General features: G+C 43.8%; 1 protein-coding gene across 1 annotated transcript; it reads right to left on the bottom strand.

Moving 5' to 3' along the window:
* Positions 1–12,077: 12,077 nt before the first annotated feature.
* On the bottom strand, positions 12,078–36,342 carry dusp3a (dual specificity phosphatase 3a). Its single transcript, XM_056296560.1, has 3 exons — positions 35,865–36,342; positions 25,960–26,192; positions 12,078–16,681 (listed from the first exon to the last, which is right to left on the bottom strand). Exons 1-3 carry the CDS (start codon positions 36,041–36,043, stop codon positions 16,452–16,454), a joined length of 642 nt encoding a protein of 213 aa, XP_056152535.1. The 5' UTR covers positions 36,044–36,342; the 3' UTR covers positions 12,078–16,451.
* Between the last annotated feature and the right edge of the window lie 19,447 nt (positions 36,343–55,789).

The following is a 55,789-nucleotide window of genomic DNA, read 5'->3' as shown; positions in this document are numbered from 1 at the left end:
CATGTCACTGCCTAAGCCTTAGGCAGTGACATTTCGCTTAGGCCCTAAGGGAAAACCAGCAAAGCAACACATGAAAGTTGTACAGTACTTATTTATACTCTCTGTCTGCCTTTTTCCCCATCTCATATCTTTAATTAATTTTTTATTGTTGATTTATTGTTTTATTGTTGTATCATTGCCATATAACATAATGCAGTTGATCTTCCTGCAATTTAAAGATGACTGCATTGACAATTTTACCTGATGAAATGTGCTTTAGCAATACTGTGCATATACAGCCATGTTAATAATAGCTTCTTTGAATTGCATTTTGAAAGGGGGGGGGGGTGACATGCAACAAAGGTTGGAAGAGAGATTCAGACTCATGACATTGCAATTATTTGGCATTTGCTTTAGCTTGCTGAACCCCGAGGGTGTCCCCTGAGTTGTGTGTTGGCAGTCAACAAGCAAAAGGTCATTGGCAGGCGAAGAGATGCTGCAGAGTAGCTCTGGCTCAGCCGTGATAAGCCTGGGAGTCCAATGTGGGAATACTCCTCAGTATTGCTGTTTCATGTGGTTTCCACACAGGAGTCCTGGCTGTTGTAAATCAGAGCTTAACCATTAGCATTGGCAGTCCTGGAGCTTTTTCAGACAGCAGTCTTCAGGGTAGAAACTGTGTCCATCAGTAGTGCCTAGCTTGCAGCTAACTAACAGTGGGAACTGGAGTTGTGGTCGGTTTGGAGAGCACAGCTGGACCTCACAGACCACACTGGGCTGTGTGCTGACCATCCCGGACCTCTGGTTTCACCGCTCACCACCGCCAGCCAGTCGCAGGTGCTATTCTTAGCTGTGAGAGCAATTACCCAGCAAATTATTCACTTAGAAAATGGACCACTCTCAACTCAAGTCAATCTCGCTCTATCTCTCACTATCTTGCCCCACTCCAGTATATTGCTATATAACCTCTTTACGATCTTATTTCCTCGGCTCTGTTTTTTGTTGGGGTTTTTTCAAATAATCGTTTTTGTGTCGAATTTCTGAGCCTCGAGTCAAACTGATTCGACCAAGTTAAAAGTGAATTGGCTGAACAAACTCTCTCCTTCAGTCTCTCGCTTACTCTGACACAAACACAAGCACGATGCCATGCTCTCTCCTTACATAACTCATGACTCCAAAATGACCTTTCACCAACTACAATCATGGCCCCTGGAGATATGTGGGTGAAAACTGTGCATGGAGAAGTTTAGAGGCAGCCTGCTGAAGATTTATTCACATACATCAACAGGATCATGGAAACCCAACTTGACTCTATTGTGCTTTAACAATGAAATCAATGCCCACTGGTCCTCCCTTTCACATTCTCACAATATGTCTTAGTTGCAGCTTGGCTTTTGTTAAAGTATAGACTTCAACATGGTTAAATATTTTTATCAAATTGTGTACAGAATTGGCAAATGAGATTCAACAGTTTCAACAGGTTTAGCAACATGCTGACTTTCCCACACCTTGAAATTTCCTGGTTTAATTGGTTTGGCATTTTCCATCCTTGTGACCTTTGTTGCCATTTGATGTTCCCTTTTTGACGTATTTCATTAGATGGAAAACATTAGTTGTAAGTTTACAAGAGGGGCTTTACATTAGCCATAAATAATGTGTGCACAGCGAATTTATCCCCGCAGAGAGGGAAGCTCTGGCTCTTGCATGTGCAGCCCGGCTGGGAGTCTATGAAGTCAGATGAGGGTCTGCTAGTGTGGTTGTAGCCATATTGCTTCATTAATGGATTAGCTGTTTATCTTGACACAGCTGCTCACTGGGTCAGTTTTGGAGGTGAAAAGAAAATAGCTGCATTAAGGCAGCTGTGATTTTAATGAAAGCTAAGGCACCCTGGTGGCTCACATGGTTAGCTAGTGCATGACACGCTCTTGTGACATTGCAGATTTGAATAGATCTTTACCGCCACTCTGCAAGGTAAACTATTAAAAACCAAAAAGCATAAAAATATGTGTCATGTTATATGTCTGTTGTGTGGCAGACGCTAAGGCAGCTTGGAGGGAACATAATTAAGATTGTAGCTGAGATCAGGCCGGGGGAGGAGGCTTTGGCTGTCTGGTCCTATTTTACAAGGACTTTAAAGGCTTTCTTATAATGAAGGCTTCAGAAACTCAATATATGGTATACATGTAGGCCACACCTGTCTAGCCTACAGTGCACATTATGCGCATACTATATAATTACTATGCCATATGGATATTGAGAGTCACTTGCAAGGTGTTTATACCGTATGCTTTGTATTTTATTCATACTTGGATATTCAACACATTAAAGAGAGTTCACTCCCAATTCAAAAATACATGTGTTTCCTCTTACCTGTAGTGCTATTTATCTATCTAAATCATTTTGGTGTGAGTTGCCAAGTTTTGGAGGTATCAGCATGGAGAGATGTCTGCCTTCTCTTGAATACAATGGAACTGGATGGCACTCAACTTGTATTGCTCAAAGTGCCAAAAAAAAACAAAAAAAAAAACCAAATGCTGTAGCGAATTCAGGGAGCAGCCGGGAATCCGCCGCAGCCGGGTCGCGTGCACCACGGGCAACTGCGTTAACCAGTCAACTAAAGGGTCTGACCATTTAGCCAGCATGCTTGCGAGTCTAGTCATTCGTGATCGTTACACCACCACCCTCCTTAAGGAAGCGTGTCCCTGAACTTCAGCATACCAGCTTCCTCAAGCCTCTGGGTGCACGTGCTTCCGATGGCCTCACGGTCTCACCATCCCACCTCTGACACCAATGTAGCGAATTCGGGGGGCAGCCAGGAATCCGCCGCAGCCGCGACGCCTGCACCGCGGGCGACTGCTCTAACTATTTGAATAAAGGGTCTGACCCGTTAGCCAACCCGCGGGCAATCTTATCCAGAAAGGGCCAGTGTCCAACCAAGCAATTACAAACCTGTGTCTCCTAATCGAGTTCCTCAGCCAAGACTCTACTGGTTGATTAGTGGGATCAGGTGTGTAACTGCTTGGTTGTAACAAAAACCTTCACCACACTGGCCCTTTCTGGACAAGATTGCCCACCCCTGCTAGTGAGTCTAGTCATTTGTGGTTGTTATACTACATTTGAAAAACTCAACAGCAATATGTCTTTCCAGAATTCATGACCTGGTTACTCAAAATAATTCACAGACCTTGTTGTAACTACGCCTACATGAAGCTGCTCTCAAAAAGGTCCGTGGATTATCTTGAGTAAAGCCGGGCTCAGACTACACGATATGACTTGGGGTCTTTCACGATAGTCACCATGTCAGATTAGGCAATCATAGTGCCATAAATTCTTGCCATGTCTTGGCCAGGAGACTGGCAACACTACAAGTATGACCCCGACCAATCATCGTATACTGCCTTTCACGATCTTGCGTGAGTTCATAGGTTGGAGGGTCAAGAAAATGGCAACCATGGCTACAGAAGCGCTATGTGTGATTCTGGCGGTCTTGTGTTCTGAAACGATAAAGGGAAAGAAAGAAAAAAGGATTGTGGATGCTGTTGCAGCTAGTGCTACTGGGGAGTGATAACTTAGCATAGCTTAACCAGCCACTCACCAGGTTGCTGAAGTGCCTCTGCTATTCCTCGCCAACATTTATCTTTTCTGACCCTGTCATGGTACTCCCTCGAGTATGTTGTATGGTTTGGAAATGGTGGCACTGACGAAAAGACAGGAGGCGGTGCTGGAGGTGGCAGAGTTGAAGATGTTAAGATTTTTGTTGGGAGTGATGAAGAAGGACAGGATTAGGACTGAGTGTATTAGAGAGACAGCTCAGGTTGGACGGTTTGGAGACAAAGCACGAGAGGCAAGATTGAGATGGTTTGGACGTGTGGAGGAGAGATGCAGGGTATATTGGGAGAAGGATGCTGAATATGGAGCTGCCAGGCAAGAGGAAAAGAGGAAGGCCAAAGAGGAGGTTTATGGGTGTGATGAGAGAGGACATGCAGGTGGCTGGCATGACAGAGGAAGATGCAGAGGACAGGAAGAGATGGAAACGGATGATCCGCTGTGGTGACCCCTAATAGGAGCAGCCAAAAGTAGTAGTGGTAGTAGATGAAGAATCAAAAAGGTCTGCAGGGGTATTGTTGCCACTGCTCAACGAACCTTTCCTCGGTCTTGTCGTTCGAGTGTCGTTGGGCGTCCCAGACGCCACATCGCTTTTCTTCGATTATGTCACACTAAATGGGGTAAAGATGCCCATTCGTTGTTCCCGATGTTCATAATCGGGCCCCAACACTGGAAATGTGTTGGCGACGACAAAATCGTGTCAAAATCAGGCTGAATTTGTGTAGTTTGATGCCGGCATAACCGGGTCATGATTTCTGGAAAGAGACTGCCGTTTAGTTTTTCAAAAAAAATTTTTTTTTTTTTTTGGCTTGTGGCGCTTTGAGCACCACAAGCCAAGTGCCATCCAGCTCCATTGTATTTGAGAGAAGGCAGACATTTGTACGGCCAACATCTCCAGAACACAGCAACTCACACCAAAACAATCTAGATGGATAAATAGCCCTACAGGTAAGAGGAAAAACATGTATTTTTGATTTTGGGGTGAACTGTCCCTTTAAGGTATAAGGACGAATGTTAGTTTCTCAGGCTTGTGTCAGCTGGTGTTTCAAAAGGTCAGCTTTAATAAGGTTTAAGGTCAGTCGTTCGTCGATAGTCTTTGGGTTGTATGTGACTCCGTAAGGTTTTTCCTCCAGTCTAACACATCACCAGGAGCCCTGACGCGAGCAGAGTAGGACATTTGAACAGGACTTCTGTTGAAAACTAGTTCATATACATACATTTGGACGGTTTCCTCTCACTCTCACTTGTCTGTATTGCTACACTCCTCATAGAGTACATGTGCAGTGCTTAAGGTTGGGGCCTATTCAGTGAAGTGCGTAAGATGCCAAATACTGGTGGACAGCTATTTTTACAAGCTATAAAAAATCGTGACCAAAGTCCAACCTTGTGAAATATAGAAATGAGGGTGCCGTGTTTATTTTTTTTACAGCTAATGAAAGAGAAACCTGGTTTAGTCCCGAAATAAGTGCTGCACATTTCGCCTGCATGTCACAGTCGCTACGCATACTTTGCAGAGGCTTGCTAATTAAGCATAAAAGTACAAAAAGGGTCAGCTGCTGTGCCGGCAGAAACGCACACCGCCTGCCCGAGTGCGGAGATGGAGACGGTTATTCTCAGGGCCCAAAGGAACTTTCACAACTTTTCTTTTTACAAGATTAATAAAACAAGATAACAAGCATGTGAAAATAATCTCCAGCTCTGGTATTTAATCCAATAAAGGTTCATTATAAGAGAGGTTATTAGAAGGGGTCATGCCTCAGCTTGTCACGTAAAGGTGCTGTAGCTTGCTGTTGATTTAAAGCCCACCCAACGCGCGCCTCCTGAAAAGAGCTGCGCCACTCTTAACCAATAAAGACAGTAGTTTGAAAGCAAATCTTTAGTGGTAAGAAAAAGAAAGAAGAAGGAAAAAAAAACAGAAAATATGTGTGGTATGTCTTCTTTGTGTTTCCCCTCCACATTTTTTTTTCTACATTTGCATCGTATAATGTGTCTCTGGAAATGTGGCCTCCTTGGGTTAGTTGTGAAAGAAGAGGTTGATGATGCGTGGTAGATATGGTCACGGCCATGGTACAGTGGAAAGCGTATTATAACAAACCTTTCATTTGTCATGCTTTTAAGTCATCGATGTGCTGTTAGGACTGATTCCTACCAAAACAGGGTGGGCCCTTGTACTCGCATGCGAGCCCCGTGTGTCACGATGTCTCAGTATGCCACGTCATAACACATGCTCCGTGTTTTGCCGTTGAACACACCTCTGTGATTTACCATGGTACGGCAGCAAATTTGCATTCTTTATGGGTGTGTGAAAACTTACTCCAGCTTTTTCACACGTTTTGGGTGGATTTGCGAAGTTCATAAATCGGATAAATCTTTATGCATGCTCAGTAATCCAGGTAAACTGGGTAAAACTGGGTAGCGTGGCAGTCTATTCCGTTGTCTACCAACATGGGGATCGTCGCTTCGAATCCACGTGTTACCTCCGGCTTGGTCGGGCGTCCCTGCAGACACAATTTGCCGTGTCTGCGGGTGGGAAGCCGGATGTGGGTATGTGTCCTGGTCGATGCACTAGCACCTCCTCTGGTCGGTCGGGGCGCCTGTTCAGGGGGGAGGGGGAACAGGGGAATAGCGTGGTCCTTCCACGTGCTACGTCCCGCTGGTGAAACTCCTCACTGTCAGGTGAAAAGAAGCGGCTGGGGACTCCACATGTATCAGAGTGGGGTGTTTGGCCGGGTACAATTGGGGAGAAAAATGGGGGGAAAGCAAAAAATAGATAAATAATCCAGGTAAACTAGATGAAATTAAATAATACTTGCAAATTGAACATCACAATGTTAACTCTGAGACAAGCTAGTATTAATTCAGCAGCACCACACCACACCTGCTCGCAAAATAAGCATCATATACCATTACACATCTTCCATAGAATAGCCACACAAAACAACGAGGGTCATTCAATCTGCAGTCCAGAACCTGGTTTTTATGAGATCGTTTTACGGTTACAGTTACGTAACAACTCAAACAGTCGAGTTGTGTCCCGTTCTTTCGGAACGTTGTTGTTTTCGTTTTGGCCACTTTGTATCAAGGTTTATGATACAAAGTGTCGTCCGGCGTCGCAGCTGAGAGGTCTGCTTTGAAGTTGCAAAACATCGCCTGCGCGTCAACAGCGCCACTCCTCTGCTTGCCGCAGCTTATTAAGCGCTGCTCTGCGACCGCAGAGCCGCCAGATCTCAGATAGGATGTTTTCACTTTGTGGCTGTGTTTCGTATACTTGTTATTCCGTCACGATGGTCGCAAGTGGTCCCTGTGACGTGATGGCCATCATTACTAACTGACTGTAATGTCTATGCTTGACAGTCCCCCCCAGCCACCCCCCCCCCACACACACACACATACACACAATCCAGCAAAACCACCAAATGTATTTATGAGGAGATATAAATCTGATAGAGAGACTAACATAGTACTCACCCTGTTCCCAAACAGCCATGGAGATTTCAGTTATCTTTTTCAGGCTGTACATACATGGCACATGGCAGCTTTGTGTGTGTGTGTGTGTGTGGGGGGGGGGTATGCATCTGTGTGCATGTATGCACACATAGACACTCGGCGAGGGCCCACAGGATCCACATACACAGCAAAGCAAAGCGCCGTAAAACAACAGAGCAGAAGGAGATGAAACGAGCAACACCACCACGGGCACAGGCACTTGGAAGAGGATCTGAGAACCATCCCATTCCAAAGCCTATTCTCTCTCTCTCTCTCTCTCTCTCTCTCTCTCTCTCTCTCTCTCTCTCTCTCTCGCTTCCTCTCTCCCTTGCGCTCAATATTTCCTAATAATTAGTGCTGCGCCACAGATGTGCATTTTCACCCTTTCTCAATTTTGCGATGTGAATGTGGGATATTAGGATTAGGATTTAAGGACAGCATCATGTGCTTTCTATTTGATAAAGCCATTAAAAAGCGGACAGAGATGAAAGCCGAAAGGCCCCCGTACGCAAAATGTGTAAAGAATTACATGGAAACAAACTCGGAGGACGGCCGTTGTATTTTTTAGGCTGTTTGATGAACCCAAATGTGGGTGAAATGAAAAATGTAAGGGAGTTTCGAGCGTTGGAAAATCAGCTCTTTGGTATTTTGACTTATTAAACGACAGGACAAAGGGTATGAATGAGTCAGCCAGCAATAAAACTTTCAAAGGCGAGCTGATAACTTTATTTGTTTAAATTACAAGGGGAACAAAATCTGGTCCTGGACTCATTAATCAAGACCCAAAATATTTTCACCCCGTGCAAATGAATGGATATCCTGTTTCTCACCGTTGAATCACTTCCCTTTTTAACAAGTATTAAACATAACAAGCTCCCACCCATACATTTAAAGTTACAAGTGACTTCGAGGTGATATTAGACCTGATATGAACAAGACAATGATTCACTTGAGACTCATTTCACTTTGAGCAGGCCTTTTCTCAGCAGTCCAATTAAAAAAAACAAACACCACACTTCTGTCGGTCAATACAATCATTACACGGAACATTATTTCAACAAAAACTTAAGATGTTGCGTGTCATATGTTTCTGATGTGGCAGCCTCTTAAAGACACACATGAACCATTATTTCGGGTTTACAAGTACGACTTGAATTCTAAGTACCTTTTTTTATGTATCGCCAATGAAAGTGTCACTTTACTAAAACAGCGGAGCAAAGAATGTAACCACATCATCAAAATACCACACACACACACACACACACACACACACACACACACACACACACACACACACACACACACTGGAACATGTCTGCTTTGGTTCCTGTCTTTGCTGTAAACACATTGCCATGCAGAAACAAAGTGAAAAGAAAACCATGGTGCATAGCTGAAATAAATGACACTTCGTCACACTAAGCCTGGCTCTGTTGTTGATGAGCTCCTGGAAACATGCATGCTGTGGACTTCTTCAAATAAGCTGCAAAGAGGGACGCATAACAAACATCTAACATGCAAACTCCCCATGCTATGAGAGGATGGCGTGTGTAAGGGCAAGTATGATTTATGGCCTAAACAGCCTCTCGTACAAGTCCACTGGCCCTCCTACACACACACACACACACACACATATACACACACACACATATACACACACACACCTACCTCCTGACCAAGGCTTATCCCTCCTGGATGTTGTCCCTGGGCTATTTCCTATTTCTCCATCATCCATCCATCATAGAATAGGAGGTGATATCCATTAACAGAGCGAGCAAAAACTTTTTTTTCCTTTTTTTTTTTTGATGTGGCGAGAGATCTCACCTCTTCATTTTTGTGGAACATTAAAATAACTCTCTATCCATATTATTTCTGTTCTTTGAACTGATCAAATCTGTGCCACATAGGTGGTGGATAAACTCAGTGGAGACTAACGTGATTGCAGCCAGAGAAGGAAGGAGGTCCCTGGTTTACTGTGGCCCCAAAGGGACCACACAGCTGGACTGCTGTAATTGCTGTGCGAGGGGCCATGGAGAGAGAAGATTGTGTGGAAAGTAGTGAAAGTAGAATCAGGCAGAATCGGGCCAATTGACTTGAGCCTTTTTCAATAGCCCTTGTGGATGTCAGGCTGTATGAGTTGTCCATCCCCCGGCCCAGGTGTGTCTAGTCTTGTGAAACATTAAATAGCCTTTGCCTCAAACCTTTGAGGATTGAATACTTTGTGTGTGCGTGTGTGTATGTGTGACGTGATTTTCCCTGTCTGCCATCCCTTCTCAATCTTTCATTTAATCCTCGTCCTTCCAGATCTACACCCTCAGTTAAACTGCACACCATATGCAAGAGTTTGTCTCCACCCGATGGCCGCAAGGCACAGTAGGACTGTGTAGGACAGACCTTCCTCTGGTGGAGCGGTGTACTGTGTGTGACAAAATTGAAGTCTCATTTTTGGTTTTTCACGCTGTTTTACCAAACCACTCGTCCCATCCAGTGTTTTTAACTAACATTTGTGCTGTGCTGAGGCATTTAAACAGCTATTTTTTTACAATTTTAATCACAGACGATGACAAAATATTATTGCCAGTGCAATGGCTGCTGCTTCAACTGATTATTTTAGGGTTATCTTGCTGTATATAACACCTGTGAGGTTTAACCGGCTGATTCCAGCAGCCATCTTTGTTAAGTCAAGTTTTGGCTTTGCTTTTGCACGTTATAGGCAAGCAGTCAGAGTCCATGGGTACGTTCGGAGAAGGGTGAGTGTCGTTCTTCCCACCCCAAAAAATAAAAGGTCCTAAAAGTCCGACTAAAGTGTGTTCAATGAAACTAAGTAGCTGATATCTTGGCAAGGAAATAGGTTCATTAGGGGATCCTTCCACTAAATCTCAAGTAATGTATTGGTAGCCATGGTAGGGCAAAGTCCGGCCCGCATCAAGTGTCGTCTTGATGCATGCTCGATAGTCCAGATAAGGAAATCACAGAAAGTTGAATCAGTTCATCAGGACACAACGTTTATTGAGAGAAATGTCTCTAAATCACTCATCTAAGTGACCTCTTCAGTCTCAACTGACTGCAGGTATCCCCCCACCCCTGACCGAAACCAATGATCAGTTTCATATGCAAATTGCCGTGACCATTAGCTAGTTTCAGTGGCCATGTGTACTATTCACAGAGGACTGGGGAATAGTTGCAATCACAGCATTGTAAGATGGTGACAGATAATAATAATAACTTTATTTATATAGCCCTTAGTGCCCCCACCCCCATTCCCTCGGTTTAGGGATGGTCATTCCCTCTATCCTGTGTACACATTCCTCTGATTACCACCCTGGAGTCGTCCTCCATCCAAAAGTATAACAGAAAATCGTCAAATTAAGGTCTTTACTCCAGGGTAAAACTTCCCGTACGCAGAAAAAAAAAACCATCCAGCAAAAGTGACTGACGGCACTGAACGAAAGCAAAAGGTTTCATGTTGAGCAATGCAAGAACTTTTTATGTACCGAATCTCTTTTGGCGATATCAACTGATGAATTACAGACAGCGATTCATCCCCCCCCCCCCCCTCCTTAAAATGGATCTGTTACATTTTCAAGCACAACTTTCTGAATGATCATAGCAGTTCTTCCCTAAAATCTCCCCCGGTCAGTTTGCTTCGGTCATGGTACGACATTCAACCACAAAAAATGTCATTGGTCATTTTCCAATTGTGTGTTCTTTTCTTTTTGTAACCAAGTGCACTGCTTATTGTAATAATTGAGAGCCATCAAGACAGATTTGAAAGGATTTGTTGCAGCATGTCACAGAATGTCATAGAAAAGTGCTCGGATTACAGTCTCTTGTCATGCAAAGTACATCTATTCTTCTGTCCAACTGACCAAAGAAATCAAAACCACCCAGGGAAATAAGGAGTATTTTGCAAAAGATGGCTATTCTATGTTATTGTTACATATAAAAGGGTAGTAGCCTCCGGTTATCTCCTTTTTTATTTCCATACTTGTGGAGTGAGCATGCCCGGTTCCCACGCTCGTGAGTCAAAAAATAACCACACGTGGTTTATAGCCGAGCCATTTATTCTTAAACGTCAAGAAAGAAAGGACGTTGTCAAGGTAAGAAAAATAACATTGCAATTTAAAACCAATTGCACTTCAATAAACAAAGTCTCCATCTGCGAAGGCGCTTTCCCTTCTGACTTTGGATGTGAAACACACAAACTCAAAAGACAGGCCTAAGGAATCAGTCACCACTGTAAGGCTTTGGTCGGGATGCTGCGTTGTCACCCTCAGCATGTGGCTCCATGACATTGTCGCTGGCGGTGACGGATGCGTTTATACACTCGGTAAAATCAATAAACAAGCAATACACAAAACCACACGATCTCACGAAAATATCCTCAGCGACATCATTGCATGAATGTAAATGTGACTTGTGTGACAAAGTGGTCTGTAATGGTCCGGGGGGGGGGTCAACTACAGTATGTGGCCTCTTTGTCATCAACCTCCTATATAAGCCAGCTGTCTGCATGGGTGCAGGGATCAGGTGCAGGCTCCCCTGTCACAATCAGACCTGAGCCACATGGCATTTGCAGAAAAGAAAAAAATTCCACGATGTGTCATAAATCTCGTGGTGCAGACGCCCTGACAGCAAATAACACAGTGAGAATAAAAAGGTCAAATTATCAGCCACGGAAATATCTAAACGTTTGGCACCGACTGAATTGAACGATGCAATAAATAAAGCTGCACCCTTCTGGTGCCCAAGTAGGCTCCCGTTCTGGTCAATACAGTTAGATGTAGTCAATGAAGAAGATTTTACATGCTTTCAAAGGTGTGTGGATGTGGATTAAGCGTGATAGGAGATGCACTGTAGTTGCATTTGTTTTCTAAAGTGTTGCTCTATTGTTTGGGAAATGCTGCAGAGCTACAATGGAGGAGCTGCCGCGTTTCACCATCAGGTTGTGACTCAGTCGATAATGCCACAACCTCCCTATTAACCATTTGTTTTTGCCTACTGAGGTACCATGTGGTACCAGTTTGCCACATGGGGCAATACAATGAGTGCCAGAAAGTTAAGTTAATCACAGAAAGCTGTTTGCAAGCCAATTTAACAGATTTTATGCGACTAATGACTTACCTGACATTGTCTGCATTGTCATGAACACCTCCTATGGGGAAAAAAACACCTGGTTTCATTTTAACAAATACTTTGCAACACCGGTTTCAAACCAGGTTTGACGACCATTGTAGGAGAATCATCGACAAACGACATAACAAAAACATGACTGCTGGTGAAATAGTAAAATGTGGTTATAGTTACACTCCCATGGTTGACACCTGTCAGGTTTCCCCAAAAATGAGGAAAAAGATCATCCTCTATAATAAGTACAGCAACATTATCAGCCACAGCAGACATTTAAGTCCCTGGAACAGGACGAATCTGAACCAACATTAACCAAACAACATTTGGAAGAAAATAAAATTAAGAGGAATGTCTCATTTTGTCATTTTTACACGTAACTTTTGGGTCTGATATCAGACAATACTGTATTTATATAGTAGCGGGTTATGACAGTAGAAAGGCAGCAATTCACAATAGCCTTAGTGCACATTACATACTCAGAATATATATTTATAACAAAATACATTAATGGCAGATTATGTTTAACATTCTCAACAATACATCACATACTGTGCCATGAGCATGACCCACAATAGGACACTGGTACCATGTTCAACAAAGAAAACTGACAGAATTAGTACTGATATTACATATTAGTGTTTCACACATGGCGGGGGGGGGGGGGGCTTTGTGGCGCCAACCACAAAATATAAATTTCAGTATTGCTGAAGATATTTAGGATGCCGTAACTAATCAACATTATAAATATTAAAAGGCAGTTAAATAAATAAATACATATGTACATAGATAAACCGCTTGTGCAAACTATTGGAGCTATCAAACAGCAGGTGGCAGTGTTCATCTGTTACTCAATGCATAAATTGGTGTTGGATAAGACTGTCATACAGAAGCAGCCATTGTCTGGAACCTTACAACCTTATAATGCTTGATCTGCAGCACAGCATCTGCATGGTGATCGTTTTAAAACTGCGTTTCCGATTTCACAATCAGTTTCCGGTAAATGCAGATCAGATGCCTCCTCCACGGCTACGACTGTCTGAACTGGCTTCGTCTGTTTTTGTTTTTGTTTTTTTTGGAGGAGGGGGGGCATTTTTCTCCCCAATTGTATCCAGCCAATTACCCCTCTATTCGGAGCCGTCCCGGTCGCTGCTCCACCCCCTCTGCCGATCCGGGGAGGGCTGCAGACTACCACATGGCTCCTCCGATACATGTGCAGTCGCTTCGTCTGTTTTTGGCGCCAGTCGAGGGAGGAACTACTTTGAGCTTAGCACAAGCGAAAACCATCCATAATGTGTCAACAGCAACAGCAATAAGGTTGTTGTAGCCAGTAAAAATGGCTTTTCATCAAACCGAACACTGAAGTGAACTGAGCAGAGAGCGAGGTTGTTGCTCTGTGTGTATTCATGCGGAAACTGGAACGAGAAAAGTCTGTCTGTGTAACAGCAAAGCCAGTCATAAACTTTTGTAAACGGCTTTTACACAATAGGTCACTTGGCACAGACAGTCACGCTGCATTTGTATGACTGCACAGAGGTTGTTATAGCCTTCTCTCTCCCCCTCCGTACCTTAACTGTGTCCTTAGTGTTATCTATAATTCTGTTAAGCAGGAATGTATATTTGTTGCAGATACCGTGCATGGATACACCTTTTTCATTGGCTCTATAAAAGTTACGTTAGAGGAATGCTACTGTTGTGCGGCGTAGTGTGGTGTTTGGTTTGTGATGAGGTGGTGTGCACAGGTTATCATGTGATACTCTTAGGAAACCAAAAACACAGTTACAAAAAAAAGGTCTCAAATAAATCACAACTGAACCAGAAAATCAGTGCATTCCACTCCATAAGCCCAGACGCTGATGTCAGCAGTTCACGTGCAAAAACTCGAGTCCTTTATGAACACACAGTAAGCAGTAACTGAAGGGCAATATTGATGGAAGAAAGAAAGAAAAACAAGCAAACAAAAAAAAAGAGTACAAATAAATGTGAAACAAGTGTATTTAACACAAAAACAGCAGGCGATGGACTGACTTGAGAATAACCATGAGGGTGATTACAAGCACACAATGTCCCGGCTCCTAATTCATATCCCAGTTTATGAAATCAGATGTTGGCATGCCTTGGCATCCCGGCTAACACAGTCATATTCCTGCTATCGTATTGGGACTTTTCATAATTAGGATATGATCATATCCAGGCTACTGCAGATGAGAAGAAGAAGCGTTCAAATGGACCTCTTAGCATATTAATGTACATGAACACACAGCATAAGAGACAGGTGAACGTCAGTCATCCCATGAGGTCATATACAAATATAATATGGCTGATATATACGGACCAAGACGTGTACTAACGACACCTACATATTATAGACACATTGCTCATACATTCATATATGTCAACACTTAAATATGTATATATACTCGGATATATTCATATGTATATAGATATATCAAAGGAGGAATAAATAGTGTGGTTAATGAGACAGATGAGTGAGTTAAAGTGGGGTTTTTTTCTCCTTTCAGTAGAAAATGAGACTGAATATCCCTATCTAACACGCTCTTGGCTATATATTTATGAGCGCTGTGTAATTTGATATCTAGACATAATGGGTGAGCTCGTTGTTGTGTACAGTGTGCAACCTTTAAGTGATGCTGGTGGTCATCCAGCTATAATGATCTCATTTTCTCTCTCCCTCTCCTGCTTTTTCACAAGCTTTCTCTTATACTCTTTCCATCTATCCATTTTCACATGCCTTGTTACAGGGTGAATGGTTACATTAGCCAAATAATCCGGCCTACAGCTGGATACTTGGGACTTGAACCTTCAAGGGGTCTAAAGTGAACTTGTATGAGGTGTAAATACACTGTTCATGCTCTCCTTAGTATGGTCTATAGTATTATGCCCAATAACATTTATGAAGTTGCCACATAATTATTGTAAGTGAACTAATATCTGTATGTGACAACCACAGTCCTATGGTGTACTATGGGAAACACAACATTGTTATATTCAAATGTGATTACATTTTATTGGGCTGATGTGGTATTGACATATATTGCAATGCACTAGTACAGAAAAACAAAAAGGCTGTGTGATTTGATGCGGTGGTTGCATAAAGCCAAGCATTGTATACCAATCTTGTACACACACTTGGGACTGACGCAAGTGACACGTTGTGTATGGGCCTCATACAAATCGTGAGCGTTTTGTTTAAACATCGGTACTGGATACTGGCTACGTGGCTGTGTGATGGAATTGGCAGTGGACAAGTCTGATGTACGTGACAAGCGTGCCTTTCTTTGTATAGAAAATGGATGGTACCCCTCCCTAGTAATGCATTCAACTGCTAAGATTAGGTGAGGGTCACGAGTGGCAATGGCAATGCTTCATATCAACAACTTGTACTCGGCTGCAGCAGGCATGCACAAGTTGCAGCTTGTTTGTGCATACAATATCTGCCCCTGCAGCCGGAAGATATAGGATGAAGGATACTTACGATGTAAGTAGACTTTCTGTGTGATTCCATCTTTTCTGTTTTCATGGAATGTTTGTGTCCTTGCCGTATGTATAAAGTGAATCAAGGATTTCAATAAATATTACTTAAAACAGAATATCTGTGTTATTCTAATATCTGTGTTAGGGTGCAGTTCTGCTGGCGATGACAATACTGTTTCAATATAACAATCCCAGCAGTATGAAACTATGGAATGATTGTGCTATCATCTACTGTTTTGTAACACTCGTTTAGGACTCACACGCCCAAAAGTGGAGCATGGGAATTCAACTTGCCAACCTCTGGGAATTGAGGGAATGTTTTATAAGTAGTTCAAGACTCAAATGAGAAGGATGATAATTTGGACCATTTGGGTCACTAGCAGTGGGATGTCTATGTCTGTGTCGAGTGGAGTTAGAAAAGGGGGCGGGGCACAGAAATCACGCTCCCATGTACACTTTAACAGCAAAAGTGAGAGATTGGAATTAAGGGTATGTATCTATTGTACATGAGCAGAGTGTATGCATGCACGTACATGAGTTAATGTGTGCACGAGAAAGAAATTATAAATTTTTTATACAACAACTGTGTATGTGTTCCAGTACACCTCTGTTTGTACTGGCTTATCAGATGGGGGGGGGGGAACACTGTGCTGGTTTGGTGGGCATGGGGCCAGCCTCAAAGGAGCAGCTGAAACTTGTGAAAGGCATGACGGGAGGAGAAAGGGTATAGGGTCTCTTATTCTCTCTCTTTGTCTCTTCTGTATTTATTTGGTCTTTAGTTTGCCCACCTCCCCATTCAGCTTTCCTTCCTTTGCTAGCTTCTCACTGAGCTGACACAGCTGGCGGAGGAAGCCGTCATTGGGACCGATCTCCCTCTTATGCCTCACAGTGGCCACCGCAACCCGGGCGTCCATTCTGTGGCGCAGCATGAGGTAAGCAACAACCATGGTGGGCGAACGACTGTAACCTTCTCTGCAGTGTACATACACCTTCCCTGTGGGGACACAGACACAGAATGATGATGATATCAACGATATGATTGAGTACAACAATGGTTCTAAACATGTATGCACACAAGAGTACAAAACAAAACAAGGCTGACCATTTCTGGCATATGTCTAGTACAAGTCTTTTAACTCTTTCGAGAGGAATTCACATATTCCTTCTGGACGTGATGCTGTTTTGCACAATGAATTGTCAAGCATGTTATTTTTAAATTTGCTGCACTTTTTTGGCTTCATAGAATAGTTTGTGCCCCCCCCTCCCTAATTTTTCTCCCCAATTGTACTTGGCCAATTACCCCCCTCTTCCGAGCTGTCCCGGTCACTGCTGCACCCCCTCTGCCGATCCGGGGAGGGCTGCAGACTACCACATGCCTCCTCCGATACATGTGGTGTCAGTCGCCAGCCGCTTCTTTTCACCTGACAGTGAGGAGTTTCGCCAGGGGGACGTAGCACGTGGGAGGATCACGCTATTCCCCTCAGTTCCCCCTCCCCCCTGAACAGGCGCTCCAACCGACCAGAGGAGGCGCTAGTGCAGCGACCAGGACACATACCCACATCCGGCTTCCCACCCGCAGACACGGACAATTGTGTCTGTAGGGACGCCCGCCCAAGCCGAAAGTAACACGGGAATTCGAACCAGGGACCCTCGTGTTGGTAGGCAACGGAATAGACCGCTACGCTACCCGGACGCCCGGGAATAGTTACTTTGATGATTGTTTGAAACAAAAATATATCCAATGTGATATGTAAGTTTTTGTTTGTTTGTTTGTTTTAGGTGAAGCCCTGTTTCACCTGTTGTCTGAGGAAACTTCCTCCGGTCTTGACAAACAAATCTGTACCACATATAAAACAGTGCTTGGCCAGTCTCAGAAAACTTTCCGCTAATTTAAGTCTAAATGCCAAAATGCTAAAATGATCTTGAAAATAGATAGTTAGCTGTCTGCGGTAATAGGAATAACATAGCACTTCTGTACTACATCATTACTTTTTGGTCTCAGACTGCAGCTGCACAACAAAAAGGCAAGAAAAGCAAGAAAGAGAGAAGGAAAGAAAGAAGGTGGAGTTAAAGAACATCTGCTGTGACCAAACTTGCCTAGCGAAGCATCTCCTCAGCCAGGGGATGCAAACACAAGAAGTGACCTCTGCAGCAAACTAGGCAAAGTCAATTATGCACACTGCACCTTAGCCATGCCCTGCTCAAATCCCCACAACCTATGGTTTATGAGTGTATGCAAGGATATGTGTGTGTGTGTGTGTGTGTATGCATGCACGAGTGTGAAACAAGAGAAGTAAAACTGCGTGTGAGAGATGCTGTAGCAGTAAATGTGAACTATATATAAATGTAAACTATATGTTCACATGTCATCGGTATATATTATATTGCATGCATTTTTTTTTTGGCTTTTCCATATCTGGGTGTCTCTTAGTGCCTGTAAGTGTGTCTGTGTGCATCCATGGGATTGTATGTTCATGTGTGCATTCTCTCACACCCCATATAACCAATGCGGATATTCATTATCGGCTAGCCCACGCTCCTGGAGGAATTAACCTTGACAAATTTCACAGAGTACCAATGCTCGGGTCAGATTCTGCAGTGCTTGAAACCCAACACCACTCTGCCCCCCCCACAACTCCCCCCAGCTCCAACACCTCCCCTCACCTTCCCTCTCCTAGCCGCCATGATCCTCTGTTCTTTACTCTCTCTCCTCTCTTACTTTTACTGCTCTCTCTTGTCTCTGCTATCATCTGCCCTCACAATCTGTCTGTCCTGTCCCTCCATCCTCTCCTCTGTCCCTTTTCCCTGTTCCCTACTCTCCTTGTCCTTTATATTTTCCTCCTCCTTTCTAATCCACACAGAGAAGAGCTCTGCCATTGAAATGACTTCTCAGATAGATAGTCAACATGCCTGCTACTGATTAATGCAAACTCTCATCTGTCCTCTTCTTAGATATTCAGAGTCTGTATCCGATCCCTTCTGCCATTCACCCATCTAGCCTGATCGCTCTTTTACAGATTTATTTCAGGATAGGTAAATACTCTTATTCTAAGCCATACCCAGTCAGATTTATTTCAGGATAGGTAGATACTCTTATTCTTAGCCATACTCAGTCTTCCTACTGGCATAAATAATGTTGCGTTCAGTCTGTTGTATTTATTTATGCAAAAGCATCCCAAAAATAAATTCTTTGCACACAAGCCTACTTGCAAACAGAAAAACTTGATTTTCTCACTTAATCATAGACTCACATGCATTTGCTTGTTCGCTCCAGAATGGCTCATGTCTACTTTCCCTTTCTTATTCAGCGATTCTTGTGTTTACTAATACAGTCGCTACCTCACTAACTCTATCGGATCTCAGTGCTTCCTCAAATGCATCTCGGGTGCATTCAACCCTGTATTTAGTGTTCTCCATGTGTGATCGGATCATCCAGGATGTATTTTAATGACAGGGCCCGTTTCAGTTACTTGTTTACACACTCGTTCTCTCATTTGCTCTCCATTGTATTCACCCTGGCACATGAGCTGTGCACATTCTCATTTCCATTATCACTCATTCACCCCCCCCCCTTTTTTTCTCCCCAATTGTATCTGGCCAATTACTCCACTCTTCCAAGCCGTCCCAGTCACTGCTCCATCCCCTCTGCCGATCCGGGGAAGGCTGCAGACTACCGTATGCCTCCTCCTATACATGTGGAGTCACCAGCCGCTTCTTTTCACCTGACAGTGAGGAGTTTCACCAGGGAGACGTATCATGTGGGAGGATCACGCTATTCCCCCCAGTCCCCCCCCCCTCCTGACCGACGAGAGGAGGCACTAGTGCAGCGACCAGGACACATACCCACATCCGGCTGCCCACCCGCAGACACGGCAGATTGTGTCTGCAGGGACGCCCAACCGACTCATTCACTTAAACTTAGAAAACTGCTTTCTTACTTGCACTGTCTATGGAGCTGACTCTACAATATTTAGGAATATAAAATGTTAAAAGAGGTTTAGCTTGTGATTTTCTTCAGTTCTGTGAAATTTATAAAAAGTAAAAAAAAAAAAGAAGAAGAAATAAACAATACAACTGAAAAAACAGCCGGGCACAGAAGCAAGATGCTCATCATCCAGAATTCAGTGTAGGCAGTTTAGTAGTGTAGTAAAATTTTATGTAGCAGAATTCACATAATTTGGACACAGAAACTGTGTCTGATAGCTTAATTTTAATATATTTCATATGTATTTCGATTTCATATTAACTTTGAATATTTTCATGTACTCTATTTGCTTCTTAATACCAATAAAATGACAAGAAAAAACATCCCAGGTGGGCATCTGGGTGGCGTGGCGGTCTATTTCGTTTCCTACCAACACGGGGATCGGCAGCTCAAATCCCTGTGTTGCCTCCGGCTTGGTGGGGCGTCCCTACAGACGCAGTTGGCTGTGTCTGGGTGGGAAGCTGGATGTGGGCATGTGTCGTGGTCGCTGCACTAGCGCCTCTTCTGGTCGGTCGGGGCGATTGTTCAGGGGGGAGGGGGGACTGAGGGGAATAGCGTGATCCTCCCACGTGCTACATACCCCTGGTGAAACTCCTCACTGTCAGGTGAAAAGAAGCAGCTGGCGACTCCACATGTATCGGAGGAAGCATGTGGTAGTCTGCAGCCCTCCCCGGAACGGCGGGGGGGGGACAATGACTGGGATGCCTCGGAAGAGTGGGGTAATTGGCTGGATCCAATTGGGGAGAAAAGACCCCCCCCCCCCCAAAAAAAATCATCCCAGGACAAATCATGCATGGTTGGTACTTTTTAAATAAATCACCCCCTTTATCCACTAAACATTAATCAATTACATGTTTGTAAAGTTTGTATTTGGACTGCATAGCACTTAGTTGCAGTATGAGGTTGTGGGCATAACAGGTTACATAACTAGAGTCAAAGAAAAAATGCAGTGATGCAAAAATGCACCCGCTCATTAAAATCCTGACCCCTGACCTTTGTTAAATGTCATCAATTGTGTCGTAGATATAATAACGTCAGGCTACGAGAAGACAAAATACAAAAGAGAGCACTGGGGCATGAGGTGTTTTATTATAACACTCTTTCCTCTTCCTCCACTCTCTTCTCTCTTCCCTCTCCTCTTCCCACGCTCTCCTTTCAATTGTCCTCCTCTGTCTTCCTTTTATTCTGTTCTCTCAGCTCTTCTCACTCTTTGCTTCTGATCATCCCATTCATTCTCCATTCCCTCCTATCAGTTGCCTTTTCTCCTCTCTCCTCCACCTCTCCTTTCCTCCTCCCTGCTGCTTGTTATTGTGGCCCTTCTGTTCCTGATTTACGGAGGTGTTGGAGCGCCTTTGCTAAATTGCCTGGGAATTAAGATGCCTCATAATTGCTCCGCTGTGTCAAAGCTGACATTAAATCCATGCCATAAAACACAGGGTTCAGGACACCAATTAAATGCATCCCTCGAGTGCGTCAACATACGGAGTAAATTTAAAGAAGCGGCTCCGGGGCTCCGGCTTTGGAAGAGTTGGAGAAAGATTGAGCGGAGCGCGCCGGCAGATTCCTGGAATTGGTCTTTGATGTGTGTCTTTACTTTCTGTGTGAAATCTCAGCAATTACGAATCGCTGAACATTTTGGACAATGTTTGGACCGTGTCGAAACACAGAATCCATCCACTTCTTTGTTTATCTAAAAGCCAAGCTAGGACTTGACCTCCAGTTCACTCCTGCATATTGACTGTTTTTCATAACGAATATCACCATCATACTCCTGTATTATTCAAACACACGTTTTTTTCTTTAATTTTATAGTCCATAGTGGAGACTGATGGATGACATGGTGTGTGTCATCCATGCCTTCGTATCCTCCCGCCTTGATTACTGCAACTCCTTATAGTTGGTCATCACTCAGTCTGATTTATCCTCCAACTAGATCAGAATGCAGCAGCAAGAGTTTTAACAAGGTCAAGAGGGAACACATTACTCCCATTCTTGCCTCCTGTGCTGGCTGCTTGCCTGTTAGTGACAGGATTGTTTTAAAATCCTGATGTTTGTCTGCAAAGTGTTAAATGGTCTCACCCCCTCTTACATTACACATCATTACACAACTCCTGTCCCCATATCACAGTCTGTGAGAGAGCTGAGATTACCTGACCAAAGACTTCTGTCTGTCCCAAGATCCAGGACTAAGTGTTTTGGGGACAGTACCTTCACTATTTACTACTACTTTCGGCTGCTCCCGTTAGGGGTCGCCACCCCGGATCATCCGTTTCCATTTCTTCCTGTCTTCTGCATCTTCCTCTGTCACACCAGCCACCTACATGTCCTCTCTCACCACATCCATAAACCTCCTCTTTGGCCTTCCTCTTTTCCTCTTCCCTGGCAGCTCCATATTCAGCATCCTTCTCCCAATATACCCAGCATCTCTCCTCCACACATGTCCAAGCCATCTCAATCTTGCCTCTCTTGCTTTGTCTCTAACCCGTCCAACTTGAGCTGTCCCTCTAATATAATCGTTCCTAATCCTGTCCTTCTTCGTCACTCCCAATGAAAATCTTAGCATCTTCAACTCTCGCTGCCCCAAAACTATGGCGTTCTCTTCCTCCCACCATCTGGTTCTGTTGAGAGTTTCAAGAGTCATCTTAAAACACATTTTCATTCATTAGCTTTTAACTGTTTTTAACTCAGTCAGCTCAGGTATTTCTCCTGAAGTCTCTGTAGGCTGGGGGCGTCCGGGTAGGGGGGCGTCCGTGTGGCATGGTGGTCTATGCCGTTGCCTACCAACATGGGGCTCGCCGGTTCAAATCCTCATGTTACCTCCGGCTTGGTCGGGTGTCCCTACAGACACAATTGACCGTGTCTGCAGGTGGGAAGCCGGATGTAGGTATGTGTCCTGGTCTCTGCACTAGCGCCTCCTCTTGTTGGTCGGAGCGCCTATTCAGTGAGGAGGGTGAACTGGGGGAAATAGCGTGATCCTCCCACACGTTATGTCCCCCGGGCAAAACTCACTGCTAGGTGAAAAGAGGCGGCTGGCGACTCCACATGTATCCGAGGAGGCATGTGGTAGTCTGCAGCCCTCCCCAGAATGGCAGGGGCGGTGGAGCAGAGACCGAGTCGGCTCAGAAGAGTGGGGTACCGTAGTTGGCCAAGTACAATTGGGGAGAGAGAAGTTATTATTATTATTATAATTATTATTATTACTATCATCACTGTCATTTTTCTTCTCGTGTTTGTTTGTTTCTTTTGTTTTTGTTTGCCTATGTGTGTGCTGCAAAGCACTTTGGATCACCTATGTGGTGTGTAAAGTGCTATATAATTAAAGTTGAGTTGAGAGTTGAGTGCGGTCTTCATTATGATGCTGGTGATGCATCGCAGGCTAAGACAGAATAATGGCTGAGAGTGCAAAGGAAAAAGTCTCACCGGTGACGATTACAATGTTAATTATAAAGCAGAATCTTTAATGTTTCACAACAGCATATGTTTTTAGATGCTCTCACAAACATTTTTTGAAGAGTCACCACCCTCTTCTCCACCGAATCTATGCAGATGGTACAGCTAAATGCTACCTGGTGAGCGAGTGAGTGGGTTTGAAGCCAGGCTTGTGAGTAGCTTCGCATCTGAAAAGCCACTGGAAGAAATAAGACCTTTGACAAGCACGGTTGGTGCATCGCTTCTGTGGTGTTCAGTTTAGGGTTAAGGAGATAACACAGGCAAACGTTTTCCTGTTTCCCCTCCTGTAAGCAGACTGAACGGTGTCACGGTGGAGGATTGGGATTTTGGCACAACAGGTGTATCACTTGTGGAACGTGTCGGCAGTGTTTGACGTCCGGGGACACGATCAGATAACGGAATGTGGGGCAGAGCTCAGGAGTGTGTCAGATTTAGCCCAAGACACCCAGCGCTCCTGTATTCAAGATTACCTCCTCCCTGTTTTCAATGTGATACGATTCACCAGAGCAAAGCATTGTTGAGGCCGCATCATTAAATCATGTCTTATATCTGGTGCCCTAAAGGAATCCTACAGTTCTCTTTTTACACTGTTCTTTTCGCCCTTTTAAGACAAGCAATAAGAGGAGCTCATTTACATGTCTCAGCTGGTGGAAACAAACTATTTTGAAAGGACGGGGAACTAATGTGAGACAGACACCTTTCCCTACCTTTGAGGGGGTTCTCAACTCTTGTTTAGTCTAGATTAGAAGAAACAGAATAGAATAGAACGGGACAGATCCATCCATCCATCAATTATCCAAACCGCTTATCCTGCTCAGGGTCGCGGGGATGCTGGAGCCTATCCCAGCAGCCATTGGGCGGCAGGCGGGGAGTTGCCAGTCCATCACAGGGCGCACACACACACACACTTTCACCACATTCACACCTAGGGACAATTTAGTACGGCCGATTCACCTGACCTACATGTCTTTGGACTGTGGGAGGAAACCAGAGCACCTGGAGGAAACCCACACAGACACGGGGAGAACATGCAAACTCCACACAGAGGATGACCTGGGACGACCCCCAAGGTTGGACTCTGGGGCTCGAACCCAGGACCTTCCTGCTGTGAGGCGCCCGCACTAACCACTGCGCCACCGTGCCGCCCCCAAGTGTTAGCTTTTACAAGCAAATTCTATCCAATGGACATAGATAGAAAATAAATGAATAAAAATAAATAGAAGAGAGATAGGCTGAACTTTTTTTTCTGGCAATATAAAAAAAACCAGATAAGCACATAAAAGCACCACGGTTCACATCATCACATCAATGGCACTATACTGAATGGGATTTAGGGCTGCAACAACGAATCGATGAAATTGATAAATTCGATTATGAAAATAGTTGGCAACGAATTTCATAATTGATTCATTGGGTCTATGTTGGTGCACGCTATGTCGTGGAGCTGGCTACGTCACTTCAAGAAAAACAAAAACATTTGAAACATGGTGGAGGCGGCGAAAACGGTTTGACCAAAATCATCTGCGGAAGCACTCCACATTTAATTCGAAGTGTGTTAGCTGCAAACTATGTAAAACGGATCTGGCGTGGCACGGGAGCGCCACGGTAATGAGAGAACATCTGAAACGAAAACACATTGGAGCCATGGATGAAGGGGACACAAGTTACTACATAATCTTAATTCATTATATGAGTTTCGACCCATGGTATGCATTGCATTTTGAAGTGGGGACTCGTTGGTCTCACAGCACATAGTTCTTCTCCTTTATCTACAGAATAGCCAGTGTTTGCTCACGATCCAGCTTGAATGGTCTAATAAAGTCAAGTTTCCAAGAACAGCCTTCGCCAGGAGCATATGGACATGCTAACATTTTTGCATTGCAATGCAAAGTTCCTGTAGAAAGGGAGAGTGTGTGTGTATGTGTGTGTGTGTGTGAGTGTTGCTGATGTTAAAGCTATTTGATGTAGCAAAGCCTGTTCACACTCAGTTTGTGTTTTACGTTTTTCATTTTTTTTTCTTATTTCTTTTTTTACATTTTTTATTTATTTCTAGTTTGTCCTCTTATCCCACCCAATTAACCCAATGGCATATGGCCGGAACTCTTGTCGAATGACTCCCCTGGCTCACGTTTCCACAGGAAGGAGATAGTCGTAACACCAGCTTCCTTCAAACTCGTGTCGGCTGTTCTCGCCATTTTCCATGCTGAAGCCTCGCATGGATTGCATTACCCTCAGGCCGTGAAGGAGACGTAGGGAGAATGCTTTCGGTTGCTTGGCTGCAGGTGCCCGGGTGAGCCAGAGGGGTCGCTGGAGAACGACGAGTCCCCAAACACTACACCGATCTACACCCACTATCCCTCTGGTAAGGGTGGCCTAATGAATGCCTTACCCCGTGGACACTCTGGCCGTGACCGGTTACGGCGAGTCTGGGATACGAACCTCCCAGCCACAGGATGAGCGGATTGGAAGAACGGCGGTTTATTCCACTCGGCCATCAGAGCGGCCTCTTATTTTTTTATTATTTATTACTATTGTAATAGCTCAGGTCCATTCAAGCAATGTAAAAATTACCTGTTTTGTGCACTTTATTAAAAAACAAGCATATCTTTTGCATGTGTTGTATAGCACACATTTAGGTTTGCTATTTGTGTTAATGCTGTCAATTCCAAATAACATTTTGTTTTTTGAATAAAATGATGGAAACTTTTTTTTGTTTTGTTTTTATCTGATTCATTGATTAATCGAAGAAACAATCGACAGATTAATCGATTATCAAAATAATTGTTAGTTGCAGCCCTAATGGGATTCACAAACGGGTAAATAAAATAAGGGTTCACCTTTTCCATTATTGTGCGCCAGGGCCTTGTCGATGAAATCAGCACCCTCCTCGAAGTAGGCACTGAGGTTGAACTGCTCGGTGTCGTTGGCCGGGATGCCGTGGTACGTGATGCCCGTGCCAGAGTAAAACTCTGCGTTGGTGTTGACGTGCATGAAGGAGTTTCCCTCCGCAGCGTTGAGGATGTGCGTCACTCCGAGCTTCTGCAGGCGCATTACATTCTGGGCCACGAACCTAGGAAGGGCAGGGGGAGCAGGGCGGAGAGAGATGACACACAGCGTTAGGGCGTAAATATAACATCATCCATCATCTAATGATAAATTGGTCATCTCAACAGGCGGCTATTACATCTTCACTAGAGGGAGCTAAGATTTCCCACTAAGATTTACAGGTGCACTTAAATCTACTGCGCCCTGCTTAAACATATAACTGTCTTGCAGCCTTGTCTATGAGCAAAACTAAAACGGGAATGAAGCCAACCAGTTGAGGATGGACAGTAAAGAAGCAGAGTAGAATAGGTCGGAGGCTGTCCCCCCCATTTTTTCTCCCCAATTGTATCCGGCCAATTACCCTACTCTTTCGAGCCATCCCGGTCGCTCTTCAACCCCCTCTGCCGATCCGGGGAGGGCTGCAGACTACCACGCCTCCTCCGATACATGTGGAGTCGCCAGCCGCTTCTTTTCACCTGACAGTAAGGAGTTTCACCAGTGGGGAGGGCGTAGCGCGTGAGAGGATCACATTATTCACCCCAGTTCCCCCTCCCCCCGGAACAGGTGCCCTGACTGACCAGAGGAGGGGCTAGTGGCTAGTACAGCAACCAGGACACATACCCACATCCGGCTTCCCACCCATAGACACGGCCAATTGTGTCTGCAGGGACGCCCAACCAACCTGGAGGTAACACGGGGATTCAAACCTGCAAGCCCCATGTTGGTAAGCAATGGAATAGACCGCCACGCCACCCAGACGCCCAGAGGCAGAGTTGAGGGAAAATATAATTAATCAAATATCAATAATATAGGGAAAAGAATAAGGATTGATTGCTGCATTCTTTGGCAAAAAAACACAAAAGCCAAAAGATATCCAAAACTTGTGAAACAGAAAAACAACATGCCGTGCTGAAAACCTCCTTTGTAAAGCATAACACAAACCACAGCTTTTTTGACTGAGTTGATTCTTTCCAGTAAAAACATACCTTTCACTGTTTGCCTCATGATCTTCTTTTGTTAAAATGTCCTTCTCATATTTTGAATTCATAATTACGCCTCACTGATTTGGACTTTTCTATCTATTGTGATGTTTTTTATGTATATAATCTCTTTAATGTGATAAATCATTTAATATTAAATTCCGGTTTTTTGCTGTTATCTTGACCAGGACTTCATGAAAGAAGAGAAATTTTACCTTCCTGGCTAAATAACAGATAAATGATGTAGAATAACTCAAATGTGTTCCCTTTGTTTTACTTACAATTAAACCCAAAGGATGTAAGTGTGATGTTACGGAATGTCAGTATTGACTGACAACTATAAAGGTGTTTCCTGTGGCTGCATAGCCAAATATCTACTTGTGTTATTGCAAATACAGAAAGAACCCTAATTGTTCTGGAGAAAGTTTACATTTTCTTTAATATTTGGAGCTTTTGACCTGGCAAAGCCAATTATTCTGTCTAAAATAAGACCTGCTGGTCATGGTGGAGTGGTTTCATGGTTTGCATGGCTCAGAGCCAGCATCTCCACTTCCTTTAGCTTCTGGCCAGACGTGGCCAGAGCCAGCCAACGGTATCGACAACATCAGTAATAAAGAATTTAAAGCCACAATACTGAAGATTTAACATGCGTACAAATGTTATTTTTGACACTCTATTGCCGATGTATTTAAGACAATATCTAAACCAAGAATTTCCAATTTATAAACACTTTTGTAGTTTCTTATCTTAGTGGATACTGTCAGGTATGACTTCTTTATGTCTTCAGTGTGAGTATTTTATGTCTTCAACAGAACAGCCAAACACGGAAGAATGAGGCAGGTAGTGATAAATTGTAAGAAAAAGCAAAGTTGGTGTGGTTAACAAGCAGATATGGTAAACTAAGCTTGTAGAAGACCTTTAGCAACACATAGTAATTTATTATTTTTTTATTTTCTGCACAGTATCTTAGCTGTTCCTAAGACCACACTCTTAGGCCTCTGGTAGAGGACCCAAGCTTGAGGAAGACACACACCACCTGGAAAAAGAAAAAAAAGAGGTGAGCATGAGATTTTATATATATAAGCTTAGCACAAAAAGTAAGGAAATTTGTGTTTGGTAGATTATTTTTTTGTTGTAACAATGCTTCTTGGCAATAAATCTTATATCAGGCACCTGATTGTCAGCACCTGGGGTACCAGAAGCTCAAAACAAGAGTCAGTAGCGACAGCAAAATAAGCTGTTTCGCATTGGCAGAGAAGATTTGGCAAATTTTCATGGGCGCAACCCACATACTCAGCTCTGCTGCTCATCCCACAAATGCATGTTCCTTACAAATGTGGCATCATTTAAAAGGGAAATAAACAGGCTTTCCAACGGTATAAGATTTATTGCCAAGAAGCATTGTTATAACAAAGAAATAATCTACCAAACACAAATTTCCTTACTTTTTGTGCTAAGTATATATAAATCTCCCTCTCACCTTGTGTATATATATATATATATATATATATATATATATATATATATATCACAATGCTATGTCAGCACCGTTTCATTTTGAATGACGCTCTGAGATTTGGACTGTTCACACACCACTGAAATCACGTTTTGATCACATTTTCCCACAGCTGTCAGCATATCAAATAAAAGCAACTATCTTCAGCATTTTAACTTTAAATGAATTGACTTCAAAAAAATTTTCCTTAAATAGTCTTAGAAAGCATTCTGTTTCAAACAAAGAAAAAACTACCACTAATATAGAATTGATGAGACATTCATAATAACAGTGTCCATAATCAATCAATTGAATTATAATAATTAATTTATAAATTCAATTAATTTATAAAAGATTTGTGTGCAGATATTTTCTCAAACTTAGTGTGATGTATCAAATCCTAAAATGATCACTAACACTAAAGATATTCCCTTTATTAAATTCTCGTACATTGTAATAGAAGGGAATCTAGGATGGAGAAGTTTTCTTTTTCAGACATAAGGGCAAGGGGCTTTACACCTCCACATAAATACTCATGGGCATACTGTTTACACTGGCGACTCTGCATTTTTATCACAACATCCATCAAGGTTTCATATTCAGCTGGCATGGCGGGGCTACATTAGGTGACCCTGGGCAGGCCCCTGGGGATTGCTGCAGGTCATCAGGTCTGCACTGCAATGGCTAAAGTCTGCCACCATTTTGATTTTCTTTTTTAATTTTTTTTTTTTACGCCCGTTCAGAAGGACGAGCCAGCCCATCTGTCTCTGTGTCAGCTGCAAGGGCCCATGGCTCCTTCAGAGGTGATGGAGTGACGCAGAGCTCCAAAAGACTCAGATCAGCTATGCAAGAGCTCTCTCTGACTCAGTGTGCCTGCATATGTGTGTGTTTGTGTGTATGACTGAATAGGGCATATATGTATCATGTGTATGACTGAATAAGACTGAATCAGGGCAAAAGTGTCAAATATAAGTGCCTACAACTTGAGGGCAAAAATCAGGATACTTGATTTTTAGGCGTTTGTGTTTTCGAGTCTATGTGAAAGCTCCTCATATAATCCTGCATATACGGGGCGACCCGAGGTTGCCAGAGTGTGTTTGCTGCTTGTGTTCCTTGTACCCATATGCTGATCTGTTGTCTCTGACATGTTGCTGCCTGCCTGTGAGTTTTGAGTTTGTGTGTGTGTGTGTGTGTGTGTGTGTGTGTGTGTGTGTGTGTGTGTGTGTGTGTGTGTGTGTGTGTGTGTGTGTGTGTGTGTGTGTGTGTGTGTGTGTGTGTGTGTGTGTGGACTAGGTAGGCCATAGAACCGAATTGCCCTTTGGGATAAGTAACGTCGTCTGATTCTGAGTCTGAAACCTTTTTGCAGTTACGGATGTGGCTTTGTATATGTCCGCAAACAAATACACACTTCAACATTTACATTACAGCGCGAAGACGTGAGTAAGCACACTGGGTTGAAATGAGTGCACAGCTAATGGCTTCCCCCCTATTCCTCTGGCCTGTCCTAGCCAACTTGTCCTGGTATCCGCAGTCTCAGGACATCCATTATTAAATACGAGCTTCACAAAGAGCCCAAGTGTTTCTCAAACCAAACAAGCACAACTTAAGTCTGAGTGCTAGGCAATGGTTTTACCTTGTTGATCATAACTGATTTGAAACTGGTATTTTGGAGTTCACCTGAGAAAAATAATTCGATATATCTGGCTTGTAAACAGTGTCCTCCGTTAAGGTTGTTAAACTCCTGAGTAATACGCCACCACTTGCTCGTAACTTCAAATCTGGGCATGAAGAACAGGGTATCTGGGTTCACTGGGCTAGTTAATGCAAGCATGCTGGATTTCACAACTTTAAGAGGCAAACTGACATAATTTGTACACTGCCATCCACAATTCGATATCCTACCCCATCCAGTGTCATGTAACGAGAATGTCCTACAAATTGTCCTCCAATTATCCTCCAATGGAATCTATGATTTTAGGTCTCTGTCAGCCAGAACAAGTGTGGTAATGTTAACACTGTGTAAAAGTGGTTCCTACTGTTGGAGGTTTTCTGGCTACAGGCCCTGCTCTGCCCAGTGCTTAGCAGACCACTCAACTGCTCTGTTTGACCGGCTGAATAAATCTTGTCTAATGACTAGGGGTACCCTAAGCAATTGGTACCATGAAAGAGCATAAATACTAAAGCGAGCATATATACAGTGAAAGCAGCCCGGTCAGCGTCGACTTGCATTACCCATTTCATCAATATTCAGTTCTAACTACTTAAGGTGGACGTTTTTGCCGAGACGTTAAGCTTTGAGCTTTGATGGACACTCTGCAAAGGCAAGAATAGTGTGGGTTTTTTTGTGTGTGCTACATTCAATAGACTAGAGCTGGTAGAGGAATAGTATACTAATCTGTTCTTTCTTCATCAAATATCTACACCAGCGACTTGAAATGATAATTTACAACCCTTGTTAGGTTAGGACACAGCTTACTGTCTCTTCATCTAAATAAATAATCGGGGTGTCTGGGTAGCGTAGCAGTCTATTCCCTCGAATCCCTGTGTTGCTTCCAGCTTGGTCAGGCGTCCCTACAGACACAATTGGCCGTGTCTGTGGGTGGGAAGCCGGATGTGGGTATGTGTCCTAGTCGCTGCACTAACACCTCCTCCGGTCAGTCGGGGCGCCTGTTCAGGGGGAAGGGGGTTAGTGGGGAGAATAGTGTGATCCTCCTATACACTACATCCCCCTGGTGAAACTCCTCACTGTCAGGTGAAAAGAATGGGCTGGCAACTCAACATGTATCGGAGGAAGCATGTGGTAGTCTGCAGCCCTCCCCGGATCGGCAAAGGGGGTGGAGCAGTGACCAGGACGGCTCAGAAGAGTGGGGTAATTGGATGGGTACAGTTGAGGAGAACGGGGGGGACAAAACAATAATAACACTTCAAAATGCTTCCATGATCCTGGATCCCAGTTGTTTGTAACTGATTTGGATCCTTTTTTTTTTTAATGTCACAGCTAAGTGCTACACTCCCATAAGCCACAAGGACAGAGCCATGTGAGAGCCATCTCACAGGATGTCCACATTGGGTCTGATTTGGATCTTGACCCACTTAACCCATGACTCCTTCTGGACCCAAAATGAGTCATGGGTTAAGTCCTGTTGGATTCCCACATGACAATAATGACTGTTTTGACTATCGTTTCACGGACAAGACCACATTTTCTTATGAACAATGAACAGAAATGAACCCATGCTCTGCAGTCTACATATGCCATTAGCACATGACATGGACCAACTTATTTGTTTCGAGTGGATGGCAGTCTCATTAAGGCAGCCTGTTGCAAAGTGTATGTTTTAACAGCTTACAGCTGATCATATAGATTATCAGAGCGACTCAGCGGGTCCCACAGGAAAAGATAGTGGACGGAGCACAAACCTTAATCAACAATCAATAATACCTGTCCTTGTTTCCTCCATCCTTGAAAGGTATTCTTTCCTGACCTTGAAAATATCACATGCAACATTTCAATGGGAGCACACACAGCGACGTTATGAAAGTTGAGAATTTTATAAATTAGCATAATAAAAAATTAATTTTACCCATGGACATTTGTGTTGTGAAAAAAAAAAGGTTTACAAATTACAAAAACAATGCACTCAATGCAGATGTTAGAGGTTCTCTGTTGAGCCTATGTGATTAGCGTGGGCTAAGGACAAGGCTGCCAACACTTTGTTTGGAGACTTGGCTGGGCAGAGTGGCATATTCAGATTGATTTTGTTGTAGCACCAAAGTAATGTATTCGCATTCTGTCCTGCTCTGCCCCTTCCAACACTCCCTTGGCAGTAGCTGCAGCCAAGTGATGGATTGGAGCGAGACACTAAGTTTCCCATGGGGGATCCCTAGATTGTTTCCTGTACTGTATATAGATCTATATTAGGGAGATTAAGAGCTGTTCTGTAACAAAAATCATGACATCAGATCTCCGTGAAACATATTTTCGATAAAAAAAAAAAAACCCAAAACAAAACTGTAACTCTCCAGCAAATACATTTCAAACTAGGGGCGGGAATCACAGAGTAACTTACGAAGTGATACTATCACGATATGTTGCCCGCGATAACGATGGTATCACGATACAGTGATTCCACGATACTCAATATATTGCAAGAAAATCATCTACGATACATCACGATATCTGTGTAACTGAAGAGGAAAAAAATACCCCTAAAAAGGCAAAATGCAGGAATTATTCACTGCATTGTGGTGTCAGTTTTACAGAATTTGACAAGTGAGATGAAACAATGTCCAACAAAGTGCATAAAGTCTTAGTTTAGTGCCTCTTTAACACGCACACACACACACACACACACACAGACTGCAAGTTGTCCACGTGTGTCATCATTCCAATGTAAAATAATATTCCCTGGAAATTGGTTTCCTCTTTTTGTTCTCTAAACTTGTGTGTGTGTTACTGTTTAAGTTTGACTGTTATCAATAAAGTTGGAAAAAAATGATCACGGAAAAAATGTTTTGATGAGGGTGTGGGTGTCCGGGTGGCGCGGTGGTTTATTCCATTGCCTACCAACACGGGGATCGCTGGTTCAAATCCCTGCATGTTACCTCCAGCTTGGTCGGGCGTCCCTACAGACACAATTGGCCGTGTCTGCGGGTGGGAAGCTGGATGTGGGTATGTGTCCTGGTCGCTGCACTAGCCCCTCTTCTGGTCGGTCGGGGTGCCTGTTCAGGGGGGAGGGGGAAGTGGGGGGGAATAGTGTGATCCTTCCATGCGCTACGTCCCCCTGGTAAAACTCCTCACTGTCAGGTGAAAAGAAGCGGCTGGCGACTCCACATGTATCAGAGGAAGCATGTGGTAGTCTGCAGCCCTCCCCAGATCGGCAGAGGAGGTGAAGCAGCACCAGGATGGCTCGGAAGAGTGGGGTAAGTGGCCAGATACAATTGGGAAGAAAAAAAAAAGGGGGGGGGTATCAATATTTGGCGCCAGTGTCTCGATAACGTATTGCAAGAGGAAGTATTACAATATATTCCAGTATGGATATTTTGCCCCACCCCTACTTCATACGCCACCAGATCTGGAAATCGCAAGTGGTTTCTGATGCTTTCACCTCCAGAGGTGTGCTTAAGTAACACTGCCAGATTAGACAATTACAGCACGCCTTGTCTTTTTTCAAATATCAAACACACTGTCAACTTACAGTTTTGCAGGTCTATACAATCATGAACGACATAGATGATGTTTCAGTGTTGTGAAATTGCCTAAGCAGATGTTACGCACATATGAACTTTTTTGTTGTTGCCAGAAGTTGTTTGAATAGATTTTTGGCATTGTGAATCACTTCATTGTTTGTTATTGAGGCGTCTCACTCATCTACACTGATCACTCATATGTTCACTTGTATTATTAATAATAATCTACTACTATTATTATTAACATATGATACAATATATAATAATTAATAATCATGTTCATAATTATTGATGATAATACTAATTACATGGCCCACTTTTCACTGTGAAAAGTGGAGCCTGTCTTGAAAGAAAGACTGAATTGTATCCTGCTGATAAATATAGCCCTAAGAACGAAGGCTGAAGTGTGGTCATTTTCTACAGCTGTTTATAGATCATGATACAACACACACTATCGATGGTGGGGGGATCACTTCAGGGCAAGAATGATAATTTTGGTTTCTCATTATGACATACTAAGCTGGCTGTGATGTATCTCATCTTGAGGTCAGGCAGTGACATACAGGTGCTGATTTGTAGCTGTTAGAAACGGTATATCAGAGCACCTAAACACTAGGTAAGCCGCAAGAATCGAGACCTTGGATAAATGCCGGGCTATATTAGTGATGCACATCTCTTGCATTCAAACCTGCCCTCTCGTAAACAACGGATATGGAGTATGGGAAATACCAGGGACTGGCCTTATCGGAATGGCCAGCTGTAAATCCCCTGACAGTCAGTCAGTATGTATGTTCATTACACAGCATATGTCACCCAACCACCACTGATTTACGGGGTAGGCCACACCATGTTAAGTGTGTTTTTGCGAGTGTTTGTGTGCTCAAGTTCAATTATAATATGGAGCCTTTCCCAATATGATAATGGACATTAAAGCGTTAATAGTGAAGCAATGTTGCCTTTCATATAGCAAGTTTTGAATCAACTAAGCGCACCTAAGAATAACACTGGGAGCAGCATTTTTGTTTTTTAATCAAGTGGTTAGTTGCATCTCGTTAACCTTATCATCATTATTGATCTCGCAAGGTTGTGGTGTTTCTGTTCATTCATGATTTTCTTTCATTCAGTCTTTTATTTTTCAATGTTACAACCCTGATTGGAAAAAGAAAATAGGGGCGCGTGCGTGAGCTACGTGCGTCCTTTGTTTTGGCAGCAATCATCAGTATCAGCGTGTTCACAAGAGATCTATCTACGGGGGGGAGATGATCATACACGCAGAATGTAGAGCAGCCTAAGGTATCAAACGAAGAGAATTTTCTATTCTTGGCCCAACAGTAAATCGATAATCAATCCAGTCCTGACTGTAAATTCACATGGGGGGGGGGCTCACTCTTTGGTTTTGTAAGCAATCCAAGATCGTCTTTGTTCTCAGTCACTTACAGGTGATCAGATGAAATTAAATCCTAAATTGCTGTGCCTGGTGACGGACCGTACAGTCTAGAGAGGAACGGTGAGATGGCAGCGATGTCAGCCTACATGAGGGAGGGTTTCACTGAGGACATTGTTGGTCTCTGTATTCTCTTTCACGTCTGAGCACGACGTGTAAACAGAGCGGAATGAACAATTGCGTCAAAAAGGGGGAATAAGTATATTATTATCAATAATAATATTTCTATAAATTTGAACGATTGTGCTCCCTAAACGATATATCCCCGGCTTCCTACCGAGACATTGCTGGGAATCGGTGGATCGTTATTTGCAAGAGCCAAACATCTATTTTCACAGCAAGCTGTCAACTCCTTCACATCAGGAGGACGCAAAATAACAAAGCGTCCACCGATATCTCAGCATAAGACAGCGCCGTCAACCCGTCGCGTCTACATGGGGGGGGGGGGTGCGTATTAGCAAAACAAGGAGGAACTAGGGCTACCTGTCTGTGTGCCGTCTGATGACGGACGTGACAACTGTTTGGAGGGAAATAACACGGAAGGGCACGTCGGCTGGTGGTGTTTCGACAAAACAATACACGACTTACGCGTTACCGACGTACACTCTGGGGAAGACCTCGTTGAAATGCTGCGTCGGTAAACTGTAAAATCCGCTGCCGTTGGACAAAAGCTCGTTCAGTTGTTGCACCGTAACCTCGTCGTCCGAGCGGACGGGGACGTCGGCCGGCGGTTGCTGCTGCTTGGCAGGACTCTGGTGTTTCTTCATGCTTCCAGGGCTTTTTCTCTCTCTCTCTTTCTCTTTCTCTCTCTCTCTCTCTCGCTCTCGCTCTCGCTCTCTCTCTCTCTCTCTCTCTCTCTCTCTCTCTCTCTCTCTCTCTCTCTTTCTTCCCCGGCACAAACAAGTGTCAGGTTACTGCTTGAGCCGAGCCACTTTCTGGTTTTGCGGCATCTTCTCCTCACACACCCGTGCGCGCGCGGTCTGCTGCTGAAACACACGCCGCTCCGTTGGCCAGCGGACACACCCCGGTTCTCCCGCCGGCTGCCAGTCCGTTGCCCCGGTGACAGGAACTGGCGGGGATACGGCGACAGTCGCCGACAAAGGGGAAGGGATGGGAGGAGGAGGAAGAGGAGGAGCGGGGGGGGGGGGTGTTAAGGGACGACCGTCTGACGGGCGAGGCTATGGAAAGACCGCTCAATTAGCCCTTCTCCGAGTCTGTTTACACAAAGCGTACTGTTGCTGAGAGTGGAAGACAAAGGGTTCAACGACAGACCTGACCCCCCCCCCGACAAATTGTGACACTTGACCCCTGTTATGCCGAATTTTGAGTCGCCTGTGGAAAGCGTAACCCTTGCGCTCAATTCAAGTGAACGCAACAACATGTATGTTGTGCAGTGGCTTTTTTCACTGTTTTTTTGGTTGTTTTTTTTTTTGGCTTGTCAACAGCCAAAGCAGGATACTTGGTTCAGTCAACCGGGACAACGCTTGTGGCTCCTCTGCGTCTTCTTAAATGAACAGAACGAAGCTCTGTCAACATGTGGAGCAATATACATTTCGTTTATCCTTCTGCTAGTTGTCATGTAGGTTGAAGGTGTCATGGTGAGCACGTTGTTATGATGGGGCTGCCCTACTGCATGCATGTGCATTGAAACACTTTTCATATTCAAATCAATGTAGTCATATCTTTGGGATACGTGTTTTCCAGGGGATGCACAGTTTGGCATTACGTACATCACCAGCCAGATGCATCTAGACAGGTATTTTTTTCTTGCCTCCCCCCCTCCATTTTGGCACACCCTGAAAGTCACCCCCCCCCCACACAAGGGACTCCGCTGGAGCACAGATAAAATGTAAAGTATTTATACTGATGGATGGTTCTCAGTGATGCAATTACAGCAGGATAAACATCAGCCTTACTTGCATTTCGATTGGCGTTTCTGTTAACAAACAAATTACCGCTGCTGTTCATGGGACACAATCCAAGCCAGAGAAAAGGGAATTGCGCTGTCATAAAAGTGATAAAAAGGCATCGCAGAACAAGCGGCATCACATGATTTAAACTCAAATCTATTTCCATTTGGATAGATTGCAATCACTAAAGGGTTTTGTAGATTCATAACTTCACATTTTTCCTCTCTTGTTTACTTCCAATTTGACTCTCCCCACATTTGCACTGTCTAGCATGGTGCTTTGTTAAATAATCCGAAGGCGTGGCGTTGCAATCCAACTTTTTGTGGCATCAGACAATGAAGGCCAGTGTTGGCTGCCGAGATAGTTTCAGTATCTCTGTGACCAAATAGTGTCTCTGAAAAGTGAAAGATTAACTTATTTTGTTTATCAGGAGAAAAGCTGTCATGGAACGATTTGGTGGTTGTCATAAAATGAACCTAGAAGTTTGTCCCCGAACAAAGCATTGATCCCTTAAGTGCCTTACCAGTTTCATAGACCGTGTGTATGAGATATAGGCCTTTGTGTCATAGGAGGATATGCAAAGTAGAGTATGCTAATTGCACTGGGTTGTATCTGGGCTGCACTAATCGGCTGTTTTATGTTAATGAATTTAATTCACAACTGCTTTTCTCGTGCATTAACCAGACAAATGGGGGCATTGTCAGCACACTGGCATTTAATGAGTGCCTTTTCCCAGAGCTGGCGTGATTACAATAACTTGGAATAGCACAATATACTTTCAGTTGGGTTCAGCCTTTAAATGATGCAGCCAAGAAGTAACCAACAAGAACAATTCAACATGAAGCTTTGGTCCATTGTACGCAAAATATCTTCATTTAATGGATACATGAGGAATGTCCCTGCTGGCCCTGAGTAGTGGAGCTGCTTAGCTGCCAGCCACAGAACAGTTTATTACCACTGGTCATCCATGTGGAGGCCAGTTAACAAGTGAAGCAGCATGGGGTTTTCCAGTCTAACAGGTGTGTTCACAAACTGAGCTCTAACAGATGTAATAACTCTCTTGAGCACTGGAGGTCAGCATTGAGCGCGGGGGCGTCGTGCGTGCTCACATCTGGGGTGACTGATCCCCAATATCCTCTTCTAGAATGATTTCAAAACAGTTGGTATAAGTGTGATTTATGCTCTTCAAGTCAGGATTCTGATATTCGCTTTATAGAAGTGTGATGGCTTTTTTTTATCATGTGACCTCAGGACAGGAGTATTTAATTTTGCAATTCACGTTCACTTCCTTTGATTTACACATTTCTCCTGAATGTGATGTCAGACCTCTTGATTCAGTGTAGGTCACTCACTCACTTGACTGTTTGACTGTGTACCTTGGTGTTCAGCCATGCACCTGTATATATATGCAAGGCAGTTTTACTGATGTACATGTGCACACATTTTGTCACAAGGTGGTGCCACAGCATCGCTAACCCATCAACATAATGACTTCTTCTTTTTAAAAAAAATTAAATTAAAGGAATATCATATATTGTGGGAAACCGAGAGTGTAGAGTACGGGGAAATAACTTTGGAAAATAAAGTGACTAAAATAATGAAAATAATCTAAATGACCATTATTTCTAAATGACCATTGACAGTGAGTTCACTGCTTTTTAAGTGTCCAAGTATTGACCTTGATCAGTGTTAAAAATGATTAAACCCTTTTTAAGAGTTTCCATTACTGTGAGATGTTACATTAGGACATTAAAAGCTGTCCCTTGTTATCACAATGGAGGCCCTTAGTGGGAACTTAATGAAAAAGGCTAATGAATTGTAGCAAGTTCATATCCAGTTCGTGGCCAATCTAGAATTGCCTTGTTCATTTATCTTGAGCATGTTTGTTCACAGCTATTGATTTAAAGGCTTTCTGTCTGCAGACATACCCATTAGGCTGAAGCTTGATGCTCCCCTTCAACTTCCCCTTATCCTCTGTTGCTTCTCAACCTGTTTTTCCTCTACACAGTAATGAGGGCCCCTGGTGATTCTCCACCATGATCTGCCCAGCACTTCTCACATTTTCACAAAATATGAACGTGAGGGGGGCCTTATGTTCTAAACCCTTTTTAATAATCATCAGCAATTCCAGGATTGCTTGCTTGGAAACGGTCTTGGCCATCAAGGGATTCATTATTGTCAAAGCATCACTGTTGTCCAACGTCAAGTGTCGATGTCAATCAACTTACTGAAAGGAGAAAAACGCTTCACAGAGGATGAGAGGGTCTAAGGACAGGATGTTGTGTTGCTGTTAAGCCCACTGAAGCAAATTTGTAATTTGTGATATTGGGCTATACAAATAAAATTGACTTGACTTGACTTGATAGTCTATTTTAAATCTGTAGTGCGGAAGTTTTGTCTTCCCCTTCTGGCAGTGAGAGTAATCACTTCTCTTCTTTCAGTGTTCTACAACAAGGAAAAGCTACAGCAATGGTTGTCTTTATGCATGCTCAATACGCCAGATAAGACAATCGCAGAAAATTGAATCAGTTCATCTGGACACAACGTTTATTGAGAGAGAGAAGTTTCATCACTCATCTAAGTGACCTCTTCAGTCTCAATTGACTGCAGGTATCCCCACCATCCATCCATCCATCCATTATCCAGACCGCTTATCCTGCTCTCAGGGTTGTGGGGATGCTGGAGCCTATCCCAGCAGTCATTGGGCGGCAGGTGGGGAGACACCCTGGACAGGCCGCCAGGCCATCACAGGGCTCACACACACACACACACACACACACACACACACACACACACACACACACACACACACACACACATTCACACCAAGAGACAATTTAGTACGGCCGATTCACCTGACCTACATGTCTTTGGACTGTGGGAGGAAACCGGAGAATCCGGAGGAAACCCACGCAGACATGGGGAGAACAGGCAAATGGCCTTACCTGGCAGCAGGGTGGCACAGTGGTTAGCATGGTCGTCTCACAGCAAGAAGTTCTTGGGGGTATCTCCCCACTCTTATAAACAATACAGTGGCACAACGACCAATAACCATGATCCCCAAACCAGCGTTCCTCCCTATCAAGGGTGTGCACATCCTGTTCCTTGAAAGAGTGGCCACTGGCCTGTAGATGGGTGTAGCCTGCAGAGTCCTGGCCTGACACATTACTTCACATACAGGGGCCAGTACTATAGGCAGAGGCATGGGTGTGCTATGGGTTCCCCAGTTTCACCTATAGTGGCCAACTTGTATATGGATGAAGTGGAAAAGAAGGCTCTGATGTCCTATCCGGGGACACCACCTAGCCACTGGTTCAGATTTGTGGACGACACCTGGGCTAGAATTAAATCTCAGGACGTACCACATTTCACCGACCACATTAACTCTGTGGACAACCACATCAAGTTCACCAGGGAGGATGTGAAAAATGACAAATTAACCTTCTTAGACTGTGAAATTGCAATTGATGATGGGGAACATTTGATTGGCGGCACGGTGGCACAGTGGTTAGCGCGGTCGCCTCACAGTAAGAAGGTCCTGGGTTCAAGCCCCGGGGTAGTCCAACCTTGGTGGGTCATCCCAGGTCGTCCTCTTTGTGGAGTTTGCCTGTTTTCCCCGTGTCTGCCTGGGTTTCCTCCGGGCGCTCCGGTTTCCTCCCACAGACATGTAGGTCAGGTGACTCAGCCGTACTAAATTGTCCCTAGGAATGAATGTGTGTGTATGTGTGTGTGTGTGTGTGTGGGGGGGGGGGGGGGGTCCAGGGTGTCTCCCCACCTGCTGCCCAATGACTGCTGGAATAGGCTCCAGCATCCCCGTGACCCTGAGAGCAGGATAAGCGGTTAAGATAATGGATGGATGGATGGATGGGACATTTGATTGTTGATGTTTACCATAAACCATCACATACTGGTCAGTACTTGAAGTCTGACTCTCATCATCCACTGGAGCATGAACTAGGAGTCATCAGAATGCTGTACCACCGAGCTGACAACGTCCCTACTGGGCCAGGGAAGGGGAGGAATCCCATATTAAATCCCATATTGGTTAAGTGTGGTTATCCTAACTGGGCGTTAGTCAAAGCCATGCAGGAAGACACCCAAACAGTGCACCAGCCGACAGAAGAGAGGAGAAGGTCGACAGCTGTCTAAGCGTAAACCAGTTGTGATTTCGTATGTGGCGGGAGTGTCACCATTTTACAATGCTGTAATTGCAAACATTCCCCACAGGGCCAGGTCACGGCAATTTGCATATGGAACTGATCGTTGGTTTCGCATCCGGTATGGTCTTGTCAATCTGCATATTGATTTGGCAAAATTTTTACGTTGGATATCCTTCCTGACACAACCACTAACCCTATGGATGGGGGCACAGGTAAAGCGATGGATGCCACCCCAGTGCCTGTCGCTTTGGATGGAGTTATAAGATATATAAAAAGAAAATATGATGAGGATGCCAAGCAGTGTCCATGTGGCGACCACCATCACCATGGAGACATGGGAGGAGGACAGACAGCACGTCCACACAAGGGAGACTCGCATCACAACATTCACACACAGAAAAAGAAAAAGGAGAAGACATCATTCAGAGAGAGAGAGAGAAAAGATATGCATGAACGAGAGGGAGGACAGTGGGATGTTGAGGATGCAAGGAGTAGAGGTGACAAAGGCATATGAGTTTAAATACTCGGGGGTCAACTTTCCAAAGTAATGGGGGGTGCTGAAGAGAGGTGAAGAAGAGAGTTCAGGCAGGGTGGAGTGGGTGGAGAAGAGTGTCAGGAGTGATTTGTGACAGAAGGGTACCAGCAAGAGTTAAAGGGAAGGTTTACAAGATGGTTGTGAGACCAGCTATGTTATATGGTTTGGAGACAGTGACACTGACGAAAAGACAGGAGGCAGAACTGGAGGTGGCAGAGTTGAAAATGCTAAGATTTTCACTGGGAGTGATGAAGAAGGACAGGATTAGGAACGATTATGTTAGAGGGGCTGCTCAGGTTGGACGGTTTGGAGACAAAGCAAGAGAGGCAAGATTGAGATGGTTTGGACATGTGTGGAGGAGAGGTGCTGGGTATATTGGGAGAAGGATACTGAATATGGAGCTGCCAGGGAAGAGAAGAGGAAGGCCAAAGAGGAGGTTAATGGATGTGGTGAGAGAGGATATGCAGGTGGCTGGTGTGACAAAGGAAGATGGAGAGGACAGGAAGAATTGGAAACGGATGATCCGCTGTGTCGACCCCTAACGGGAGCAGCCGGAAGTAGTAGTAGCAGTAGTAGATATACAGCCACTAACCACTGAGATATATTGAAAGTTAGTAATAAAACCAGTTTCTACTGGGGATAATATGGTGTGTGTCTGTGTGTGTGTGTGTGTGTGTGTGTGGGTGTTTGGACAGCATTTAAAAATCAAATGTTATATGTGCAGCATTGATTGAAGAGAGAAAGTGACAGAGTGAGAAAGATTATAATAGAAACAATTGTTGAACTGGATTTATGTACAAACTCTGTATTGGTTCCAAAAGATGTTAATGTGCACCATCATATCAGTATCATTTGTCTCATCGTTCTTGTTCCTGTATTTAGATTGGTCTAGTTCATTTGTTACTGACAAAATCTGAAAGGGTGCACTTGGCCCACATCACACTTCAGAACCAATGCTGGCCATCATTTTTCTGTTGCCATGGCAATGTAAGAAAATGCAAAAGCAACGCCATGGCAACAAAAGACCTCATGGAAAAAAAGCTCCCTGTTGTGCACACACCTGTGTGTGTGTGTGTGTGTGTGTGTGTGTCATAAAACAGGCCTGTAATTGATGGTTTGTGATAATCACGAGTCATGGATTTTGTTTTTTCAGTTTTTGCATGGGACACACTTTAAGCAAGACTTCTCATTATAAATTAAGAATTCGATTTCAAAATCAGACACCAAAACCGTTGAAAATGTAGTCTTCAGAAACTGAAAAAAATTGAAACAACTTATTTGTTACCTTTAAAGTAAAAGTATGTAATTTAAAAGAAAACGGAAACCTCAAATAGAAGAGTTGTAAGCTGCACACAGTTTATCACATAATATACAATATTACCAATCAAATTACTGAGGATACAAATGCATAGAGTTTTGATTTTGTTATGGAATGAAAATAATTGCCAAGTGCCATATTGTGACACCAACAAACCCAATTGCTTATAAATTTGCAATTTGCTTTCCTTTTAAACAGCTGTCAAATTTTAAGCTAAAGTTTAGCCTGTTGGTTGCACTTGTAAATTTCAGTTGCCACTGCAGGATTTATTTAGGATAAATATGCAGGATTGATGTATGATGAGGGAATTCTATCATGGGTCCCATCTGGTGGAAAAGGGCTACGCTTTGCATTGATTTAGTGGCATCTTTATTGACAGTTTCCAGTTCTTCGTTCTCCATCATGATGCAGCATGGCTGGCCAATTGGACCACGGCCACCTGAGACCTGCCTCTAAATCAGATGTTAGTGACATGCACTAGATTCACATTGCAGGCTGATATTTGATTTGGGCAATTTAGATTTCAAAAATCTAATATTTTCATTGTTGTCTGTCTTTGGGGAAATACACACAAAGACTATGGCTACGGCTGACTTTGACTAAACCACCTAAGACCCATAAGTAAATCCATATATGATCACACCTTGGCAAAGGCCTATACTGCAAATTTCAGTTTGGTGAATACTTATTTGGAAACAAGGGGGTTAAAGTATGCCCCTTGACAATAGCAAAAAAGCCCCATGCCCTCTGGTCATATTCTAATGTCTGGCTCCTGTAGATTTAAGGCAGTAACCGCTGGGAGCACTGTCTATTTGTATTTCAGGCTGGATGAAGAGCTTCGCCTTTTTATTAATCTATTAATTTATGGTATATTCTTGCTTCCGCTGTATATCAAGTGATACTTCTCTGTCTCTTCTTCTGTATTCCTACCCATAATCCATGTCCTTCCACAGAGAATAATTGAAAAATAGAGTCTGCACAATAGATAATGCATGCTTCAGTGAACTTTTAATGGTATACCATCAAGTGACGTTTCGAGCATTTAAGCCATAGGCATAGATTTGGGTATGGACGGTAGAGACATGCACCTAACAATGTCAAGGGGCTACTGAGTTGTCCCTACCAATATTTTTAGTGATCTCAAATGACTTTTGTCATTCTAACTCTTCAGCTGTCCCATCTGTCGGTGTTAGGTCTATGCAGAGGTGCAGCTTTGCAGATTTCCCATTGAATAGTGACAATAGTAGCTTCTGTACAGTGTATGGCGGAGAATTAGAAGAGGTTGGTATTTGTCATAGTTTAAAACATTCACGTTAAACGATTCTATCAGAATCTATAATCTAGATCTAATGTTAGCTAACTAATTTGCAGTTCAGATCTCAGACAAAACTTCTCTTAAAGTGGCCCGTCTCCAGGTGAGGGACCTGTACCTGAGACCAGATGGAAGCAATGTGAAGAACAGGTTAAGGGGGTGATTGGGATCCTGAGTAATTGTTAGCGCTCTACCTACCATGGCTTTACTATTGAGGTCTGATAGGTTGTGGGTGGGAATGCACATTGTTAGTCCAACAAACTATTCAAATATGTCCCTACCAATGCTGAAATCAAACCTACGCCTTTGATAAGCTCTTCCTCGGACCAAAAAGCATACAGAGACACGCCTTAAAATAGCTACTAGGCCAGGTCAGTGGATAAGAGGGATAGATGGATAAATACATACATATAAAAAAACTTCACAGTAGTGCAGAAAATCTTATGATCATATACTCATATACTGTGTGACTGCGTATATAAACAACATACTGTATAGGAAAACAGACTCGTGACTTTTTCTATGCTGACAAATTTCCTTGGAGAAATATTTGTTGTTGATTTCCCCCCCCCCCCCTCAGAGATTATACTCTCCCCAAAAACGAATTAGCACTGAGACCGCTACCTTCCATAGAAATACATCCTCACTGTCCAAGTAGCACCAGTAGGGGTCTCTTTCTCCTACCTATACTTGATGCACATCAACATCCCAAACTAATACTGGTTAAGGAGCATTATTGTTATTTTTGAGTAAATACGTTGTAATTCCAGTTATAGAAATACTCATACTTAGCTGGTTTGTTCGAATATTTTTGAAGAAGCGGAGTCATTTCTGTGACCCATGGGCCAGGGGAAGCAGGTAATGAAGGTTAAAGAGAGCTAGCCTTCCCTAACTGCTGGCTATTGTGCACCCTACATGGCCATATGTCCGGCTTTTGGACAGACAGTCCGGTTTTTCAGCTCTCCGTCCGGCGTATGGCACAATTGCTGGACGGACACCTATTTGTCCTCCTTTTGATCCAGGTGCTCCAGTTTCCTCCCACAGTCCAAAGACATGTAGGTCAGGTGAATCGGACTTACTAAATTGTGCCTAGGTGTGAATGTGTGTGTGTCTGCCCTGCGATGGACTTGCGGCCTGTCCAGGGTGTTTCCTCACCTGCTGCCCAATGACTGCTGTGATAGGCTCCAGCATCCTCGCGACCCTAATTAGGATAAGCAGCTTGGAAAATGGATCGATGGATGGATGGAGTAAAAATCTTGCACGCTTGTGAAGTCTCTCTCGGAGTGCTAATGCGTGCTTTGTTACACTGCGTGTTATTGGCTAATATGAAAGAAGTCTACCTTTTGATTGGCTAATTGTACGTGCGGACGCTCGCAGTTATTTTCAACGTCTTTTGTAGTTTATTGGCTGATGTATCATTCAAATCAATGACCTTGTATTTCATTGGTTTAATGTGTAAATGCTTGTATTAATGTGTAAACACTGACTGTGAAAGTCAGTCAAAATGCCAAAACGAAAAACTGTACACAACCCTGAGTGGTGTAAAGAACATACTTTCATTACGAAAAGTGCCAAGTGAATTTCATGCATTTTGCAAGCTTTGCCGAGCTGGCGTTGATGTGAGCAGCAAAGGAAAGGGGGCCATTGAATGGCATGTTACAGGTCATTAAAACAAGTATGATAGTTGGTCAAATATAGCCTTCCCCACCCAGCCCCACCCGCCGCCTATGAGGGAAACCCTTAAAGCCATTGACTAGCCTAATATATATATATATATGAACATGATTGTTGATCTAAAATGATAAGGCTGTTTTTCTCGTGTCCTCAAATTTTGCTGTTATGGACATACAAGGTTTTTGTGTGATCATATTGTGGCATTTTGCTACAATTATCCAGATGGTCCCTGCATGTGCTGTACTCTATCATTGCAAGCAGCCCCTCTTCCCGCTCCCTCTATTGTAATGCATATCTGCACAGGGTGCTTTTTAGCCCCGAACTCCTTTCAAGCCAAAATCAGTGCATTTCAATCAATCTGAGATCCTTTTATCCACTGTGATCAGTGTTGGGTTCAGCTAGGGCAGAAATCCTTTGTAGCTTGTCCATAGAAGGTTATTTGTCTTATGTCAAAGGGTATTTCTAACAATGGATGCCTCTATAGTGTGTGTATGTGTATGGGAGGGGCAACAATGGTAAAGTGTGATGTATATAACCATCTGCCTGGCTGACCACCTTGATTTAACTTGCGTGTAAGAGGCTGAATCAGCTATTTGAATTTTGGTGCAACTGACAAAGGCCACTAGCCGTACAAAGTGTGACAGCACGTTATTTCTTAAAGATGCAAGTTGGCAAAATGTTGTATTAAACAATACCCACCGCGTAGTATAGTACAGTATCTGTGAAACAAATATGTGTGTGTGTGTGTGTGTGTGTGCGCGCGCACGTGCGTGTGTGTGTGCGTGTGTGTGTGTGTGTGTGTGTGCGTGTGTCCTTTAGTCTTTCTGCTTCCCTGGTTTGCACATACCAGTGTTTGTGAATGTAGTCTGTGTGACTGTTCGCCTGAGTGTTTGCGTACACCTGTGTCATTGTCTGTCTGCGTAGGTCTGTGTGTGTGTTTGCAGGAGCATTGTGACAAGTGACCTTGATGACCACTCTGCCTCCTTTCTGGGTGGCCGCGCGGTGCCCGCATTAATCTCAAAGTTGAGGGAGGGGGTCCTGACCTCTGATGTTTTCCTTTCAGGGGAGGTCATTTTCAGTTTGAACAGAGGAGTCTACTCATCATTGTGCACTGACTGTCCCTCAAGTTAGAGAGTGTCGGTGTGAATTATAAGCACTGACCTTTTCATTTTTAGGGGCTAACCATTTTCTATATCTTGTTGCTTCCACAGTAGTTCAAGATGGTTGAAACCCAGAATAGAAAAGAAAAGTTGAGTTATTTTTTAGGGAAAATAAAGATTCTGTCGATTGTTAAAAGTGGCAATGAAGCGAGAAAACAAACTTTCTCTCGATGCAATGCTCTTGTTGGGCTATATCAGTCTGGAAAGGGTTCCAAAGCCATTTTTTCTCTTTTTTTTTGGATCCCCCCCCCCCCTTTCTCCCAAATTGTATCCGGCCAATTACCCCACTGTTCCGAGCCATCCCGGTCACTGCTGCACCCCGTGCCGATCCGGGGAGGGCTGCAGACTACCACATGCCTCCTCCGACATGGGGTCGCAAGTGAAGAGTTTTGCTAGCGCATTGGGGAATCACACTATTCCCCCTAGTACCCCCCCACCCCAAACAGGTGCCCCGACTGACCAAAGGAGGCGCTAGTGCAGCAACCAGGACACATACCCACATCTGGAGTCCCACCTGCAAACACAGCCATTTGTGTCTGTAGGGATGCCCGACCAAGCCGGATGTAACATGGGGATTCGAATCGACAATCACCGTGTTGGTAGGCAACGGAATAGACTGCTATGCTACCTGGATGCCCTAGAAAGCCATTTCTAAGGCTCTGGGACTCCAGCGAACCACTGTGAGAGACATTGTCTCCAAATGGAGAAAACCTGGAACGGTGGTGAATCTTCCCAGGAGTGGCTGACCGACCAAAATTCCTCCAAGGAAACAGTGACGACTCATCCAAGAAGTCACAAGAAGCCCCAGGACAACATCTGAAGACGTACAGGCCTCTCTAGCCTCACCTCAGGTCACCGTTCATGATTCGACAATAATAAAGAGACTGGGCTAAAATGGAAGTCATGGGAGAGTTGCTAGGCGCAAACCATGGGGCCGTGCCTATAGTCCCCGGGTCCTATATTCCCCGGGTCATAGGACCCTTTCGAAAAAAAAGGGTCCCATATTCCCCGTTTTCCCCTAAAAAGGTCCTATAATCCCCGTTGCAATAGACAGCGGGGAATATAGGACCCTTTTTCCAAAAGAGGGTTCTATGTTCCCCGCTATTGCCAATCGAGGAACAAACTTAGAACCCTTTTTGCAAATTATTTCCTTAACGGGTCCAAAATAATAAAAACTGGGGTCATGGCTGAGATGTAGGCTACGACAATCTATTCCTCCGCTGATTAAATTAGGCCGTATTACCATTGTTGGCTGTTGTATATCACAGGCCACCTTGAGTGCGTATCCAAATTCGGCCTATAGAGGAGGCTGTAATTTGCTTTATTGTTATTTCTTACCGATATTTACTGCAGTAGGCCTAGTTAGTTGGCTCTCCGGCTCAGCATGGACAGTCGGCAATCAACGCAAGTGTGTCTTGCAGTAGGCCCGCCTACCAGTATAACCAGTAGCCATTTCCACCTTCGCTCAAAGTTCAATTTGCACAGTCCGCGGCGGCGTAGCGGTCTAAGCATCGGCTTGGTGTCGATGCAGTTGCCCACTGGGGACTGGGGTTCGCGCCCCGGTCTCATCAGATCCGACTATGGCCGGACTCGATGAAGCAGCAATCATTGGCAACGCTGTCTTCGGGAGGGGGGCGGAGTCGGCTTGTGTTCGTCATGTGAATGCGTCTCTGTGTGTGTCGGAAAAACAGTGGTTCGGCTTGGATTCGCCTTGTCACGAAAGTGGAGAGGCGCTTTCCTTCGAGACTGCCGGCCGGAGAGATGCAGTTGGCGAACGCATGCAATAAGAGGGTGGGTGTTTGAATTAAAATAGGGATCAATTGGCCACTAAATTGGGAGAAAAAAAGGGAAAAATCAGAAATAAAAAATAAAAAATAAAAAAAAAGTTCAATTTGCACAGCACTGGACACTTCAGCCACTTTCTTGTTACTTTGCAGTTCGTTTTCCATATTAAATCACTTGGCAGACTTTCTTTCAAAAAGACTTTAATGATGAACTTTTTAGGCAGAGAACTTAGACCAGGACTTGGAATTTAGGACCAGCACAAAGTATCCATCAACGGGGGCCGCCTACCTTACACAATAGGCTAATTGCCTAATAATAATAATATGTGCTTCTCAAAAAACTAAAGGCTTGTGGAGGTGCTAAACCAAAAACATGAATCAAAGACGAACATCAAAGGATGTAAGGTAACACTCACCAAATGGTAAAAAAATAACAGAGGCAGTCCTGTCCTCTATTTCACCATTTTATTGTTTGGCATCAGTCATTAAGGTTTCTGAAGAAGACCACCCGGCCAAGTTATTGACTGATGCCAAACAATGAAATGGTAAAATAGAGAATTGTCTTTTTTTTTATTTGATGAGTGCTACCTTACATCCTTTGATGTTCTTCTTTAATAATAATAATAATAATAATAATAATAATAGCCTAATTATAAAAGAGGCCTAATAACAAATAACAATTACAGGCATAATACTATCAATAGTAACACTGATAATAGGCTATTAATAACAAAATGCTTCTAGTAAAAGCTTGGCTGAAAAAGGGTTGGTCTATGGCAGAAGCCCCAAAGGAAAGGCATGGTCTAAAACAAAAATCTCCAAGGCCTAACTAGCCTAACGTTAAAGCTTTTTTTCTTCTTCAAAAAAGCAAAATGAGTAGTCCTAGCCCATTAGGCTACTCAACAAAGAGGGGCTAAAACCTCTACTCAGCCTATCTGAAAATGTGGTGGCTTACAGCCCTCCAATATGATTCCAAATCTCTGTGACCAGCATCCAGTTGACCCTTGAGCCACAGGAGACGGGCCTCCAACCTCCTCCACTTGGGCTTCCGCCTTGGGGGAGCATCTCCTCGCTCCGCCATCTCCAGCCTTTCCTTTGCCAGGGTTTGCTGGTCCTTAATGTGGCGCAGAAACATCCAAAGGGATGGGTGGCGCACTTGGACCGCATCATTTAGAGTGCGATGATAAGCTACAAAAACAAAAACAAGAGTTTAATCATGTAAACTGTTAAAGAAATGTGAATATGCTGAACATGTTGACAGTGGCTTGATAAACATGAATGCATAATACAGCTTTAGGAGTGTAGGCCTTTGTGTGATGTAGACCTCCAAAAATTATGCTGGATTGTGTTAAACTGATTTTTAAAATGAAAGTTAAACACATAGCCTATGGTGAATTCCACAGCTAATTGATGGAAACAATGTAGATTCATCAAGCTTTAAGAGTATCCAAAGCAATGGTTGACTGTGAGTCCTACACCGATGCTATATTATTTTTTTAAATAATGATACAAATAATCGACTAAAAACAGTATAGCCTAATTTACACAACCATAATCATACAATTGGCCTACGTTATCATAGCCTGCACGCTTCTGTGGTGTCGCATGAAAATGTTAAGCGTGTTATGGGCCACACATCAAAAATAAAGTCTGTTCGCTGATTATTCAATAAATCAGAAAATAAGTCTTAGTCACTTACACTCAACGTGGTTGTTGGTCCTTTGCTCCATGTTGCGTGCATAGACGTTCCACATTGGATGTGGGAAGAGGGCTCCATCATGGACGTATGTGTTCCCGACATACTGCAGGAAGTCATGCAGCTCTGGATGGTCCCACTGGACGCGCCTCGTGTCTGGGTGGTGAACGAGCAGGGCGAAGTTGCCTTGAACTGTGTCCAGTGGTAGGTGGCCGAGTGCCATCACCTTGCGGATGACTGCTGCCAACTGAAGGTCATCCCGGAATGCAGTAGTCAGTCCAAGTCTTTGCACCCTCTTCCACAGGGCTTGACTGAAATGGAAGTAGCATCCACTCACTTGTGCCCTTGGAAGTTCTGTTTCCAGCGCATTGATAAGCGCCTGTTCAAAGTCGCATATGACCTTTTGAGGTGCCCAGTGGTGCTGCGTAATCCTCCTGGTTTCCCGTTTGATGCAATCGAGCACCTGCCGGTAGTGCCCAATTGTGCGCTGGCCCATCAGCACATGCACAAGAGGGATAACGAAGCCATGCATGTTTCCAAGTACTGTAAAAACTTGGCTGAAGGGGCGGGGGCATGTTCTGAACGTTGCATCCATATATATGGTTCCACAGCCTCGCAGCTTCCTGATGTTTCCCTCTGTGGCAAACACAGCGATAGCCCACTCGTTGTCTTGGTGCAGGAGGAACTGTTCCCTGTCCCATGTTTCAGCCCATGCACCTTCGATGACGACATCCTCAAGTGTAGCTGGAATCGGGGGCGTGACTGCTGCGCGTGCTCTGGCCATAACAGTCCTTACAGACTGGAATCCTTGTGGTGGTGGTCTGTCGCCGCCACCTTGGATTTGACGTTGCCGATGCTGCAGGACCCTTTGCGCATTATAGATCCTTCTGATTGGGACTGTTGGCTCCCTCGCAACTTCTGCAATCACCCCCTGTCGGAATTCTGCACGGTGCACCATTTCTCCGTCAGGGGGATGCACGTGTTCCCCAACATCGTGCACAATAATGTTAGCATCCACGTCCTCCACTTCAAATCTATTTGTGATCAGTGGCACTCTACAGTTCCACCTCCAGCACCTCCATCTAATGGTGTCTTGATTGGTGCGGTGCTTCTGATATCTGAAGTTCTCATGTACCAATACTTTGCCCCCTCGATCACCATCCATAACTATCGCCATTGTTTGTCTTCTTGTAGGCTAGTAAGCACATGACAGTGAGTCCACGAGTTATCACCGATAACAACCGATTGTTGCAAACTGTTGCAAGTTGGCGGGCGGTTTAGACATTGGTGAATTTTGATCATGTGATTTAGAACGCCAGGAAACTTGCGTGCAGATGACCACACATCCACGACAAGTTTTAAATATTTCCAAACTCGAAATCATGTGTGCATTTGGCTATTTATAAATTATTTTTCGAGCAATATGTGTTTTGTGATTCAGCTTTAGCGTTGTTGATTAGCCTTTCAATCCTATTTTGTCAAAAAGGCGTATTCATTAGCCTAGGCCTATGTCCCGTTATTTCTGTAGCATACAGCATCTTAGAATCTTAAGAGACCAGGCAGATATTGTTATTATTTTGTTATTACCATGCTATATTAGCCTACTTTATAATTATAGATATTTCAATTATCCAATATTTAGCATTTCTAATATAAGGCTATATTGTTATTATTATTATTATCATCATCATCATCATCATCATTATTATTATTATTATTAGGCTATTATTATTGTCATTATTATTATGTTATTATTATTATTATTATTATCATCAATACAATTATGAGGCTTAAAGGGCCTTACTGAGCAGATGGTTTCTGTCTAATATCTATCAGATGCTTTTCCCAATAAGCTGGTGTGGTTATGATGGGAACGACGGCTTTCTAGGGAACATAGAAGAAGTGGGTCGGAATTGGCCTATTGTCGATATCAGCTAGCTTTCGCAGGAGTCTATCCCTGGTACAATGCACTAGACCTCTGGGAGATGGACTGCTGAGGACGGAACACAACATGTATACTCAGCTCCCAGCACTTCTCGCACAATGTGCTACTCATACGCTGAGTTGGCGGCACCCGGGATCGAACTCACGACCTTGCGATCCAGAGGCGAGAGCTCTACCGACTGAGCTACGCCCGGGTACAATTGCCCAAGGAGCATAGGCTTACTATATTACATTCCGACACAAACGAGCCAGCTCACCTACTCGACGAGGCGCATTTTCCTCGATAAGTGACACATTTCACGCATAAATATCAGAGAACTACCGGGGTGGGTTATGCGCCCAAATATAGGCTATAGCCTATTAAGTTGAAATTGGTTTAGTGTCGAAAGTTTCCACATACTTTAGCCAACCTGGACTTTGTGAATTCGTTTTTGTGATATAAAAATAGAAATCGTATGATTCACTGTCTTCTTAATAATCTGCCCTAAATAATGCATTATTGAAAATGCACTTTTTGCGCCAAACAGCGTCAAACCTGCTGACCGGGGAACATAGGACCTTTCTTTATAAAAAGGGTCCTATGTTCCCCGGGTGCCCTAGGGGAACATAGGACCCTTTTTATAAAGAAAGGTCCTATGTTCCCCTGCACATACAAAACGGGGAACATAGGACCCTTTTGGGGAAAAGTGGGGAATATAGGGTCCTCTGTATACAAAAAGGTCCGATATTCCCCGGTCTCATACAAAGCGGGGAACATAGGACCCGGGGACTATAGGACCCGGGGACTATAGGGAGGACCCCCAAACCATCGCTAACAAAGAGAAACGTTAGTGTTCATCTCACATTTGCAAAAGAGCCCACTGATGACCCCCAAACCGTTTGGGATAATGTTTTGTGGACAGGTGAGTCAAAAGTGGAGCTTTTTGGAGGACACGTGTCCATTGTGTCTGGTGTAAAGCAAATACAGCATCTCACAGTAAGAACACCATACCAACAGTCAAACATGGTGGTGGTGGTGTGATGGTGCAGGGATGCTTCGCTGCCTCAGGGCCTGGAAGACTTGCCATCACTGAAGGAACCATGAATTCTGCTCTCTACCAGAACATTCTGAAGGGGATCGTCCGGTCATCGGTCTGTGATCTGAAGCTGAAGCATAATTGGGTTATGCAGCATGACAATGATTCAAAACACAAGAGTAAGTCCACCTCACAGTGGCTCAAAAGAAACAAAATGCAGGTTTTGGTGTGGCCTTGTCAGAGCCCTGACTTGAACCCCATCAAGATGCTGTGGCAGGACCTTAAATGAGCAATACATTCTGCAAAGAAGAGCGGGCCAAAATTCCTCCACAATAATGTGAAAGACCGATCTCCAATTATAAGAAGCGTTTGGTTCTAGTTGTTGCTGCTAAAGGTGGCACAACCAGTTATTAAGTTCAGGGGGTCAATTATTTTTTCACATGGGTGATATGGGTGTTGTATAACTTATTTTTCCCTTCAATAAATGAAGTTATCATTTAAAAGTTGTACTTTGTGTTTGCTCGGGATCTCCTTGTCTTATATTACATTTTGTATGAAGATCTGAAAACATTCAGTGGGACAAATATGCAAAAATATAGGAAATCAGGAAGGGGGCAAATACTTTACACTGTATATATGACTGTGTGAGAGCGAGAGAGGCAGAGAGAGAGAGAGCAAGAGAGAGAGGGAGCGAGAAAGAGAGAAACTTTGTGTAGACAGAAAAGAGCTGTAGATATGTCAGGTGTTTTTTTTTCTTTAACTAAACTTTACAAAGAATTAAGGGCTTGCAAGATCTGGATGGTCTCACGAGACCGCTAAATGAGGGCCAGATGCAGCGTTCTTATCCCCCTGCAACACCCCATCCATCTCCAGCCCCTTCAAAATGCATTGTGTCCTTATTATTAGCGCCAAAGACAAACAGCACAGGCATGCCTTGCTGATACTAAGATTCCTTGAGCCCTAAGACAATTTTTCATCCCTGGTTGAATAACATCAAAAAGTACACTGCTGCAGTGTCTCATAAACTTCCTCACACCCAGTGGTCATTTGATCTCACGTTTTACATGGGTGGTAAATCACAAGTGTTACTTTTGATACAGCGGCTGTATCGGTACCACCCAAATATCGGCCCGGGCAATAAAAACCTGTCCCATGCTGATGTGTGTGTGTGTGTGTGTGTGTGTGTGTGTGTGTGTGTGTGTGTGTGTGTGTGTGTTGTGTGTGTGTGTGTGTGTGTGTGTGTGTGTGTGTGTGTGTGTGTGTGTGTGTGTGTGTGTGTGTGTGTGTGTGTGTTCTTATACTTCTATCTCAGCGAGGAGGACCTTTTTGCAAAGTGAGGACATTTTGGCCAGTTACTTCTGTAAGGGTCTATTTTAGGGTTAGGATTTAGGGTTAAAAGTAGAATTAGGATAGGTTAAAGTTAGGGTAAGGGTTAAGATTAGGCATGTAGTTGTACAGACGTGATTTATGGGGGGGTCAGGGGGGACATGTCCCCCTCAATATTTAGAGGAGGTGAATTTGTCCCCCCCAAAAAATATATCATGAACGATAATGTTAACTCCTTCGCCAAAAAAGGTAAAATAACAACACAGACAGTCGAACTACTTAAAATGTCATTCATACTTGTTTTCCAACGATTTCATACACCCCTATGCTTGGACCATACCATTTTAACCTTGCCACTGGGCTTGTCGACCTCGTTGCAGTCTTGCAGTTGCTCCTGACAACCAGGAGACCGGAGCATGAATGATCGTGTAAGCGAGTGTAAGTAACGTAGCTAGCCAGCTTGCTTGTCTAGCCAAGTACACCACCCTTTCTTACCTTTGAGGTTTCTGGGTTAGATTTTCTTACGTATTTCCGGATGAATTATAGCCTTATCTAGTTTATAACTTGTGTTTGGGGTTATCAGTTCAGACCCCCTCACGAACTAGCTAGCTAGCGCTTGCTAACAGTAGCCCCTAGACGTTTATGTTAGCTTAAATGAACTTGAACTGATAATTTCGG

Source organism: Lampris incognitus, chromosome 17, assembly GCF_029633865.1.
Source record: "Lampris incognitus isolate fLamInc1 chromosome 17, fLamInc1.hap2, whole genome shotgun sequence".
NCBI lineage: Eukaryota > Metazoa > Chordata > Actinopteri > Lampriformes > Lampridae > Lampris > Lampris incognitus.
Note: the sequence above shows the minus strand (reverse complement) of the source record. Positions and strands in the feature narration are given on the sequence as shown.

What these genes read in the sequence shown, in the direction of transcription:
- dusp3a (XM_056296560.1), bottom strand. Translation starts at nt 36,043, where the DNA reads ATGAAGAAACACCAGAGTCCTGCCAAGCAGCAGCAACCGCCGGCCGAC. An exon ending in AGAGTGTACGTCGGTAACGC is followed by an intron (nt 26,193 to 35,864) that starts GTAAGTCGTGTA and finishes TGCCCTTCCTAG; the next exon opens with GTTCGTGGCCCAGAATGTAA. An exon ending in GGCGCACAATAATGGAAAAG is followed by an intron (nt 16,682 to 25,959) that starts GTGAACCCTTAT and finishes GTGTCCCCACAG; the next exon opens with GGAAGGTGTATGTACACTGC.